This window comes from Pistacia vera, unplaced genomic scaffold (genome assembly GCF_008641045.1).
Source record: "Pistacia vera cultivar Batoury unplaced genomic scaffold, PisVer_v2 Contig1183, whole genome shotgun sequence".
Lineage (NCBI taxonomy): Eukaryota > Viridiplantae > Streptophyta > Magnoliopsida > Sapindales > Anacardiaceae > Pistacia > Pistacia vera.
This window is the reverse complement of record NW_022195230.1, coordinates 67,658-135,388: the sequence shown is the minus strand read 5'-3', so window position 1 is coordinate 135,388 and position 67,731 is coordinate 67,658. Positions and strand designations below refer to the sequence as shown.

The window sequence follows — 67,731 nt, the reverse complement described above, 5'->3', positions numbered from 1 at the left end:
CCGGGTCTTCTCCATAGACATCCTCATCGCAAGCAAAGCCTGCGAATAAGAATGTGATAAAAAATGAACCAGTTTTAAGAATAGCTCGCTCACCTCGCTTAGATGCAGGTCACTTACCTTGCTAAGATGCTGGAATGACGTGGTCAGAAGGTCGTCGCCCGTATCAGCGAATTCGTCATAAGACTCCGATAGTCCACACTCGAGCAGAGAATAGACTATCGGTTGCAGATACTCGGGCAGCCCCCCCAGTGAGTTGAGCATTGGTGTATCCTTCGCGATCGCCTCGCCCACGGGTTCCTTTCCCAGCCTCCTTGAGTCCTGTCGCGACCTCAAGGGCTCCTCCTCGGATTCAGTCTTAGACTCGTCGGCCTGAACCTGTTTCCTCTTCTTCGACCTTTGAGCTGGAGCCTTGCGCTTTGGACGGGTTGGGGGCGCCTGAGAGACCTGCCCCGCCCTGGTCGCTCCTTGCGCGGGTTGGGGCCTTGAGGGCGTGGCAGCTCGTGTTGGTTGTGCCGGGACAGGGCGAGCAGCTTCGGCCGCCCTCTCATTCCTCGATCGAGGAAAAACAAACGGTGGCCGGCGAGACTGCCCGGACTCTTTCGGAGGCATATTTTCTGCACAACATAAGTGTTAGTAAACAAACTTATTCTACGACCAGAAAGGAACCGGTATAACTTACCTTCTGAAGGTTCTAACGACGCCTTGTCGCTGAAAAAACCGTACTTCCGCAAGTTCGCGGTTGTCACAAGCTTCCTCGCGTCACGGCTCTCCTCGTCCAGTACTCCGAATGATACAAGCCTGTCTGGGTCAGCGAGTAGCGCCTGCGCGGTCGTTCTATTGACTGCAAAAGAAAACAGGTTGTTATTATGGATCAGGCGAGCAGATAACAAACCCAGCGAAAGAAAACCTACTTGGATCCTGAAAACGGCAGTGGCCGTTATAAAAGAAAAAGAAGAACTTTGTCTCGTAGGCCCCCGCATTGCTGGGATAAATGTGTATCCCCGCGGCAATGGTAGGTCGCCGAGACAAATAGTACGAGTCCTTGTCCCTACTCTTCTTAAGGTAGTAGGCGACGCCGAGCTCGACCGCCGTTGGCTCTCCCAAGCCGCTCTCGCAGCACACGATGTACATCGCGACAGCGATGATGTACGCGTTTGGCGTCAACTGCATTGGTGCGATCCCAAAATGATCCAGGACCGACTTGATGAAAGGATGAAAGGGAATCCTCCCTCCACCCTTGAAGATCTCTTAAGAGATCGCGGCAAGGCCATCGGCCGGGCGCCGTGACGGTTTGGTGTGGTCGAGGAACACCTCCGCGCGGATGTCAAACTGCCTCTTTATTCTATTATATTCCTCGGAGGTAAGAACCGAGTAGACATCGAGGGCTGCGTCCTCGGGAACTTCCCGCGAGGACGAGCTGGCTCCTTCCTCGGGTCTGGATGTTGACGGTTCCATTCCAGTCTGCAACACCGACAGACACGGTCATTTAGGCCTTCGTGCTCGTCCCGTGCGGCGGCAGGGGACAAGTTCTTAAAACCTAACAGTGATTCGAGCCGCCGTCCACGGCTCGAATCCAATGACAGCGTCACGTCCCCGGTGAAACACCGGGAGACCCAACGCCTCGGTCCATCCAAACCAGTGCAAAATGAAAAAAGGAAAGAAAAACCTTACTCTTTGGGATGCAAAGCTGAGGCCGGAATTCGTTTCGGTTGCCTAAAATGCGCCGATTGGAAGAGAATGGTTCCTGGTTTGCAAAGGTTTATCGCTTGAATCGAAAGAAATTTCGGTGGCCTCATCTGAAAAATACAAGCTTTTATATGGATCGCGAACCGTCGGTTACCACCCCTCGGAACCGAAACGACAACTCTCTCTCCCCGCATTAAATGCGCCCACGTTGCATTAAATGTCGCGATAAAAGTCGTCGTTTCGAATGCGTTACGTAACCAATGCCATCAAAACGGCGTCGGCTCAGCACGCAACACATTTAATGCGTCTGACAAACGCTTTAATGCGTGCAGAGCGCCTGACAGCGCAGAACCATGTTCATTGAACCTCTAAAGTACGGAAAGGAGCGTCCATCAGATCCAGGTCGCAAGGATGAAGGTTGTCAGGTCGCTTAGGCAAGGAATTGCGCGAGATCGTGTTCGCCAAGAGTCCTGTGACGAGCTCATCCCATTCAGGTCGGAGCGACCAGAAGCTTCGATGCGACTTAGTTTTCAAGGTTCGATTCTCAAACCTTAGAAACTAGGGGGCTTCTGTTATGCCTGGGGAAATCAGGGCTGGCGTGGGAAAGTCACGTGAAGAGTGACCTGCTCCCGTCAGGACAACACGCACACGTCAGACCTGCTACATGATATGGGGCTCACACGCGTCCCTTTCCCCTGCAGTAAATCATGCGAAATCAGCTTGGGAAGAGAGCAATTGGACATAAAGCCGGATTATATCCTGACAATCACACCAACCCATGGATTTAATGATAATTATACGCTTCAGATTGGTATAAAATGAGGAAGACCCCTTCATTAAGGGGATTGGGCCATTTTAACAAAGGACTCTCTCTCTCTCTCCTGTAAACCTATTTACTTTTCATAATTCCTCTGTAAGTCAGTCCGCTTGGCGACCTGACCCACACTAACATCAATACAAATCAGTGGACATAGGACTTGCTACCTTAGCATCCGAACCACTTTAAAAGCTTTTTCTATATTTAGTTCATTTGATGTATTCATTATCACGTGTGTTAAATCACCAATCAGTATTACGCACGTGACAATCAGTTGTTGCCCAAAAAGAGCATCAACAGGGATAGACACCTGTCCATAAACTTTTTATATAAACTCCCTTATATTGATGTGTTTTTAAAATAATTTATGATTTAAATAAAAAATAAATTAAATAGTTAAAAGAGATTAGATGTTTAACGAACATTACACTGTTAGAATATACAATTAGTCCTGCACTGTTCGAATGAGGATCATCTCCAAACACAAAAAGTAATGAATTATGATATGGGAGGAATATTGACAAAATTTCTTGTGAAAACTCCCAATTGCCTTTGACAACTTCTATCAATTTTTCTCCTCAGATTGTGCACTGTTAAGGATTAAAGCTTTCATCAATAATAGAAGTGCGGAATGAATGGCCCAGTACAGCTCAGCATCAAGTCCTCTCAGCATCAACATTCAATAGCTTATGTACGAAATTCATTAGCTTATGCCTATATTAATGAGTACTCCAAACTTCGCCATTCTTCTTGGCTTTACTTAACTCTCACTTCAAATATATCTACCATTCATTACACTTGAGTCCCCTCTCCCATTATACCCACTTTCTTTCTAAATTTGTTAATAAAATCCGTTTAAAGACAATATAATAATTTTATATCCACCCCAAATATAAACTTTAATATTCATCATTAATTTTAAATTAATCCATAAACCCCTCAATTTTTTTTTTTTTTTATCCTATCTCTTTATTTCATTTTTCTCTTCTTTCTCTTATCCTTCTTCTTCATCTTTCCTTTCTTCTCCGCCTTTTCCCTCCTCCCCTCCTCTTTTTTCCTTTTCTTCTCCCTCTTTTCCCAAATTCATCCAGATTTGCCAGAAAAAATCACCTCCCATAAATATAAACACAATTGAAATTCATATAACAGGTCAAAAAGTCTAATTTTGTTTGCTATGGAAATCATTCAAGCAAGTAGAGGATACGTTTTCTAGCCTGCTCTATATATAAGCTGACAAATTATCAATTTGATAACCCAGAGTCAACCACACTACAATCAATTGAAGAAAGATCAAAGCTAATTGAAAGAAAAATGATAAACTGGAACTTTCTCTTCTTCTCGTATTATTCTCTTCAAAAGTGAAAATTACATCTGAATGCTTTCAATTGTTTATATACAACTTACAATCTAAAGCTGGTTTGGCAATCCAAGTGACTAACTTCAATATTACATCTGTACCATTCAATTAACCATAAAGAAACACATATTACTAAGCTCCTAGCCGTACGATCAATAGTAGGCTACTCAAGACCATCTGCTAATAGATACTAAAACGGTGTGTTTTAGTCATTCCAACTGACATTACTTAAAAGGCTTTGATACTAACGTTGCCTTCTTTAATCATATGAGTTGTAGCTTGCATATTGCATTTGCAGTCTTAACATAAGCAAGAATCCTTGATGAATGTTGGAATAATTTATGATTTTTATAATTTTTTTTGTTCCATTGACCGTGCAATAACCCAGAGTCAAGAGGGGAGGTGACTGATAATTTTGCAAACTGAGAGGTCAAGGTCAAGATGCTTGTGTAATTGTGTTTTCAAAATACGATGGGGTGTGCTTTTGACTTCTTAGAAACCTTAGGGGAGGTGGTGGTAATTGTCCTCACAAAATTAATACTATTCAAAGGGGATGTTATCCAATGTTTTAAAGGCCAACTCGGGGTGAAACCCGGTAAAGTTTTCGAGTCCCGGGTGAACCGGTTTAACCGGTTGACAAAAATTTTTAAAATTCAACAAATATACCCCTAAAAGTTACGTGTAAGTCCCTACAGGTTTGAACTTTATCAAACACACCCAAATACAAATCGATCGGCAGTTGATTGGCGGCTGCAACACTCCAGATGCAACCCCAATCGTCCCTTAAGCCTATTTCCATTAAAATCTACTCAAGATCTGGCCGAAATAGGTTCGATTTTAGCCAAATCTCACCTGTACCAGCGTCAACATTTTAGGCCAGATCTCATCAACGCCGACATCAAAAACCCTCCCCATCACCTAGGAATCACTTCCCTCTTCCTCCCGACCAAAACCCACCTCACCCCACCCCCGTTAGCCTCACCAATCGCTGGAAAAATCTCATTGTTGCTGCTGCCATATTTGTTCGATTTCCGGTCCATTTACTCACCGGAAATCAACGCCGTCATCACCATTCCATTCACCGGCACTTACTCTTCAAAAGCCCTAACCTTTCGACTGTCGATTGTTTGCCGATCATCCTCCCAAATCTTAGGGTTTGGGGGTGAATCGGAAAAGTTAAACCCGGCCCATTGAAGCTTCTGGGCCTCAGTTAAATCGGTTCAACCAGTCGGGCCGAGCCGGGTTTTAAAACACTGATGTTCACTGAGGGTGCATAAATTGTAATTCACCATTTCAAATTATTATTATATTATATATAATCAAATGGGTCCCTCGTGAGTGTTCAAAAAAATACAAAAACCAAACTGAATTGATAATCGAACCAAATTTTTAGTTATCAGAAAAACCGATTCGGTTTTGCTTCAAAGAAAATAAAAAAACTGAATTTTTGGTTTGGTTGTCAGTTTGGGAGAATATGGAAACTGGTTAACCGAAACCGATTTTACTAACCGGTTTATTGTAAAACTATTAAACTTTTCTTACTGTTTTTTCTTTCTTATCTCCTAATAACAACAAGTAATGAATTTTGATATGCGAGGATTGACATAAAAGACTTTGTTTGAGAACACAATTCATTGTAGAAAGAAAGAAACTAGCATTTGAAAGGGAAAGATTATGCTATGCTAGAAAAAACAATATACATAGACCTTTATTTTTTATCTTCTTATAATTGGGATTGTCTCCCGATCTTAATTTATACTTAAACATATATTAAGTTTATAGAGACTAAAGTAATCATAATTATGTGCTTCAAAACTAAAATGAGTTCGGTTAAGCGGACACAATATGATAAATCCCTCATTAACATATATCATATGAACATAGCTCAACTTCTACTACTTTTCAACCAACCAATTTATGGGTCCCCATGCAATGAATTTGGAGAAGTGTTATGTATGTCGGTTGCAAGTAATTTATTTTATTGGTCCTAGTTTGGTTGACCTCTTGCTATCAGAGAAGACTCAAGGCAACAAAAGAAGAAAATTCAAGTGGTTTGTTTGTTTTACTAAAAACATAATGAAGGAAAATTGTACTAAGTGCAACATGGCCAGCTAGCTGTCCATGGAACGCTTTAATCTTTTTATCAATTGAAAAATCTAATTTAGTTAAATGTTTAATCAATCAATGTTTTTAGTATGATGTTAGTCATCTTTGACTTCAAACGTATCATTTAATGAAGAAAAAAAAATTATGCTCCTGAAAACTTCAAAGATGTTATGTAAGTCAAATGAATTAATTCAGTAGAATTTTTTAATAATATGAATCATCTGTTCAAAGAAGAAAATTTGTTTAGTTATTTATAATTTTTTAACAATAGTTAAATCACCTGGAGAAAATATGATATGAATGTTTTCTTAATTTCCTCTTTGATTGACTTAGAAAGTTAAGAGTCTCCTCTGATAGAACAAGGCCAAGCAATTTTTTTATTTGACAAAATATATATTAATCTTATTTAGAGGTGGAACAAATGGGTCAGGTTAAGCGGGTCAACTCTAACCCGACCTGCATCAAGTCAGGTTCAACCTAGACCACCTAAAAGGTGGGTCGGGTTCAACCCGACTTGCATATACCCCGTTGGGCTGGCCAGACTTTNACTAACCCATGGATTTAATGATAATTACACGCTTCAGATTGGTATAAAATGAGGAAGACCCCTTCATTAAGGGGATTCGGCCATTTTTATAAAGACTCTCTCTCTCCTGTAAACACACTTACTTTTCATAATTCCTCTGTAAGTCAGTCCGCTTGGCGACCTGACCCACACTAATATCAATACAAATCAGTGGACGTAGGACTTGCTACCTTAGCATCCGAACCACTTTAAAAGCTTTCTCCGCATTTATTTCGCTTTATATATTCATCATCACGTGTTAATCCACCAATCAATAATACTCACGTGATAATTAGTTGGTGTCGAAAATCAGCATCAACAAAACTCATATGGATTGTTAATACACTAAAGAAAAACTGTTTTGTGGTGACAATTTGTAGAAGAATAAAGAGATAAACAAATCGAAATAGATTTGAAAAAATAGAGAGGCTAATTTTTCATTTGTCCATGTAAAGTAAAACATTACTTTACAAAAACCAATGGGCACCACACCAATTAATAAGAAACACCAGGGGGGAGAAATGAAAAAGCTTCATTTGGTTTATTATTTGATGATTTTTAGAATAGTATTTTGAAAAAAATAAAATTAGATTATCTTTACGAGAAATATAATTATTAATGTTTTGTGAGATGCATAAAGTAGAATAGGATTTTGAGAATATTAAAACAAATACATTTTTTGGTCTTTAGGAAAAGAATCTAAATCTGAAATTTCTTTTTGTTTTTTTTCTGTGACAACATTGATGTTGATGCCGAAGCATCAAGGCAAGATCTTCAAAGTTCCACATATGATCCATTCACATGAGACCTCCTAGAAACCAATAAAATAAGGAAAATGATAGAGTTATCGAAAGTTACATACCGAATTTGTGCACCGAATGACGTAGCAAAATCTTGACCGTTGATTAATATTAACTTATAATGAATCAATGGTCAGGATTTCGTCACGTCATTCGGAGCACACCCTTCGGTAACTGTAGCATTACTCATAAAATAAATCATCTTTTCTCAAAAAATGGGTGGTAATAAAAATGAATGAGTGGGTTTGAACTTTGAAGAGAAAGAAACCAGGGGAGGGATTAGTGGTTGAGGCTAAATACTGGTGCCTTTTTTCAAATGCCTAAACTATACTTATCGTGCTCAATGCCCAATGTATTCATTTCTTTAAACAAACTAACGCTTATATCTTCAGAACCATTATCCATACACCCAATAATCATTGGGTTATAAACCACCAAGTCTCTCTTAGGATTTTATCAAATAGTTCACAAACATAACCAAGATGGCCAATCTTAGTAGAAGCTGACAACATCGGGTTCGTTTGTTTTAGTATTTTTGAAAAAGTAAGAGTTGAGTAGGAATAACGAGGTAGGATTTAAAAATTAACAAAAATATCCCCTTAGGTTTGTTAATTTACTAAACACCCATGTAATAAAAACATTAAAAATTACAAAAACACTCTCTACCCATTAAATACCGGCAGTTGGCCACCACCACCGCAGGGTGGTTGAAGTCGCCGTATTAGCGCATGACCTGCTATATCTGGCCAGTCGTGCGTCGAGATGGCCTTTTCCGTAGATCTAACTGGAAAATGTCAGATCTACGGCTAGATCTGATCGCGTTTGGTTATGAATGACGGTCAAAGATATGGCCGTCGTTGACGACTAGCTACCAGATCTTTGGTCGTAGATCTGACCTTTTCTGGGAAAAAGTTATATCGACGCACTACCGACTAGATCCAGCCAGTAGTGCACCATTATACCAGATTCCGGCCACCTTCTGGCAGTGGTGGCTGGAATCTTTCAAACGTGGGTGAGTGGGGGTGTTGTTGTCAATTTCTAAACTTTTTTTAGGGGGTATTTAGTTAAATTAACAAACCTAAGGGTTTAAAACGAATAAAATATAATAAGATTTTCATAATAGGGAAACAAATGTGTATTTTCAGAATTATAAGAATAGGATAATGTAAAAATATTAAAACAAACGAAGCCGATTCGTTGTCCAAGAATAAACATCTGGGTTTTCTATTTCACTAAAGACCCTTTTGATAGAAACAAAATCAATGAATACGTACATGTTCTTCCTCTTCTTCCACCTCTTGGCTAGACTTTTTGTCGGCGTCGTCGACTTTAACTACATTCATTGGTGGGCTTAGTATCTTGTGGGTGCTTTGCGTCTCCTCCTCCTCTACCGGCGCAGTATTCTCTCTGCTCTTTTCAGTCGTCGAAACTTGTACCATTGCAACCTCTTCTCCGCCATTTTTGGAAGACCCACCGGTGGCTACTATTTCAAGAGTGGCTGGGTTTTGTGGATTTCTTGGTTAATCTCCGATATTGCACCAACGAGGGAATGGGGAAAGGGAAGAGGGAACCTTGAGAAAGGGAGTGATGGACAGAGAAAAAGAGAAGAAATGGCATTGAAAGAGAGTGTAGTGTTTCAGGCGTAAAGAATAAAGCAAAATTGGAGAGTCCCGTGGTTTTTGGGTATTCATAAACCAAACAATTTAAATTTTAAAAACCAAATATTGGTTATTTTTGTATCCCTAAACTTCTAATTCTATAACATTTAAGCCATTTGTGTTGTTTTAGTTGAAATTAATTAGGCCACGTCAGGAATTCCACTGAAGGAAAAATCAATGGTAGAGCATTTTGAGTAGTATTTTTGAAAAAGTTGAGTTGGGTTGTTGTTATGAGAATATAATTTAAAAATTAACAAAAATACCTCCTATATTTGTTAATTTATCTAAGCAGTCCTTATAATAAAATATTAAAAATTAACAAAAACACCCTCACCTACCCATTAAATGCTGGCAGTCGGCTACCAATGCTGGAAGGTGGCTGGAAATCGTCGGATCGATGCATGACTGGTTGGATATGGTCAGTCATGCACCGATCTAGCATTTTCCAACTAGATCGACTATGAATTTGGTCGAAAAAAGTCAGATTGCCTCACGACAGCCACATCCATCTTGCCGTGCGTAATTTCGATAGATTCTAGCCACCTTCCGATGGTGGTGGTCGGCTATCAAGAATATGTGATTGGGTAGATGGGGGTGTTTTTATTAATTTATAAACTTTTATTATTATGGGTATTTAGTTAAATTAATAAATATAAGTTATTAAAAAATTTAAATATTTTAAATTGAATAGAATGAGATTGAATTTTGAGAATATTAAAATAAATTTTTGATAAGATTTGGTAGGATATGATGGGAATAGGGAAACAAACACACCCAAAAATATTTTCACGTCATTTTTCTCAATTGCAAACTTGAAATTGTCACGATTTTATTCTGAAAAAAAAAAAAAAAAAAATCAAAATCTCACGGCGGGCTTGTCGGATATTTTCTCTTTCAGCGCGCTTGGAAGCAAAGGTACGTGGGCTGTTGAATTGATTTGCTTATTGATAGGTAGAGCGATGGGGTAGGGTTTTTCTCTGTGTCACTATAAATGGGAGACGTTGAACAATTTTTTTCTTTCTTTTTTGGTTCAGAAGTTAGTTATCAATCATTTCGAGATAATTGAGTGTGTTGATGTTCTTAACTGTTTTTATTCGTTCTTGTAGCGATACTTGCGGTTGACATTATTTGCGAGTAAAATTTGAGGCATTAATGTGGCTCAGATAGTGGTAGTAAAGTCTTTATTATTCGTCTGTTGAACAAATTTTATGTTTCAAATTTATTGTTCATCTCTTGATGTTAATAATTTGGAAGGAGATTGAGTGCCTTTTTAATGGCTTTTCTAAGGTTTTTTTTTTTTTTTTTTTCTCTTCATTGGTAATTGTGTAGTTGGGTTACTTCAGTTGAGCTGGAAGGCTACTTTTGGTTGCCACTGGCCATATCAGTAATATTAAGGTGTTAATATGGTTGAGAGAGTGGCAGAGTCTTTTGTTTGGGAGGAAGAATATGATGGGCAGCTAAGTCCTTGTATAACTAGTGTGAAAAGGAAAGTTAGATCAAAGAAATGGCAGTTTTTGGATTGGGGATCAAAACCATTGATTGAATTTCTTCAATCAATTGGTAAAGATACTTGTGAAAAAATCTCTCAGTTTGACGTTACTGACATCGTAAGTAAATATGTTAAGGAGAATAACCTCTTTGACCCACGAAGGAAGAAAAGGATTCTTTGTGATGAGAAGCTTCGTTGTCTTTTTGGAAGAAAATCAATCAGCCGGAATAAAATTTATGATATGCTGGAGGCACATTATGCTGAAAACCATGACGAATCAGATGATGGGATTTTAGATAGTTCAGAGGACGAGAATGAGAAACAAAAAACAAGAAAAACTCCTAAGAAGAAAAAACATGTGGAAACTCCCAAAAGCTGTTTCGCTGCTATAATTCCAGATAATATAAAGCTTGTATACCTGAAGAGGAGTTTGGTTCAAGATCTTTTGAAGGATCTGGAAACTTGTAAACACAAAATAGTTGGAAGTTTCATAAGGATCAAATCAGACCCAAATGACTACCTTCAGAAAAACTCTCATTGGCTTCTGCAAGTTACAGGTAATTTGCAGAAGCACTCATCAGTAATAGTTTGTTTGAAATTACTCTTTTTCTGGGTTTTATTGTTGTCTGCTATATCAAAAGTGTGTATCTGATATGTTTATTACTATCCTATCCATTTTTGTTTATTCTGACAGATATGATGCTTCCCTTGTCAATTTTCTAGGTCTGCGAGAGGTGTCTAGAACTGATAATACAAGTACAGAAATTCTTCTCCAGGCATCAAATTATATAAAAGATATTCATATTTCCACACTTTCCAATGAGAACTTCTCTGAGGTAATCAGCACATATGGTACTGTAGCTACTTTACACTAAGTTTAATATAATCAGCATGATGCTGAGCCAAAATGTTGTGTCAGTCAACAGTTTCTTTATGGATTTTTTGACTTGATTCATTTTACTGTTGGATGAGTATTATGCAATTTCTTTGTTTACCTTTAAAAAATTCTAGGCTAAAGGACATGTCTAAGGTTCTTGAGTATTACTTGACAAATAAAGATTAAGAAACATATATGTATCAACATTCTCTTCAACTACCATGTCCTGCTATATTATTTCATCTTCAAAGTCTCTTGAAGATAAGTCTGTAATCTCATCTGCAAAACTACCTACTGAATGCTTATCAGCTCTTCATAACAAGTCAATTCAAAGCATGATGAACAGTACCCCTTGATCAAGGAGGTAGAAGCCTTATCCTTTGGTTGAAGACAGTCCAAATCTGTGTGTAGGTTGTGTAGGGATTTGGAACTTACGTCCAACCTCAGATATAGAACTTACTTCTTATTGTTTATCTTTTTTAAATTTTAACGGGCTTACTGGAAATAATGACTATTCTTGATCATTAAACTCGGCTACTTGATGATTCAGCTTTAGTTTCATTCCATGGTCTTATTTTCATATTTAAATCTAAAATCAGTTTAGGATTTTCTGTTATCCTTAAAAATAGGCGTATATGTACCAATTAGAAGTTAGAGTTTGTTCAGGTTGCTGTATAAGTTGTGGGTTGAAGATCTCATGCCATTGTGAATACAGGCTATCTTGCTTGGAAAATATATACTTGTATAGTAGTGTAACTTTGCCCTAGGCCTTTGGTTGAAGAGATGGCATTGGTTGTCATGGATCCAAGTCTGACAAATCAATAAATAAAGAAAATAGAATGTGTGATTATCAAACTGTTAATATATCTTTCCATCTTTCTCAGCTTATTGTCTTTGGTGCAGGAAGAATGTGAAGACCTGCGCCAGAGAGTGAAAGATGGTTTGCTCAAGAGGCCAACTGTTGTAAGTTTCGTTACTTTTTTGTTTTCATAGCCATTTAATAAAGGTTTCCTCTCTAGCTCTCTTAATTGTTGTACTTCTTACTGCCAGCAATTATTGGTGGGCTGCTGGTTAATCGTTTTGTAACAATTTCACTTCATCAATAAGTTTTTTCATGTTTCTTATCAAAAAATGAATAATAACCAATTTAAAATTACATCAACCATTGAAGTGTAATATTATGCTTATGTGTTACTTTTGAGGTGAATGCTTAATGTGAACTAAATACTTATCAAACCATGTGGAAACTTTACCGATAAATAGTATCATCCCATCTCCACTTGAATGTAATTTTGATACTGCCTACACTTTTACATTTTTCTAATTAGATATTGATTTGTGCTTTGTCTTTTGTTCCATGACTTGTCAAATTTGTTAGTTTGAGTTTTTACTTCTTGTTACATTCACAATTTTTTTTCCTTACCCTAGTAGATAACAGTGGTGTAGCTGGTATCTGTATACATGTACTTAAAACAGAAACATTGTTTCTAATTTTTTTTTTTTTTTCTAGAATCTCAGTTGTGTTATAACCTTATTCCATCAATATATTATATGTATTCCTATCTTTCAGACTTTGACAAAATTTTGCTACTTTTGAATGAAATTCTGAAATAGAATTACCTTAAACATATGATTATTAATATCATTGAGACATATATTTTATTTATTTATTTTCAAGTTGTTATACTTGGAGGTTCATTCTTATAATTTATGAGTTCAGCTGTCAATTATGTATCAACAATATCTATGTTATATTTATATTTGGAGTTTTATATAAGTTCTATATTTCTTTGAAAATAATCAACTGAGCAATGGACACTTCTTTTTTCTTTTTCTTTCTTTTTTAGAAGAGGTATACATTTTGCATGACTGAAACCTTATTGAAATGTTCTCATGACATTAGTAACTTTTCAGATTGCAGGTATTATAATATTGATATATTAGAGTTTTAACTAATGCTCAATTACTTGCTTGCATTCATTTCCACTGATAGAAACCATTTTTAAATGTAGTGCTGTTTGTCATCCTAGAAGTATTTTTCCAATGAGAGATGAGAAATCAGTTAAGGGCATGTTTTTTTTTATGTACATGTTATTTGAGTTTTTCTTCTTTTCTCATTCTTGATTAACTGTTCGTTACCGTAATTGATTTCCTCTGATAATTTCCCTTGATTAATGTGTTTTTTTTTTTAATTATTTGCCAGGTGGAGCTTGAAAAAAAAGCTAGAATTTTGCATGAGGATATAACAAAGCATGTATGTACTTTGGTTAAACAAAAAAAAAAAAAAGCTATTAATAAGTGATGGATTGTACTTTTCCTTGTTCCCATTCTCGTTATGTATGTTCTTTACATTTTATGTCTTACCAATATTATGCTTCTCTTTCATGTGTATGAGAGGTATATATAAATGGAGGACTGAGGTTTATAAATTATCAAAACAAGCATGTACTGAAAATTATCATAATATTTTATGTATTATTGCATATTACATTATAGTTTTCCAATTCTATGTTGAACTGCAACTATGAGCCAAAATTGAATTATTGGTAATAGTCTTTCCTTTGATGGAATTGACAGTTGAATTTTACTTATTGTTGCCTTTTCTATTTTGTATTGGATTTATTTCAGTGGCTTGCGGGAGAATTTGCTTTGCTGCAAAAACTCATTGATCGAGCCAATGAAAAGGGATGGCGCAGAGAATATCCTTTATTAATGTCCATAAATTATGTGCACTGCTTGTATTTGTTACAATTATGATGAGTGATGTGCTTTTATCTCAGAAAGAACAAACTATGATACAAACTTTAGCTTTTAATAATGGAAAGATGGTAAGATTAAACCCAAGGGGAACTTGAACTACCTTGCTTTTGGTAACTGAATCCTTAACTTGTGAGCCTTTACACTATTTGAGTACCTGGAGAGAAGACAGCTGCTTCAGACTCCTGCTGAACAGTCACGGCTTTTGCATGAAGTTCCAGAAGTTATTGCAGATGAAATAGAACAGGTAGTTAGCGCACAGGATTACCCAGATAGTATGAAACAAGGAAATGATGATTCTCTAGTACCCCTTGTCAGGGGAGCTTCAGATGTTCCTATTGGTGAGATTGCAGCAAATGGCACTTTTACATCTTTGACATCTCTTGGTACAGAGCCTGCAGGTGTGTCTTTAACATGATTTCATTTCTTTCCATGAGGATGCCTTCCAAAGTTGAAGTTTCTTAATCTATGTATGTGTATATACTCATACATGCCTGTCCATGTCTGTGTCGATGTTTATGTTTTCATGTGCTACTTGATGCATATATGGTGCTGTTTATTTGGTTAATGAGTTAGTTCATGCATTTATGGTGCCTGCTTGATCTATTTTTCCTTTGGTCTGCCCTAGCTCTTTTAGTGCTCTCACTTTAATGGCTTATGGGCTGGGAGTTCTTTGGGATGGTGAATATGGCCTGCTGGTTATGCCACTGTTGATGCATGTTCATTAGGTCTTAGTGTCATCATTTTGCTGATTAAATACGAAGTATTACACCTGACTGAAAGTTGGAGGCGCAAATGTTTGATTTCGTAATGTTCTTTGTTCTTGTTTTTTATAGCATTAAATGGTTCCACTTACCATAGCCAAAAAGTTGGTAATATGGTGTACTACAACAAGTGAGTAATGTGGTTGATTTCCATGGTCCGAGAGAAATTCATGAAATTGGTGGTGTAATATACTCAATTGATTCTAGATAATAATTCATAGAAGTGTCACAGCTGTAAAACATCAGCTTTCTTTCCAGAGATCGTTTTGCTTGTACTTATATATGTTGATTGGTTTTTCTACAGAGATACAAGTTGCTGTGCCGGAGTCAAATCAGCGGACAAAAAAAGGTAAGTGGTCATCATTTTCGTAATTTAAAGCTCATTTTGGATCTGATCGAAGAAGATGAAGGGGAGGGAGATCATCAAATTGCTTAAAAATGTGCTTTGATCTTATAAAACTTGTTGAACTCCCCTTGCTTTTGTTCTTTCTGTGATCAAAATGATTTCTTCTTTTCTTTTGCATTCATTGCTTGGTGTTTTGAATGTCCTTTTTAATATACAATACTAATATAATGTCAATAGTACTACAGTTAATTGGAATCTGAATTTGTTGCAGAAAACCAGCTTGACGTTTCACTTCAAAAACAGCAAAATCTATCAATAGAGACGGTGAAAATAGATGAAAATAAGATTGGTGAGAGGATGATGGTGAAGCAGGTTATTGACTTGAGTGACAATGATTGTGATGAAGATGATGATCGGAGTGTTGTTGGAAATGAGATTTCTGATACAGGATTAGAACGACTGGAATGGCATTATGTTGATCCCTGTGGTGAAATACAAGGTCCATTCTCAATTACTTCACTAAAACGTTGGAGCGATGCTGATTATTTTCCTCCAGGTTTTATGGTTTGGAAGGCCGGTGAGAGCCAAGAGAATACTGTATTATTAAGTGACATTCTTCAATGGGTGTTTCCCTAATTCTTGTGTAAAACTCGGATTTTTGTTTCTCTAATACTACTTTCTTTTTTTAACCGTAACCATGACTTTGGAGGGTGTAAAAGTGTTATATACATACATATATGGACAAATATGATATTAACCAGATAGATTCCATGTTATTATTGGTTGTCAAGAAAAAGATAAAAAAAAAAAAGAATATTATGTGTTTTCAAAAACAGAAATGGTGAGTGTAAGTCTTAAGTCAACATGTAAAAAATCTATGGTCTTTAAGCTTATCTTTTTTCAACATTATTAACTAAACAGAGAAAATATAATAAAATTGCTTCCAAATTCAAACTAGAGAGTAAAACGTCATATTTATTTATTTTTATGTAGTAATAAAACGACAAAAATAATTATTAAAAAAAAAAAGCGAAATTGACAGAAAAATTACGGAGAGAGATAGAGAGGAGAGGCGCAGCAGACAAAGAGGAGGAGTGGAGGACGGGTTGAGGATTTGGTTTGAGCAGGAGAAAGTAAAGAAAACGAAAGTGGCTTCTTTCTCTATGTCTCCCATAATTACTTTTGTGTCTTAGTTTACACGCACACTCAGTCAAATGATTAGATAGACTTTGTGATCTCATCTCTTCCTCTTTTTTAGGGTTTCATTTCCAAAAACCCCATTATTCTTTTCATTTCAATTCTATAGCTACCAACCTTTACGAGAATGCTTCTTTTATTTTATATGTTTAATCAAATTCAATTTTGAATTCAATTCAATTTATTTGTAAGAGATGGAGAACGGCCATGGTGGAAATTTTGTTGATAAGTTGTCGGGATTAGCACTCAATGATCCTAATAATAATACCAGTAACCACCACCACAACAACAACAACGACAGTTTATTTCAGGTTATGAAAGCCGTGGAAGATGCTGAGGCTACCATCAAACAACAGGTACTTTCTTTATTTTCTCAAAATTTTCATTGAAAATGTTTTATAATCTTGCAATTAATTCTAGTTGTATAAACTATGTCTGCAAAGATTCATTTTTATGATCCATCGAGTTCTTTCGGTAAAATGTTAATTTATTCTCAAAAAGAAGGATTTGAAAGATTATAACATGTCGGTATATACTTCACAGGTAGAAGAGAACACCCAATTGAGGACTGAACTTCACAGGAAAATTCAGGAACTTGAAAAATATGTGAGTTTTCCATTGGTCACTGCTTATGATCAGATAGAAACTAACTGTTTTCATCTACTAATTGGTTATAGGCTGCATTATTTGCTTTTTGCCTTACATGTTTCAATCTGTTTTATTGACATATCCATATCATATTTTCACAGAAATTAGAGGAAACAGTGGCTCAAAGATCTCATGGTGATCCGTGGAAAGAGAATCTTCATGGACCCTATGAATTTCGCCAATCAGTTCCCTCAGGAAGTAGCCAAGTAGATAGAATTAAAAGCATTTCCAACACTCCTGCAGTTGATCCATTGGGTATTCTGGTTCTTCATCATGATCTGAAACCTAATGTTGATGGTGCTGCGTTGCAAAGCCATTCAGAAAGCAAATCTGTCAGCCACAAGAACAATGGATCACTAAAAGTTCATTCTGGTAGACAAGTACATTCAGATATTGTGGGTCCCTCTCAGTTATCTTCACCTTCTACAGCATCCTTTTCTCCTACCGGGTATCTTATATCAAAATGAGTCTTATAATCTTCTGAAGCAATGTTATTGAATGATATGTAGAGTTTTAGCAACGTTTTATGTTTCTATTAGGTACCAAATAGATGGAGAATACGATCAACGATTTAATTTGTCTGGACAGGGGCTGATGCCAATGGCTGAAGTAAATAATTCTAGCAGTCTTTGGAAGCAGGTATTTTCATATGGTTATAGAAGATGAGTTTTTTCCTTTTTAAGCTTTAACTTCTATTGACAAAATAATATATCCGTCTAGGACATTGTTCTCAAGGTTCGGGAGCAAGAAGAAGAGATTATGCAGTTACGGAGACATCTTGCTGAATTTTCTATCAAGGTAAAATGTGTATATGTATTCTGCCTGGATCAACGTATCTTCGCTTCTATTTTTTGTACTCTATGTTCAATGTATTATTCTATTTGACATGGCTAACAAATATATGTTGATAGGAAGCACAAATTCGCAATGAAAAATATGTTTTGGAGAAGCGCATAGCTTATATGCGTCTGGTAAGCGGGCCCTTTTTCCAGTCACTGTTAATGCATGAACAATGCCCTCATTCAGCCTTCTCTTTCTTCTCTCTCTCTCTCTGTTTATCACTCTTGTCCAGGATAGTTATTAGGCTTCTGTGTCTCTTGCTATCAGGCCTTTGATCAGCAGCAGCAAGACCTTGTTGATGCTGCATCAAAAGCTCTTTCTTATAGGCAAGACATTATCGAGGAAAATATACATCTCACGTATCAACTACAGGTGTGTGTTCTCTCTGATTTAGTTTTTTATCCCTTGTATATCATGCTGATTGATTTCATTTGTTTGCAAATAGCAATTTTGCTAGAGAACTTTGACTTAATCATGCCTTGAATGTGTTAATTGTTTTCCATAAATATTGCTAGAAATTGGTCTGTGTTCAATTTAGTTAAATTAGCTTCCTTTGCTTTAATTTAAATGAATTCATGTCTCTTCTTGTATTCACTTGCTCTAAAACTCTGTTGTAGGCAGGGACGGACCCACATTAGTGCCAGTGGGGATTGCTGACCCCACTGAGCCCAACGTGGCCTTTGAAAGCCTACATATATAAAAACATTTTTTATAACTCAGTATACCCTACTTTGAACCCCACAAACCATCATAATATGAAAGTTTTTTTCTATAAAATAGCTTTAATCCAAGCAAAATTTGCCAATAAATATCAGTTAAAAAACGTAGATATTATATCTCTCTTTTTGTTTTCTTGTTTTATACATTTATGCTTTAAGATTGGAAAAAAAAAATTAAAAAAAAAATGGAATCTTAGCATATGCATTTGTAACTTATAATAATTGTACTATTCAAACTATTATTAAATCATAATAAAAAACCTGAAAATAATACCATAATGAAATTATGAAATATTATTTTTTTAAATTAAAAATGCATTAGGGATTTTGTTAATAAGAGAAAAATTTTAAGTAATAATTAATATTTATGTTTTAATTTTTTAATATTATACATAGTTGCCCCCACTCAGGTAATTGTGTAGGTCCGTCACTGGTTGTAGGTGAAAATTTAAAAATTAATTCAGGCAGATAGACTCTATTTTTCAAGTTTTGCAAGACAATCATTTTTAAAGATGGTAAAATCAATTAATTTATCTTGTGTAATGTTAATAAAGCTTAGGGGTACTTATTAAAAATATCATGTTGGAAATTCTTAATTTACTTTCTTTGAAAGTTTTTATGTACAGTAGAGCTTAATTGAATATTAAGGTTCACTATTTTGTTTGTTCAGGCTGCACAACAAGAGAGATCAACTTTTGTCCAGTCTTTGCTGCCTCTCCTTGCAGAGTATTCTCTGCAGCCGCCTGCCCTTGATGCCCAATCCATTGTTAGCAATGTCAAGGTCAGTCTTAAAGGGTTTTAAGTTTTTATAGTGGAGCACTAATGCTGTCACCCTCTAGCATTTTGTTAAGGAAGATATTATGTAATTACCAGATAGAAGAAATTGACTCTATATATTTGATCTATCTATTTTATATGTTCTAGCATCAGAGTACGGTATCCCAAATCACTTGTACTTCGTAGGCTTATTTTTTTCCTCGTTAGCAATAATCTTGTATTGGTGGACAATGGTTAGTTGTGGATTATATTGATTCAGAATTATTAAAGCATTTGTGAGGTTTTTTTTCTTTTTCTTTTTTCTGTTCCACCTAAAGGAAAGACCAGATGCATGAGGTAATTAATGGTTAGTTGTGGATAATATTGTTTCAGAATTATGAAAGCATTTGTGAGGTGTTCTTGCTCTTTCTTTCTTTCTTTTTTTTGTTTCCACCTGAAGGAAAGTCCAGATGCCTGTTGGTAATTATTAGAAGTTCTGTTCAAAGTTCATTCTGTAATGGCACTAGCAGCATATATGATTCAATTGGTGAAAATTTGTCATAGTTTGATAGCCATATGTGTGAAGTGGGCCATGCATTAGATGAGCTGTAGCATATCTAAAGCTTCTTCTTTCCAATTATGCACATGCATGATATTTNTTGGTGGACAATGGTTAGTTGTGGATTATATTGATTCAGAATTATTAAAGCATTTGTGAGGTTTTTTTTCTTTTTCTTTTTTCTGTTCCACCTAAAGGAAAGACCAGATGCATGAGGTAATTAATGGTTAGTTGTGGATAATATTGTTTCAGAATTATGAAAGCATTTGTGAGGTGTTCTTGCTCTTTCTTTCTTTCTTTTTTTTGTTTCCACCTGAAGGAAAGTCCAGATGCCTGTTGGTAATTATTAGAAGTTCTGTTCAAAGTTCATTCTGTAATGGCACTAGCAGCATATATGATTCAATTGGTGAAAATTTGTCATAGTTTGATAGCCATATGTGTGAAGTGGGCCATGCATTAGATGATCTGTAGCATATCTAAAGCTTCTTCTTTCCAATTATGCACATGCATGATATTTAATTGTTTGGGACTTTCTTCTTTTGCAGGTTCTGTTTAAACATTTACAGGAAAAGCTCCTTCTTACTGAGGTATGTATGCAGATATGAGGTTGTCAATAACTTGTCATGTCTGGTTTTGATCTTGGTGGTCTGGGTCATGATAGTGTGATATATCATGCAGCATTACTTTTTGTTTCCACCATGAATGGATTGTGTTGATTATGTTCTTTCCCTGGTCCCAGTCAAAGCTTAAGGAGTCACAGTATCAATTAGCACCTTGGCGTACGGATTTGACTCAGTCCAATGTTGCTCCACAGTCGCCATCTCATTCCACTGGTGCAGCATTGGTTACTGCAGTATGCTCATAATTCTTCTTCGAGTTACTTGCTTCTGTGACATAATGATTTTCTTTAATTCCTATCTTTCTCTGTCAGAACAAAAATGGACTTGAATTGGTTCCACAGCCAACATATTCGCAGGGAATGGTACCAACTACTGCTGATGCTCCAGCAGCTGCAGATTGGGATTTGATGGGTCAGAATCAGGGTGGTTTGGGTGGTATCATTGGAAAAACTGTGGATGATGAGAGGTATTCACCTCTTGCAAGCAGGTGAGCTGGTCAAAAGGAGACTGCTACTGTGAACTGAATGTACAAATTACAACCATCTGCATTTGTTGGTGGGTTCTGTTTTCATTGGATTCTATGTTGATTGGTCATGAATGAATGATTGGTTGTCCAGAGATGCATGTTAACTCGAGGATTGCTGAACCTTTCATACTGGTATCTACTTCCATATGGTAACAGGAAATGACACTTTCTAGTTTGCCTGCAAAGTAACCGCTAGACCTTTTCAGTTGCAGTTTCTATTCCTGGAGTATATTCTTCCCTTATGTGGCTAAAAAAAAAAAGGAAGAAGATCAATTTGGTCTTATTCACAGTATCAAAATGAAGGTGCTAGAATTTCAGAGGATAAGCTAACTATACATTTATTATAAAGGACAGCTTTTAGTTCATTCTCTGTTTAAGAAACATTAGAACTGTTTTTGGTCATTTCACTTATTGAAGCTTTTGTTTCACCTGATCTTGTGTATTCTATGCTTGAGATTCTGCTTTCTGTCACTTCATGCATTTTGTTATTATGGATATTTTTTCAGGTAGATGCTTTTGTGCCTTTCTTGTGTGTTGGGAGATTCCCCCTAAACTTTGAAGGAAAAAGTGGCCAATTTCTAGGAGATAGCTAGATTTCTTCTTTGAAAACTTAATTTCTTAACTTTTCTTAAGTTCTTTGTAGTGGTTCCTTCTTGGGCACTAGAAGAAGGGACCCTGAAGGTTTAATTATATAAATTGCCAGATTTAGATGGGAAAAAATTCATTTAAACAATTACGTGACAATAGAAACATCTTCAAGCCAGAATGAGGTTGAATTGATTTTTGCCAGAGAACTGTTCTCAGTTAAAAAGAACGTGATTGTTATAGAGAACAGCCTTGATACAGGCTAGCTTAATCTCATTGGCACAATATTGGAAGAATGGAAGAAGAGTGAGAAAAATATTGAGGGAGAATCGGTAGTTTGATACCCAGAGCTGAAATGTTTAGGTTCACTGCAATTTAGACAGCTAAGGCTGCTTGTAGACCTTGGATGGTCGGTTCTCTTGTCCAGATTTTAGTTAATTCCGGATGCTTGGACTAGAGAATCTTACTGTATATATATAGCCCATTGATTTTGCTGTGCCTTAAGTCAATCGTTTTCTGTGAACCTTGTGGTTGATTGTTTCAATTCTTTAAATTTGTATTTCAAAATTGTGAGCAAAATTTTGGAGGTTGAACATTCTGTTAGCTTGGCTTCTGCTTTTGAGCACAGATTGCTCAGAGCTTAAGCTCTGTGGTGTTCTACCACTCTGTAAAGTTGATTTTTTAATGCTGCAAGTTGAATTATGTCTTGCATGGTTCCTTTTTTTTGGGGTGATATTTGCTTTTCTGTTTCTTTAATAAGCTAAAGTTTCCTTTTGTTTGACTTGTCTTATATAAATTTATCTCCAATGAATAACTACAGTGTTACGAACAGATTATTAATGGCATTTAAGAATTGCTCGTTATCAGTAGTATGCTTAAAATTTCTGTCCTCACGAAGTGACTTTTTTTAATATCAGGATCTCTGCTTCCCAAGATATACGTATGACGTTTACCAGCACTCAGGTTGATGCACGTGTTGCACATGTTCCACCTCTCTCACGTGTCGCACAATATGGTGAAGAAACTGCCAATAAACAAGTTAAATTTCAGGACCCTGTCAGCAATAATGAGTTGGATGATCAGGATGGAGAGGAACACCAGAATGAGAGAGATCAACCATCCAATTGGACTGCAGGAAACTCTCCTTACACGACAATGGTTGATGATCCTAATTCTGCTTATCATTACCTACCACCTGTTCTTGAAGAACCTGCTTCATCTTTTTCTGAGGGTAAAGACCTTTTGTACTTAAAAGCTTAGTTGTTGTATAAGCACCAATATTTGATATCTAAAATTTTAAAAATTGTGATATGCAGCAGCAGATGATGATCCATTGCCAGCTATAGAGGCCCTCCAAATTTCAGGCGAAGCTTTTCCTGGACGACAACTCCAGGCATGTGGATACTCTATTAATGGAACAACCAGTTGTAATTTTGAGGTCTGTTGCTTGATTCTTTCACCTTATGTTTCTTGTCGATTGGTGCTTTTGGCTATGTACACTTCCTGGACAGAAATGCCTTTATGAAGTTATTTTTTGATTGGATGTATGTAAAAGTTTATAATGCTTGATCTTGCACCATTTATTACATTGGCAGTGGGTGCGCCATTTGGAAGATGGATCTGTTAATTATATCGAAGGTACAGTTTTCCTTGTTCTCTTTAATATTGTCTATTCATGTGGTAGTTCCTGCCTTACATCAGAATCTGGATCTTAAGCAGTTTCTGGTTACAGGGGCAAAGCAGCCAAACTATCTTGTTACAGCTGATGATGTTGATTCATATCTTGCTATTGAAGTGCAGCCTCTTGATGAGAGGAAGCGCAAGGTATAAAATTTTCGCTGCAATATGATTAATTCATTATACTTAGCAATCGATTAGCATGTTGTGTGCATGCTTCTGGTCATTGTAACTTGACCATTTAGTTTTTGTCTGTTTTGAGTTTGGATTGGTATTGATGGTCACAACATCCTATCTAGCCTATGATATGAAGGTTGCTCCCATAAACTTGAACCAAGTTTGTCTGTGTAGCTAAAATAGAGTGCATAAAACTATTTACTTCTTTTAAGTGATTCATGTTGAGGTTACAGTTTGTTGCCTGGTTTTTAAATAACTTGCCTTCTTGTGATTCTAGGGAGAGCTTGTAAAGGTCTTTGCTAATGAGCACAGAAAAATCACATGTGGTAAGTCATTATTCTGTCATTTCGACCTGTCTCGAGTGTAATGTTTTTCTTTGTTTCCATGCTTATGATTGAAAATTGAGGCGTTTTCAAATTCGTTACAGAAACTACAAAAGCAGAGTCAATAGAAAAGTACTGCTTATACATCAGTTGTAATTTTTATTATTTATTACTTTTTTTAATGAGCAAAGAATGTTAAATATATATCATATACTTCCATTATCTCTATAGGAGCTAAGTCATTATGTATATTAACCAACTCTTTTCTCCTCCACCCCAACAGCCCCAAGATTTGTGGTCATTGTTGATCTCGGTTCAAGTTTCCTAATTGTAATTCTTATTCATAAACTATTTGTGAATAAAATTGTTGATAGCATTTGCATTTTAAATTTCTTCATTAGTTGAGTTTGCATCAATCCATGAGAAACCAAATCCTAGCATTGGTGTTGGACAAAAAATTCATTAAATTAGAGGCAGGTTGTATCTCTCTATATTTCCTAAAATGGAAAATTCGACACTTACCCTATTTTGCATTTTTTTTTTTTTAAATATTCTCTCTGTTGACTGGATTAAGTTTTTGTTTCTTTTTTGCCCTTGTATGTAATTTTTTTCCCTTTTATGTTCACAGATCCTGATATGCAGAACCACATAGAGAAGACTCTTTATAGTGGTCATGTGTCATATAAAGTTTCCTTGTCGGTATGACTCATATAAAAATAGGAAAAACTCATTTTATTTTTCTGTATTTCTTTTTTGCTTTCAAGCTCTTACCAGAAAGAGTCTTAATTTCTTTTCTTTTGTCTTCATCTATGAGGCATGGCTAATGGTTTTTATATGCTTTTTGTTGTTACAGACTGGATATCTTGATATATGGGAACCGGCTACTTTGGCCATTAAGAGAGAGGGTTACAGTATCAAATGCAGTGGACCCAGTGGTACTGTAATCACTGAAAAGTTCTCACTAACCACAAATGTAAGACTTTGTACTCAAATCTTATATGATGCTCTATATTAAGAGCAAAAGTCTCATACTATTCAATTTTTCCATCTTAAGAGCAAAATTCTGAACTAATGACATAACACATATGGAATACTAATATCGTGCGACAAATGTTATGATAGAAAATACATATGTGGATGGATACATCCATGCATTGGTTACATATGTTTATTATACTATAAACACAAGATTCCTTTGTTTCTTATGAAGCAAAATAAATGTCAATAAATTAACATTTGATTTAATGTTTTGAAACTCCGTGTCTAGCTTAGAAGGCTTTGATCAAGTAGGCATATTAAATTTTTATTGAAATTTTATTTCTGCAAGTATTTTCTAAATGAATTCGATTTGTATTATTTAGTAGATATTTTAATAATTGAGAAATATTGAAATCTAAATATTTGATCGTAATTTAAATTGATGAATCTTTCTTTTTGGGGAGGCAGGAAAGAACCAATAATCTCATCCATTTTTCCCAATTGCACTGAAGTTATGGAATAAACTTTTTAGTATCATTAATTCATCTTTACTATATCCAGTTTCTTTGCTTCTCTGCTTGTTTAAAATCCTGTGCTTTTGGGGAAGCAGGAAAGCTTCTGTGTTGTGCAACTATGGGGTTTCATAAATGCTTTGGGTCATATGGGTGGAAAGAAATATTAGAGTTTTTGAAGATACAAAAGAATAATGATTTTTGGTGGGATAAAACACATTTTTTAACATCCCATTGGGCGTCAGTTTCTAAGTGAATTTAATGATATACTCAACTCTTTTTCCTTGAGGAAATGGAGAGACAGCTGTCAATTGATTTTTTTTTTTTTTTTCTTTTTTCTTAAATAAGTTGTATGGTACTTTTTTCACAGGGATGATCCTGTGGTTCACCTTTTCTTCTAGATGTACAAATGTTTATAGTATGTTCTGCTTCTTATTTAAATAAAAATAATAAATTAAAAATTAGTGGACTAAGTGATCTGCAGTCACTGATCATCCTTATGTATGCATGTGCATGTGCTGGTTCTGATAAAATCAATTTCCTAGACTTAGGAAAATCAATTTTTTTTTGCTAACTTTGTAAATTCATGATAATGGCATACTTAGGTTTCTACTAAGCTTTTTTTACTCCTTGTAGGTAGCAATTTCTATGCAAAGTGCTGTAGAATTTGTGATAACTGGTTCTGGTAATGATGGGCAAGTCTTACGAGCAGATAGCAGCTCAACAGATGTTAGTTGGTAAGTATCAAGTTCTCCCTGTAATTCCACAAAAAGAGTGGGAGAGTGGAGCCTAACTCTTGCCTGTTCAAACTGATGATTACAATCTTGGAGACTTTTCTCAAGGAAGAAAAGTTCAAGCTTACACAATATGACCCAGTGTTTGAGAGTGGGAGAGTGGAGCCTAACCTTTGTGTGTTCAAATTGATTTAGATAAAATATACAGTCTACTTTGTGGTAGACAAGGGAATGCCAAGATCTATCTTTTATCATACATCCTCGACCATATAGTTTTCAAAATTTTTTAGATTTCTACCATCAAGTGGACTCACAGAATAGCCATAACTGTACTGAGGATCTGGTGGCTTGTCAAAGCTTTCTGTAGTGTTTAACCAAAGTCAGCAACTGGCTAGTGCTTTATAGATTTTTGTTTTGGACCCTTCACTTTGTAACTTGGTATTTCTGTTTTCGTGCAGTTCAAGGGATACAATTGTGCTTACGTTGAGATTGTTTATCAGGAGGGTAAGATCTTTCACTTCTAAAGCTTTTTTTTTTTCCTCTTTGCTTAAAAAGGACATGAGACTTGTTAACTTCTGTTTATGTATATTATTGGAATCCAATAATAGATAAAATTGTTTCTCTCAAATTATGTCCTTTTGTCTGTTTGTAGAAGTGCCAATTTTGAATCTTTTCTTTGTTTGTTTGGCATCTTGTGTTCCAAGTGACTCTGTTTTTGAGTGTTCACAGTTGTGACCGTTGATTGATAACACTTTACATGCATATTTATGGCTTCATGTTTTATAGATAGAAACATGTATCTCCTTACCTGGAGTGTAATTTTGGACTTTTGTAGTACGTCATGTTTTGAACATATAATTAGGGAACCTTTAAAGTGGTGACCTGGACCAGAAGTTTAGACTTAACAAGTCTTCTTTTGAGTCAACGTCGCCCTCTTTCTTAGCATCATATTTAGATTTTAAATGTTGTCATTTGAAAAGTATTTTTATAGTGGTTGGCTATACTGTTGCAGGCTGTTGAAAGGAGGAAAGGAAAGAAAAGAGGTTTGTTCTTTCACAAGTGAAGCACATTATTTGTTTAGCTGCCCAGCTCAGCCCTAGGAAGAAGTTGTTGGATTGAGGATGTGTTATCAAATAGGTGGGGGGATTCATCATGCTGCTAAAATTTGCTGAGTGGCTTTTGTACCATAATTAACATTCATTATGGCAGGAATGAGCTTGAGTTGTAATTATTAAGTAAATGTTACAACTTTCTAATCCAATCCCGCCTATTTTTGTAGTCATTGCTTAAAATTCTGAAGTGGGATACAATGAAATTAACTGGATCTAGTGTTTGAAGCGAAGATATATCTATACAATGAATTTTGAAGTGGTTACTGTTCCATATGCAGGAGAGTTCTATATAACAGTGTTTTAATAATCAACAAAGTTTTCGGGTCCCAGTTTGATTGGCTGGTCAAACCTGGTATCAAAAAGTTTAAAATTTAGCAAATACACCCCTTAAAAACTACAGTTAAGTTTCTATATGTTTGAAATTTAACCAATACACCCCAAATACAAATCAGTGGCCTATTGGTTGGCGGCGGTGACACATCAAATGCAATTTCAATCATCCCTTGAGTCCATTCTTTAGAAAATCTACCCAAGATCTGTTCGAAATTTGTTCGATTTTGGCTAAATCTCACCACCGTCAGCATCGACAGCCCAAGCTAGATCTCACCATTGTTAGCATTGACAACCCTTCCCGTCGCCATGAAAATGCTCCCTCAACCACTGTTTTAAAAATCGGACCGGATCGGGACCTAGGGCCTTCTCCTGGTCGAGTCACTCTTTTTAACTGTTTCAAGTTTAAAATATAATAAATATACCCCTGATTAATACGCATTAGTCCTTGAGGGTTTCAAACCCAGTAAACACACCCTCTAGCTAAATGCAAATCGACAATGACCTCTTTTCCAGCGACCTTCCACCCCTAATTAGTAAATATGGGTACAGCAAAAAAAGGATACGGGAATTTTACAGGTATAATACGACAAACGGTGAAAAATACGTTTATAAAAATTCGGTCATAAAATTCAGATACGGAAAAAATACGGTACGGGTATATACGAGTTTAATACGGTGCACTGTCAATAATACGTTTTGAAAAATACGGCAATATCAATCTTAGTTTTAATACTTTTATGAACTACTTGGTTAAAATCAATATAACATTTCAAATACAAAGTATTCAATTAACCAATAACACAAATACGCAATATATAAATATAACTATATTCAAATTATAGTCTCGACTCAAACTTTAGACAATTCCTCTATCCCTCTTCCTCTCTCAAGCTATACTTTTCTCTCTGTTCGTCTGTCTCCATGATCCTTCTGCTAAGTATAATCTTCTTTCTTCTCTTACCTTACTCAGAAGCCAGAAATAACACTTCTGGAAACAACGACCAGAATGCTTATGAATTCTGCAAACCCACATCTTGCAGCCTAAAAGGCCCCCGAATCCGTTTTCCCTTTAGACTCATAAATCAATCAAATTTTTGTGGACTTGAAGGGTTTGAACTGTCATGCTCTGGGAACAAAACTCTGTTGCATCTTCCTTTCTCTGGCGATTACTATGTGCAAAAAGTTGACTATCTTCGAAACACTGTAACCATCATGGATGTGAATGAGACACCATGCTCACTGCAAAGTCTTCACTCTCCTAACTTCTCAGAGTCCAGATTCATTACCCGCATGCAACAGAACAATTACCCTGTCGTGAACTGTACTGAGTGGATTATTCCACATTTTTCTTTTGTAGCGGGACCCATCTGTGTTAGTGATGAAACAAATCTTTTTACGCAATGGATGCACATGAGTCCAGCAGCTCTCTGCCTTCATTTTGCAGCGTATATACATTTAGTGTTCTGGATGTGGTTGACCCGACTTATTTATGAGACGCTATGTGAGGGCCTTTACAACACGAAGCATCGACATTGAATGGAAGGCTATGGCTGTGAAAAATTAGGGAAATACTGTGGATTCAACACTAAAAGCTGAAAACGTGAAGAACTGAGGAAGAAAAGCTGAAGAAGAACTGAGGAAGAAGAGAAACCAACTGAGGAAGAAGAACTGAAGAACTGAAGAAGAACGAAAAGAGACGATTTTGTTTTAATTTTTAGTAAAAAAACCCACTAAAACGACGTCGTTTTGGGGGTGAGATTTTGTTTTTTTTTTTTTTTTTTTTTTTCTCTTTTCAATAATTCGCGAATAGTTCACGAATTATACGGAAAGCCTTATTATACACAAATTATATAACAAATTTTATAAAATACGTATACGTGCGTTTTATATGCGAATTATACGGCTGTCTGTACAATTCCCATATAATATGCATTTTTACTAACTAGGCTTCCAACTTCCCTTATTGTCAGAAACCACCCTCTGAGTTCTGACTTTCTCCGGTGCTGTCATGCTTCATCTCCAGCCGCCGCGTGATGTTTCGTCGTCCACCTTTGCCACGTGATTTTTCTTCCATTTCCCGGCATCGACAGGCTTCCTCAGCCACCGATCTACCTTCTCCCAAGCTCCCTTGCCGTCATTCACGAAGATCCAGTCATCTCACCAAAAAAAGCCACCGCGACCATTGACTTCCACCACCGATCTGCCATTTTCCAGCGATGCCTCTACTTGTTAGCTACCAATTCGCCCTTCCCATCATCCGATCTACCCTCCTTGGTGTGTCGCCACTGCTCTCCAATTGATCACCGATTTGCGTTTGGCCAGGGTTGTGTTTGCTAGATTTCAAAACTATAGGGTCTGATGGTATTTATCAAGGGTGTTTTTGTTAGATTTTAAACTTGTCAAATCATTGGTTCAACCGGCGGTCCAACCGGTTGGACCGGTTGAATATTGACTAGGCCATCAGAGCGGGTTGCCCTCCGGTTCGGTTTTTAAAACAATGCTCTCAACCTCCTGATCAAAGCCCATCTCACCCACCTCTTATTTGCCTCACCAATCACCAGCAAAAGCTAACTGTTATCGTCGCTGGTTTTTTTCGATTTTTGGTCGATTCATTCATCAAAAATCACCTCGTCACCATTGCACTGCACTCACTGATCTTTCCTCTTCAAAAACCCTAACATCTTAGTCTTCAATTGTTTGTCGATCATCATTCTAATTTCTAGGGTTTTCGATGAATAGGAAAATTGGTAACCTGACTTGGTGAAAGCCTTGGGTCCCGATTGAATCGGTTCAACTGGACGGCCCAGGCCGGGTTTTAAAACATTGTTATATAATATATCACCAAATATGGATCTTGCTCTTCAATGGGGCATTTAGTCATCAAATTTTTACCTCTTCCCAATTTTTAACATTTATATGCAGTAAAATAGATTACTCCTGACCATTCCCCCAACACAAACCAATGGACTTGCGAGAAAAATTAGAAATAATTATTTTTAATGCTACATCAACGATTTTTTAAACCATTAAATTGTACTGAATAATGACAAAAAATTTGTGTTATAATAATTTTACTCATAAATTTAAGTTAAGCAATTAGTTCAGCCACTAAAACAGAATAAAAAGATTGTTCACTTTTTGGCCATGTTAACCAAGTCTCTAAGAGAAAATTCTGCTGCATAATAAAATAAACAACGTGAATGCAGGTTTTGTGAAGGTTAACTTGATGTTTTAAGAAAAGAAAAAATTAGAAATTAAATTGGAATATACTAACAAAATGAGATTTTATAGTTTTTATATTTGGGTAAATTTGTGTCACTTGGAGAAGCCAATCATCCCGCACTTCCACCCGAAGGCCAAGCCGGGAATTTGCAACAAGAACTTTAAGGTGGTGTATTTGTATGTTTCTAGAACTTTAAGGTGTTAAATGAAATTTCCCAAAATAATACCCCTATATAAGGCATTAAGAAGAAGCGAAGAGGCTCGAGGGTTTTCCAGGAGCATTGAAAGACAAAAAGTAGTACTGTGTGTTAATCTTCTACTAGAATCATGCACGTCCAGTACTCGTTCTCAGTAAGTTTATTTCTTCCAATTTTCGAGCCTTCACTATGTATTGATCTTTCGAAATCTATCTTTTGATTTATTTTTGAAATGAACAGAAGATTCGTTGAAGCGGAGTCTGGAACTAAGGGTCATCATGCCAACATTCAGGCTTCTAAGGTAAATGTAACTTTCTTAAGACCGTAAATCTTATTTTATTAATATTTTAACCCTAAAACTTGTTTCCACAATTTTACAGGCTGTTGCTGACATCATTCGTACAACCTGGGTCCCGATCCATGTTAAAGATGCTTCTTGATGCTAGTGGAGGTGATTTCGTTTTCATCTTAATAATTGTATTGAAAGATTTTTAGATTGAGAGGTGTTAAGTGTGTTTTCATATGCTAGGTAAGTTTACTGAGGTTGTTTGAACTCTGTTTTACAGGAATTGTAGTTACTAATGATGGAAATGCAATTCTCCGTGAGCTTGATATTGCCCATCCAGAGCTAAGGTTTTGTTTAACTCTCTTTTATTGTCATGGATTTGTGTACCAATATATTATTGCATTTGCTTCGGAATTTGATTTTTATTGCCACTTTGGTTTTTCTTCTGAAATGTTGTTTGTGGATGGGTGGCAGTCGATGATTGAGTTAAGCCGCACACAGGATGAAGAAGTAGGAGATGGAACAACTTCTGTCATTGTCCTGGTAAGATTCTTGTGAATACTCATGCATGATCTTTACATCTGTTCTGTCTGGATAGATTATTAATTTTTGTATTTTAGTCCTGGAAAGTAAGATTGATGTAAGATAAGTGATTGTTTCAGCTGACGATATATATTAACATGTATGCTGGATATGAGATTGGTTAATTTGGCTGAGTCTGAGTAGTAGGAGATTCACAGTGTCCGTGTTTTGTTTGTGCAGATTATACTACATTTGAGTTCTTTCTGCAGCTTTTTGTAACCTTTTCAGGGAGATGCTCTCTTAGTAGTAGAAATCTGGTCCACTTGCTGCATTTTCATGCTTATATGTGATAGAAAAATCTTTTTGTTTAAAAGAGCAAAAAAAAAAAAAATTGACTGAATGCTTGTTAGAGTGTAGACGTTGTTATCTGTGTGGCTAAATAGCATATCCTGATATGGGTCCTTCTTTGCTTTTTGAACAAACATGTAGCTGGTGAAATGCTTCAGTTGCCGAAGATTTCATTGACAAGAATTATCATCTACAGTTATCTGCCGAGGTAATGTTGCTAGTGCCTTAGGAGTTCATATCTTTGCTTTTGATGACTTTTAAGCCTATAAAATAATTACGAACTGGTATTAAGATTTTTATTTGGTTTGCAGCTTACAACAAGCTTTGGAAGATGCTGTTGCTGTGCTTGATAAAATTGCAATGCCATTGATGCGAAGGATCGTAAGTTTCTTGAACGCTTGATTTCTTCACTTTGAGTTCTTGGCATCTTAGAATGTGTTTTGAAATGTTCTTTATAGTTTTTGATTTGGGAGTAATGAATCATTTTATGGCAGGTGCGACAAGTTAGGACTGGTTAAGAGTTGCATAGGCACAAAGTTCACCAGTCAATTTGGTGATTTAATTGCAGTAAGCATCTACTTTATGGTAAGGTATGTCATTGATGTTACACCTTTTTCCTTTTCTTTGAACCATTTGCTTAAAAGAGAGGGGAGGAATGTAAATCTTACAACATAAAGAGGGGAGTTATAGAAAAATCTTAATTGATCCCAGACTGTAGATCTATCCTAACCTGAGATTTCATCACTTAAAGTTGTGTTAAAAAGAAGGTTGAAGGGAGTTTTCAGGGTCCATGGTCCCCGCTCCCTGCCTCCTCTTCTGGTTGCATTCCGTTCCCATACGTCTATAGAAATTAAATTTTTTCCTTTTTATTTTAATTATTTCAGCTAACAGAATTCTATATTATTTAAGAAAATCTCGTATCTTGGATGCTCCTATTAATTTTAATTGCCTGGTCCTACTTCCTAGTAAAGCTGAAGAGACCTTAGCTAGCTTGAAGTTATTCTGTATGAAATTTTGATTCCCTAGCTTGAATAGAAAAACTATGAGGTTTGCTAGTTGTTCCTTCTCATATATATATATTCACTTTATGGTGCATGTATTCTTTGGTTGAAGTTAGTCCCACATGCGGTATGCATGCATGCAGTTATGAGAGCTATAAGTCTGTTTTGTACTTTTTGTAAAATTTTAAAATACCTAAGGTAGAGCAAGGAATGTTACACACTATGTTCTGAACAACCTGTAAAATGTATTGTGGTAGATAATCTGACTTGTTTTTGTATCTTTGTTTAACTAAAAGGATTTAGCTATCGATGCCACCACAACAGTTGGTGTTGATCTTGGCCAAGGGTTGAGGATGTGGATATTAAGAAGTACATTAAAGTTGAGAAGGTCCCTGGTGGTCAGTTGGAAGATTCTAGGGTTCTTAAAGGAGTTATGTTTAATAAAGATGTTGTTGCCCCGGGCAAAATGAGAAGAAAGATTGTCAACCTCGTATTATACTTCTTGATTCTCCCCTCGAATACAAGAAAGGGGAAACCAAACAAATGCTGAGTTGGTAAGGAAGAAGATTGGGCAGTCCTTGAAAATAGAAGAGGAATATATTGAAAACCTCTGCATGCAGATACTGAAGTTCAAACCAGACTTGGTAATTACAGAAAAGGGGCTAAGTGATCTGGCATGCCATATCTGAGCAAGGCTGGTGTTAGTGCAATCAGGAGGTTACGGAAGACAGACAATAACCGAGATTGCCAAAGCTTGTGGTGCTGTTATTGTGAAAAGACCAGATGAATTGCAGGAGTCTGATGTTGGTACTGGGCCGGCATTTGAGGTTAAGAAAATTGGAGATGAATTCTTTGCGTTCATTGTAAATTGCAAAGATCCAAAGGCTTGTACTGTTCTTTTAAGGGGTGCCAGTAAGGATCTCCTGAACGAAGTGGAAAGAAATCTGCAGGTATTTGAGTCTAACTGATGTTCACAATTATTCTTTCTGGAAAATTATAGCTTTTTTTTTGTGGGGGGTTGTGAATCTGGTTACTTACAGGATGCTATCGTGTGGCAAGAATATAATCAAGAATCCAAACTTGTTCCTGGTGGTGGGGCTACAGAGTTAACAGTATCAGCCACTTTGAAGCAAAAGAGTTCATCAATTGAAGGAATTGAAAAGGGGAAGTTTTAAGTTGAATCATTTGATCATTCATCAGTGAATTTTCCAAATGATTTGGAGTTGTGAATGTTTCTTAATCACACTGTAATATAATAGGTGAAAAAAGGAAGTGAACTTGACTTCTGTGTTTCGTTTTTTTTTTTAATATTATTAATTATTTATGTTTTATATTGTTCTTTTGTTAATGCTCAATTGTAAAACAGTGGCCTTACGAAGCTGCTGCGATTGCCTTTGAGGCTATACCACGGACATTGGCACAGAATTGTGGGGTTAATGTGATTCGGACCATGACTGCCTTGCAAGGAAAGGTATGAATTCTTCTGGAGTGTGGTTGTATATTGTTGATTAACTTTATTCATTTCATACGTATACTAACTGTTCTAAACTGAGATTTTCAGAAACCTCATTTATGGTTCCTGTTTCCAGTAAAGCTGATTTGTCTGGATCTGTTTTGCAATTTATTGATGTTTTAAATTTTGGAATTTGTCTTGTCTGATGATCCCTTGTAAATGTCTTGTCTGCTAGGGTTGTCCCTTTTGGAATTTGCTTAATGAATTTATTATTGAATATAACCACTTATGCTGATTTATCTTCTTTCTATTGTTCTCAAACTATTACTGTAGCATGCAAATGGTGAAAACGCCTGGGTTGGCATAGATGGAAACACCGGTGCAATTACTGACATGAAAGAGCAAAAGGTTTGATCATATTGTTATCTTATTATTTCTCTTGTTTATGGTAGAATTTTGTTGTGAAAATTCTTGGTAATATTTTTGTTTCTCTCTTGAACTTGTTCTTCCATAAATTTTGTCCAATTTGTTACTTATACACCTTGTTTGGTACCAAAACCACGGAATCTGATGTTTGTAACTAGGAATTTGATGATGGATACTTAACTATATGCTTGTTTCTTTGTGATCAGATCTGGGATGCATACAATGTGAAAGCACAAACCTTTAAAACAGCAATTGAAGCTGCCTGCATGCTTTTGAGGATTGATGACATTGTAAGTGGGATTAAGAAGAAGCAGGCCCCTGGCACAGGCCAAGCACCATCAAAACCCAAGATTGAGACAGAAGCAGATGCAGACGGTGAGCAAATACTTCCTGACTAAAGCTGTTGAACAGTTTGGCTGACTTGGTGGTTAAAGTATTTGACAAAATGCTGGTTTGTTGTTTTGTCGGCTGTCCAAGGTTTGGTTGATTACATTGTTTTTCTTTTCCAAAATTTTGAGGCCTTGGCTGTGGTTGCTGTTGTTTTAGTTATTGTAACTGTTATTAGTTCCAAGTGTTCAAACACTTAGAGAAAAGCTGTGATATTTTATCTTTGTATGTGAACTTTTTAGGACAAGTTTTTATCAAGTGCCATCTAAAGTGTTGTGTAGGCTCTTCCCAGTTTGTGCTTCTTTTTATATTTACAAGTTCTTGTAGATTACAAAAGATGACTAATAGTGATAGAAATTACTCTTTCAAATGGGTTCGGGGAGACCATAACCTTGTATTTCTTATATTCATAGTGGGAGAATTATGTTATTGGATAATCAAACGTGGTAATGTTATTATAACTGATAGTCAAAACAGTCCCAAGATTTTCAGAAGGGCCCAAAGAAGTTGTATTATGTGCTCTATTGCAACAAACTCTTTACCCATTTTGAAATAAAAATGGATGGGATCCAACCCAAGGGAGAAGGGCCAATCCCAATTGTATTATAACTTGTAGGGTTGTCACATGTAGAATGAACCGAAAAAACAGACCCACCACCAGTTGATTTACTAAATGCATGTATTCCAAATACTTTGTCTTAATGATTGTTGTTTTCTGATATATCAACATCTTCCCTACTATTTTATTGACGTTGAGTAGCATGAGATACCGTCATGCAAAATTGGAGACTAGCGAAATGGCCAGCCCTTATTCACAAGATGACTATTCCCCTCCTCAAAAGTACAAATTTATAGAAGCAAAAAGCCACCAGGTGAAAGTGATATTTCTTCTTTAAATAAAATTTGCATCTGATTTCGATTTGACCTAAGAATATAAAACAAATAAATTTATAAGTAACAGTCCATCCATTTATTGTTATGTGCCATCTCATGGAATCTCCTCCACATGTTTGATTTATAAATCAAAACTGAGGGAACTGGGGCAGGCTTCATCTTCTCTAAGGCAATGTTTGTCATCTTCTGTTTCCAATCTATCGTCAAATTTGATTGTTGTTCATTCCCTCCCTTTTCTCCTCTTTTTATTACCAAAAAAAGGTAACAAAAATATCCAAAAGGATAAATTTCAGGAATACTCGAAATAATTCATATAAAAAAAAAAAAAAAAAAATTTGGATTGCACTAATTATAGTCTTTCTTATGAGCTTTAATAAAATTTATAGTTGAACAGATAAGGAAGATAAACACTACCTAACCTACGTAAGCAACAAGCATTCAAGAGAGACATTATTATTATTAATTGAATTTTTATTATACAGTTAAACTTTTCAATAAGGAATAATGGTGAGACTAATTAATTTTATTACTACGAGGAGATTATAACTTAATAGATATATAGTTATAAAAATTATTGTTTTGATTTTTAATTTTATAATTTATGTTTTAGTAGTATAATATTAGGATTTCTATTTATATTTCAGTAATATTATGATTTCAATTCAGCACTTCAATTGCTTATTTTTTAAATGAATAGAAGATCGTGTCTTAGAACTAGTAAAGATAAGTGTCATTGATAGAACTGTAAATGCAGTTGATGCATAGTCAATTGATGTGAAGTCACAAACAATTACCAATGGTTTTAAGCACTGTAAAATTAGAACCCGTAATGTCAATGAATTGTAAATTACAAATGAAGTGGATGAAGAGAATAAAAGAGTTATTACAGAGTTGAGGGATCAAATTTGACATCTTCAGTACATTAATCAAATGAATATTAATGTTTTCCTCTATCATCCAAATGAACAACAAATTGTATATACTTTAACCAAGGAAGAAATTATTACTGCAATTAGACAAGAAGAGAAAAGAAATAATCCTAAAGATGATAGTATGGAATTACAAAAAGTTTCTTGGTATAAAGCTCTAAACATGCGTGGTAAAGAGTTTTGGTCATATAAAGAGTCATTTGGAGATGCTCTAACAACTCTAAAGCATAAATTATTGTTCCAAACAATTTTAGATAAATATTTTATTTCATCTTAAATCTTTAATGTAACATAATATATATTTATTTATAATATATAGATAATTATTACTATATAGAGATAATTTTTCTTAAGGCGAGAATTAGAAAAATTATAACTTATTACAATATAGAGTGTACTCTTATTTATAACTATCTCAAATTAAGATTATAATTTTTATGACTATGTAAAATTTATTCTTATATAGAGTACAATTATAGAGAGATTTTATTGTATTACTCCTTTTTAGATAAAAAATGTTATACCTACCGAAAGTTTTGTACCGAATAATTGCACCGAAATATATAGACTTCGTCACGTTGGACATAGAATACTGACGTAAATGGAGTCAGACTCTACCCATAAAAAAGTAACAATAATGCTTGAGTTACCGATAAAGGTACCGATTTGACATACTGATTAAGTTAAAATTTGAGATTTTGAGAATTGGGCAAGTGCATCGGTATGTGAAAATCGGTAATTTACTCGGTAAACGTAGTATTACTGAAAAAGTAATTTAAAAAAAAAGTAAAAGACACTAGACTCCCGTCCACACGAGATGGACGGCCGTCCATCTCATGCGGACGGTAGTCCATCTCATTTGTTCTACCAGCTTAAACATACACAATTTTGCAGATATATATTAAAGAGTTAAACTGAGACTGCATTGTAAGCAGTAAGCAGAACGTCGTTTTGGAAAATTGTAAGGGAAGTCAAACTGAGACTGCATTCGGTTTCCTCTCAGATTAAACTGAGAGTTATGGACTCTTTTTGCACTCCGTTTTGGGTAGTGCACGGTCACCCTGCTCAGCCATAAATGGTTGAATCTTACTCTTCTTCGAACCCTCCGAAAACAAAAGTGAACACAGACAGCTCAGTAGCAATAGAGGCTGCTGTGGCTGCGATAGCACGGGACTTTTTCGGCCATCCTCTTTGGGCTTTCCGGAAGACGGTTGAGTGGAGAGAGATTTGGAAGGTGAAACTTTATGCAATCTGCCATACGGTGGAGATGCTTCACGAATGGGCATTCGGAACCTTTGGGTAGAGTCTGACTCATTATATGCAGTCAAGATGGAAATGCTGGCTCTCTGAACCAAAGAAGCTATTTTACCGTTTCCAGTTCAGCTTGCTTCTTCTTCGCTTTTGATAATTTAACCTCCTTTAGAAGCATTTGCTTCTCATTTGTATCCCATTTAGATTTCCTCAGTATTGCTGACAAAACCTTATCTTTCTGGTCCAAATCCTTGCGTATCTTTAGAATTTCCATTGACAGTTTTTGAGCCAACAAGACTGACTCGTCCTTCTGCACCAAGACTGAACCAAGCTCTTGTTTTGCAGCTTCAACTTGCCTAAGTGCTCGGCCCAGTTCTGCTTCAAGTTGCCGTTGGTTCGACACAAGTTCAATAAAAGCAGTTTTGTGCTTCCAAATCTCAGGAGAATGATCTTGAGCTTCTTGCTTTGTAGCTTCTCTCAATTCTTCTGCGATCCAGAGACACGTGAAAGATCCACCAATTTCAAAACCTTATCTTTAGTCAATCCCCTGTATTATGAAAAGTGGATTCTGCTCAGAAGCAAGAACAAGTAAGAGATTATCTTAGTGAGTTTTAACTTTTAAAACCAAAGCCAGACCGTCTCTTTGTAACGTCCTTCTTCTTCCTACGTGAGTTGGAATCAAGAAGATTTTCAAGTGATTTTCCTTTCCTGTTTCGAGACCTTCCCGATTCTTTTAATGAGAGGAAGAAGCTTCAGCAACATATTGGAGCTCTTATTAATGAATTGAGGGTGTTTGAGAAACAGAAAGACGAAGCTGTTTTGGAGTTGAATGAAAGATCGAAGGAAACTGAGATTTTGGTTTTATTTTTAACAAAAAATATTTTAGCACCAAAGGGACGCTAGTCCATCTGTTGTGGACGGCCGCCGTCCACACTCGATGGACTGCCGTCCATCTAATATTTTATTTTTAAATTTTGTTATGGACGGTCGTCCATTCCTGAATGAATGGCCATCCATTTATAAAATTCTTTTATCGTGTCCTACATGACGATGTCCGAGTCACGGTCACGTATTTCTATGTAAATTTTTGATACCTATTTTCAGTGTCTGTAGCATTACTGTTTTTAAATATCTCCAAAAGGCAAAAGTATGGATTGAATATTTTTGTAAATAATGCATATGAATCAGGCCAATTATCCCAATTTCATTTACCATGTTTATGTATGTCATACCCAACAACATAAGTACCTTAGATACCGAATTTAGAATATAAAAATTAAAATATATATTAAATGTAAAGATAGTATCACGTGTACTCCGCTAAGAAGTCACGTTAATAGCCTAGGAAAATTTGTAATTTAATCAATCAATAAAACTATGACAAAGAAATTATTTATTTTGGTCCACTTTCCCCGAATCCCAGCCATCCAAGAAATTTTAATTTCAGTTATTTATTTTCTGGTCTAACATTAAACATTCCCCATACGTTCTTGTACAATTGGATCGTTCACTTTTTTTTTTTTTTTCCTTAATTTTCTTTTGGATCATCATCATCATCTTGATCTCTTAAAGACCAAGAGTTGGAAGCAAAGGCACGGTAAGTACAAATGGAAATACTTCGTTTCTCTCTGTGTTTATCTTTTTACTTCTGTTTCTGTCTTGCTCTATAGAAAAACCATTTATCAGTTCCTATGTTTTCTTGTCTTCCTTATCTCCTTGGGAGCATCAATCTCTAGAAATATATAATCATATGATCTCAACCCTGTTGTGCTTTTTCCTATTTAATTTTAAGATTTAGCAGGTTGCAGCGAGAGGTGAAAGAATCATAACATGGATACAGAGAATAGCGTGAATCATGAGCCTGATATGGATGGGCGGGACATTGAAAATGATCAACTCATGGATTGCAAGGAGACTTGGACCGCTGAGTCTTACACTCAACCACTTTTGTCGAAAAGGGTCAACACCACTTCCCAGATTGCCATTGTTGGCGCCAATGTTTGCCCCATTGAAAGCCTTGACTACGAGTAACTACTTCTATTTCCCTTTATTTTACCCAACGCTTGCTCTTCTTTTTTCTTAAATTTCGCTACTTAATTTTACAGGATTGTGGAAAATGAGTTATTTAAGCAAGACTGGAGATCAAGGAAGAAGGTTCAGATATTCCAGTATGTAATACTCAAGTGGGCGTTTGCTCTTTGTATAGGGCTATTCACTGGACTTGTTGGCATCTTCAACAATATTGCGGTGGAGAACATATCTGGTTTTAAGCTACTTGTCACTACTGATCTCATGACCGACAAAAAGTGAGCTTTCTTTCTATTATATGTAGCTAGACTTCCATTTATCAATTACTTTTGTTTTTTATTTTACCATATTAGAATTGTTACTAGGAAACAATTTACATAAACATGGCTTTTTGACCCCATTCATTAGACATGTTTCTCAATAATTGTAGTTTAATTCAACCTGGTTGCTCACTAGTTCAGCCATAAGAAAGTAGAACGAATATATCATAACCTGCTCTCTTTAATCTAATTCTGTCTGCGAGTTTTATATTCAATTGGTTGTATAACTGTTATATGATAACAATTCTGGTGCAGGTATTTTAAGGCATTTGCTGTTTATGCGGGATGTAATGTAGGTTTGGCTGCTGCAGCTGGAGCTCTGTGTGCTTATATTGCTCCGGCAGCAGCAGGGTCTGGTATCCCTGAGGTGAAAGCCTATCTCAATGGTGTGGATGCTTATTCAATACTAGCTCCAGGTACTCTTTTCGTAAAGGTGAGTAAAATTTGACACCTATTTATGTGTGTGCACTTTGTGACTCTAGACATCTCATTATGTGTGTGCACATTGTCTCTCTGTACATGTGTTTGAGTGGGTGGATTGAAGAACATATTAAAATATACTGATCTTCTGGAATGTGGAAGAAACCAATTGTGGTTCATAATCACTAATAGTCCAATAGATGTATATTTATATGTGTATCATGTAATTTTATGCCAAAATTTCTGCTTCCCCCTTTTCCTGTTGATGTGTGCTTTTATGCTGATTTTTTCTATTTAAATTGTGAAATTCAGTACATTATCTTTTCTTAGTCTTCTTTTCCTCTTTTATGTAAAAACAATTATTGTCCAACGATAGAACATCTACTCTATCGATACTTGCATGGAACATTAATATGTTCTCATTCTTTTTTTTTTTTTTTTTTCTCTTTTTTTTCGGGTAGTTGTGGATTTTATATGATATTACTTCATATATGGCAGATTTTCGGTTCTGTGCTTGGTGTTTCTGCTGGATTTGTTGTGGGTAAAGAAGGGCCAATGGTTCACACTGGTGCTTGCATAGCCTCTTTGCTCGGGCAAGGGGGTTCTCGCAAATACCATTTGACATGGAGATGGCTGAGATATTTTAAAAATGATCGGGATAGAAGAGACTTGATCACTTGTGGAGCTGCAGCTGGTGTGGCTGCTGCCTTTCGTGCTCCAGTTGGTGGTGTCCTCTTTGCCCTTGAAGAGGCAGCTTCTTGGTACCTCAATCTCTTGTATATTTGTTGATTTTGCTGCATGGCCACACATTGAATTTGGCAATAGGGTAGAAGCTATTGGCTCCATCAGAATATGCTTTTGCTTCGAATACATTTTAGCTTTAATTAGATTAGGCAACTGCTTGGGAAACTCAAACTGAGGAATATTTTTGTTAAATAGAATATAAGAAGCATACATAGTAATTAATTTTCAGGTGTATTTCAAAGTCAGGTTTAGGGGTTGTTTTCAGGATCAATGACATGTCATTCGTTTGGACACCCTTCAGGTGGCGGAGTGCTCTTCTTTGGAGAACATTTTTCACAACAGCAGTGGTTGCTATAGTCTTGAGAGCTTTTATGCAACTTTGCTCTTCTGGAAGCTGTGGATTGTTTGGTGAAGGTGGTCTGATAATGTATGATGTCAGTGCTGCAACAGTTACATACAGCAGTTCAGATATATTAGCTGTCCTACTTTTAGGAATCATTGGAGGCATTTTTGGAAGCTTTTATAATTATCTGGTGGACAAGGTTCTTCGTGTTTATAGCATCATAAATGAGTATGTTTTCCTATTTGATCACAGCTATTACATTTTCACATGGTACAAGAGATAGGTCATCACAAATATTTGTAGTAGCACAACAGCATTGCAATCATCTGTGCAGACTCTGCTTATCACTTTGTTTTAAGAAAAAAATACCCCCTCCCTCGCTATTGAGCTTCTTGATGAATTGTATACTAATTTTTATTTAAATTATACACTGAATATCTGTGATGATGATAATCCTTGGCTTTATTTATTCATAATTTATATTTTGTTCTGATACCAAACCCAACTGTTTACTATTTCTGCTGCTACAGGAGAGGTGCTGCCTTTAAAATCTTACTTGTTGTCACTATTGCCCTCCTAACGTCCTGTTGTTCTTATGGCCTGCCATGGTTTGCACAGTGCATCCCCTGCCCTGCTGATTCATCTGTTAGCTGCCCCAATACTGATGTATCTGGCAACTATAAAAGCTTCCAGTGCCCGTCAGGCTACTACAATGACCTTGCCTCCCTCTTTTTGAACACTAATGACGATGCTATCCGAAATTTAATGAGCACCAGCACATCAAAAGAATTTCATATTTCTACTCTGTTCATCTTCTTTACTGCTGTTTTCTGCCTTGGAATTATAACTTATGGGATTGCTATCCCCTCTGGGCTCTTCATCCCTGTCATACTAGCCGGTGCTGGCTATGGTCGTTTAGTAGGAAGACTATTTGAATCCATTTCCAAACTTGATACTGGTCTCTTTGCCCTCCTTGGAGCTGCGTCCTTCCTTGGTGGCACCATGAGAATGACAGTTTCCCTTTGTGTTATACTGCTTGAGCTTACTAATGATTTGTTGCTTCTACCCCTTGTTATGTTGGTTCTCCTTATTTCAAAGTCCGTGGCTGATAATTTTAACAAAGGTGTCTATGACCAAATAATGAAATTAAAGGGATTTCCTTATATGGAAGCCCATGCAGAACCTTACATGCGGCAGTTGGTTGCTCTTGATGTTGTTTCTGGTCCATTGATAACCTTTTCTGGTGTTGAAAAGGTAGAGACTATATTACATGCTTTGAGAACAACAGGGCATAACGGGTTCCCCGTGATTGATAATCCACCTTTCTCAGATGCGCCAGAATTATGTGGGGTTGTCTTGAGGTCTCATTTGCTTGTTTTGCTCAAGGGAAAATTTTTTTCCAAGGATAAAATACTTGGTGGAGAAGAGATATTGCAAAGATTTGCAGCATTTGATTTTGCCAAGGCTGGCTCAGGGAAGGGAATCAAAGTAGATGATCTAGATATTGAAGAGGAAGAGATGGATTTGTACATTGATCTCCATCCGATTACCAATACATCCCCATACACAGTGGTTGAGACAATGTCACTTGCCAAAGCTGCTATTCTTTTCCGGCAACTTGGTCTTAGGCACATGTGTGTTGTTCCAAAGAGTCAAGGGGTAAGATCTCTCTCTCATATGTAGATGGTATTCTACAGCTCTTCGTTTTCCTATAAGCCTTTTTCTTCTTAATTTCTTTTAATGCGTATTTTTATTATTTTTCCAATAGGAAACTAATGTTAACCCCTTAATGGCCTCAAATATTCCCCAAAGTCTAATTACTAGAATGTTACTATGTCTGCTCATTGCAGAGGCCTCCAATTGTTGGAATTCTGACGCGACATGACTTCATGCCGGAGCACGTATTGGGACTGTACCCTCATATCAAGCCACACAAGTAAATATCTGAATGAATTTTGGTTGTCTGCTATATGTTTAAATATTCATTTTATTGGTTGTATATGGTTACCGTCGTGTCTAGTCTTCATCAAAATGAGATCGTTGTTTAAATATTGTTTGGAGGCAAAGTTCTCCACGGATCAGTATTTAATGAGTTGTAGGAGAAGACATCGAAGCCCTTTTCTGCAATGAGAGTGTTGTTTTGTCATTCTTGAGACATCTTGCTCTTACTGTTGGATAGATTTGAAGCACCGTAGGGGAAGAAGGGCAGGCGCTTCAAAGTTCCCTTTTGAATGCAATCAAATGATTAATTTTCATGCAACATTCATACGATCTCAAGTTAGTTCTTTTGGGCGTGCCTCATGTAATAGTTTGTGGAGGATTTTTGCTACAGTATATTCTTGTAATAGTTGAATAAAATTGGCATATATTTATAAGTTTGTTCCTTCGTATGCAATGAACTTAGGGATATTATAATCTTTCTCTGTATAGAATGAGGGCGAACTATGTCAAGTATATGGATTATTGAGAATTCTTCATTATCATTGATTTACATTTATGTTAAACTTGAGTATTAAACAAAGCACTGACGCAGAGAATGATTATGAAGAAAAGGCCATATTTTCGGTGTCGGGAGATTAATATTAGCACACAATCTAGCAACTAGAAGAAACTCTTTGCTAGAATCCCTTATTGACTTCATGCTGCACTTATTTATATATGCCCCTCAGTCTCGGTTCATGTATTTATCTCAAATTTCTCGTCCTAATTAATGTCTTCTTATGTGACATTGATGTAAATGATAATAAAGCAACTGAAATCATGCAGGAAGACAAACCAATTCAAATGGAAAATTTGAGAATGACTTGAAATGTTTAAATGTTACTCTGAAAATTAATCACATAAAAGAAGTGGACTATGAATGCGGAATATGATACATATTATTTGCTTCAGATCAGACAAACATAATCATATAGGCACAAGCCAAGAGGAATGTCTCTCTTGGTGCATGATATAATATCCTCAAGGAAATATATGAAGTTTAGGATGGAAAATAAATCACCCCTTCTCTGTAGAAGCGACCAACACCAGACGATGCTCATTCTTGAAAATTTGCATATGAAAATAAAAAAAACACCAAAATCAAATTTATATATGGACATGATGCAATTTCGACATAATGGATAGTAGTAGTGTTTGGGTGATCAGATCTCTATCTCACATCTATAAAGAGAAACTCAAATTACTTGGTATAACTTCTGATTTTACAAGGAAAGAATAATTCCTATACTGCTAAAACATAACAGTGCGAAAATCCAGGAAATATTAGCACGACAAAATATCCCCAAGTCTTGTTTTCTTCTACATACACTTGTCATATCTGCAAATAGTTTAAAAGTTGCGAAGATACTACAAACCAAGCTTATAAGAAGCACAATGATCTCCTTATTTTCCACGTGTTCCTGATTTTCCAAGATTCTTTCCACCTTCAACCTGCATACGGGAAGCATTTTGTTAGAAAAACACATGTTTACAGCCCCAAGCTTACAAGTGGTAGATTACAAAAGAAACTAAAAGAGGAAAATCGTGCAGAGAGCAACAAAAATGATGTGCAGGAACAAACTCCACAACCGCTGAACACAAGAAACAATGATGTCTGATGCATGAGCGCCAACATACAAATGGGCGATTTTGGCAAATATATATTTTGCACTGACTGAGGCCAGGCCTCAAGTGTACGGTCAATTCTAATGTAGGATTGGTGAGGAATCCTACAAATAAAGCCTCTTGCTGGATTTATCAAGGAAATTTATGTTTTGGCTGCTATTCAGCTGAGCTCTGCCTGACATGTTATATCTTGGACCAAGGATGTGCTTTGACAAACATGATCCAACTCACGCACAAATCCCATGATCTGGTATACCATGTTGCACATATTAATGAAGATAGTTATCTGTATTTCAATATGATGCAATGCGACAGATATCAAATAAACCATATTTTGCAAATTTAGAGTTCCAAAACTAGGTATTGTCACAAGTATTAGCAATACAAAGTAAATCTCCAAAGAAAGGCCAAATGAGAATCCTAACTCATTAGTAACCATATAACAAATCTTAATTCAGAATTCGAAGCAATACAACCACCTATAATTTTCTCCACCTTAAAGCCATACAAATGCCTGGATTTTTGGTCTGAAGACCCAAAAAATAGAAACTTCAACAAAGGAAACTGTTCTAGAAATTGTCCTCTTCCATGCCAAAGCTTTGCCAGAAAAACATTCAACAAGCAAAGCATCTCAATTTAGTGGCCATTAACAAATGGTATCCAACTATTTTTTTTTCAGCTGATACCTACGACTTCCTTTACCCTTTTCTTGTTCACCAAGATCTAAAGTAGAGACTTACTTCCATACTCATATTATTTACTAAGTAGATAGGTGCAAGGGGTTTGATCTCCTAACCACTTGGTTAGAACAGAGGGTCTTTTAATCACTCAATCCAATCCTTAGCCCAGAGTTAACTTGTTAACAAGAGCTAAAAATGATGAAAACAATGTATAATAATGTTAGAAATTGGTTCTACCTCAAAAATGCATTTTCTCTGTTTAAAATATCTACTTGCAAGGAGACGATCGGTTTCCAGGACATTATATCTTGAACTTGCTTCTCCTGCAATGACAACATTGAGTAAAAATTATAAGGAAACAATGCTAATCAAAATAATATAAGTAAAATCATGACATTGATACTTCACATACAATGGCATTGTTCCTATCACCAAGATTCATCAAATCTGTGTTCATCTTTCTTAGTAGCTCATCCTTTGCCGCAATTTCTTTCTCAAAATCTGTGAAAATGTTCCGATACCTTGAGTTCAATTCTTCCAGGTACCGCTCCAGGACAGACAAATTCAAGTCCAATGCTCGCACCTTTTGCATCAATATTTTAATAACAGAATCCCCGGGCAATCTTCCCACAGGATGCTGCCGCAAGTCTCCAACTTGATCACCCACATCATTGACAGAAGCATCAAGTTTTGGTGCGGCATCATCAGGACCAGGTATTGTGTCACCTTCCTTAACGAGATTTTCATACTGACCATCAATTTGAGAGGGTGATACCTGTGGAGGAATTGCTTTTGGCTCATCAGCTGATTCCTCAGATGAAAGGAAATTGTCTTGAGCAGAGATCAAATCCTTTAGCATGTGCTCAACAGCATCAACTCCATATACTTGCACAGTATTCAGTGTGCAATAGAACTCTGAGCCATAGTGGCTAAGGAAATTTAATTTCAGATATCGCACCCACTTATGCTCTTTAAGAGTGAATCTCTGAGACTGTTTTATATTTTTAGCTGTAAAATTCCCAAGCAACATCCATGAGTCAGTTGGATAAACCAAACTACCAAGTAGCTCAAATCCCTTCAAGTTGGAGGAGTGGTGCTCAAAATTTGCTATTTCAATGGTATCTACTAAAGTTTCTTCAGAAAGTTCTATGACCACGAATTTCTCTTCAGCTGAGCAGGGATTGCGAAGGTATTTGTCCATGTCTTTGCCCAAGATGTTAGGTGCCCCCTTTGCCTCCTTGTTGGCAGCAACGAGCTTAGCTCCCTTAGAGGCAGATGCAAAATTATACTCCTCCCCACCAGGCTCTACTCTGTACTTAATGCTTCCAGCTTGGTGCAGGGCAGGCTTTCCCCTAGGATTAATCGCTTTATTTTTAAACTCATCAAAACCTAGTGGCACATCACGAACCAACCGATCACTCTTTGGTGTATCCTTTACCAATATAGTTTCACTCAGACTAAGATTGTCAGCCTCGGCTTGCTCTTTGACTAATGTAACATCTTCTCCTTCACATCTCTTTTGATTGCCGGAGACCGTCGTGTCATTCCCATCAGCAGAGTAACAACACATATCCACAGTCCGACACTCAGCTCCAGGAAGAAACACTTTCATGAATCCCACCCGGGCATCTGGCAGACATAATTTTTTATCCAAAATCTCTGGTCTGTCTATAACCACGCAACAAAAAAACAATAACTAGTGAACCGGATGACTACCCATTTGAAAAAAAGCAATAAAGAGCCAATCCGACATCATAGCAATAAATATTCGAAATCAAATACTGATCACACGACTTCAAAAACGTAAGTAAATGAAACAGAAGTTTCAACTTTCAGAAAAAAGTTGAAAAAGAAAGCATACCTTTGTGGGAAAGAGCACGAGAAATGAAGAACAGAGAAAGGCAACAACGAATGAACAAGTTGTAATAAAAAGCTTTTCGTTTTCTGGCGAGAATAAGAAAAGCGTTACGTGATCTCTGCATTTTTCATTACTGCGATTCCCAAATTCCGATTAATTCGACACTAACCAGAAAATAATAATAATAATAATAATAATAATTCAAATTAATTACCTGAAAGACGCCGACGAATCTTAAGTGTGATTCCCTAAGAAAACACACAGAAAGTTTGATCAACAGCACAAGTACTTAATTGATTTTCACTTACAAAAATACCCTTCTTCTGTACCAAAAAAGGAAGCGTAGTTGCGTCGGTTCCGTGCATGAAGATGCTTGTTCTATTAAAAAACCAACTCTTAACTAAATTATTGTTAATGTTAGCTGGCTTTCATTCGGTAAATATTTCAATCAACCAAAGAGACTTATTATAATCTGATATTTTAAAAGGTTCCTAGAATATGCGAATGTCATACAATTTGAAATACCAAAATATAACGTAACTTTTGGGTAAACTTTAGAATCACAATGCCATCAGTTGACCCCCGTCACTTTTTAGATTGATACCATGTTTCCGATAAAAAAAAAATAAGTAAACATAAAGTTCGCTATAAACACATTATCATAAATATATTCACTAGTTATTATCACATTATCATTTAATCGGGACTTATTGTTGGGCAGACATGATCCATTGTTGGATAAGCAAAATCTATTACCAACTGACCAATTACGCCGTGTTTGTGAAAGAAAGTGAGAAGGGTTTATGAGTGTAATACTACTGTTCTTCATATTCCAATCCAATCCAACCAACTCTCGTCCCTTTATGCGTCAGCCCAGTTTCCAACAGCTACATGTACAAGCCATCATTTTGAGGGTTTACATTCATTAGCAAGCTTTGCCATCCTTCTATCTCTATTTCATTATCAGTTTTACAAGCAATTAATAAAGCTCCCCACACACTCTCATCAGGTGGCATTGCATTGAAATAATTAGTGCTTCAGCTTCCTGCCCAAAAGATCCACCATACAACTGCAGAGTTCTTCAAATTCGGTTTTGCGTTATCATGTTGCATTCCATCAAGAGTCAACGTCCGGCGCAAAACTATTAAGAAACATTCCTCTGTTTTCCAGATGAAACTCCAGCTATTTTGCCCATGAGGACATTTCACATTTTCGTTCAGTCTTCCTGGACCTGTTGATCCACAGCTCTTCTCAAATTGCAATCTCTCAATTGACATCCAGCAAAAAGAAAGACAGCACAAACTCAATTAAGGAAACATAGAAAATTTCATAATTCAAGGAAAAGAGAAGACAAGGATACAGATTATCATCATGCATGAGTCTAATGAAAGACAACATGTTTATAGACTAACCACTCAATAACCAAAAAGATAAAAAGAATTTAGTTTGATATTATGAGAAAGAAAACAAAGATACTTACAGCTAGTCAGTTAACTGTTACACAAAAATTAACAAATTAAACCCCACCGGAAGGCGAAAAAATAAAACCCATACCACAAATCAAATGTAGCAAACCAGAGCACAAGATAGAAAACTTGAATCTAAAAGCACAATTTTGTGGGCATGAGTATGAGGATGAGCAATAAAGAGAAGGGAAGGGCAACTAGAATCCAAAGCTTTTCTTTTTCTGGCAAGAAAAGCTTTATGCGATCCCTGCATGCCTCATCACCGTAAACACCAAATTCCTCGAAATAAAATTTATGATTTATAACTAGGAAAATCACATATAATACATTACATAGATGAGGATTAAATTGATCACAGATAATTGAAGATGATTTACCTGAAAGTGAAAAAGAAGTAATCAAGTGTTCCTCATTTCTCAACCAGTGCAACTCATTAGAGTGACACTATGCCTTTATGACTAAAGGAGTAAACATAGCGTTCCTGATTCATCATGTTACAATGCACTCCAACCAGCTCTCTTCCCCACTCCCCTTTCCTTCATCATTTTCCTTACCCTTTCTGCCTCAACCCACTTTCCTACAGAACTATACATGTTGCATATCATTATATAGTACCCATCATTTTCAGGCTCAGATTCAATTGCAAGGTTTGCCATCCTTACTCCCATCTCTATTTCATTATGAAGTTTACAGGCACTTAACATAGCTCCCCACACAACACCATCAGGAGGGATAGGCATCGACATAACCAATGCTTCGGCTTCCTGCAAATTACCTGACCTGCCCAAAAGGTCCACCATACAAGCATAGTGCTTCAAATTCGGTGTCACACAATAGTGCCGCATTCTATCAAACAGATATTTCCCTTCTTCGACAAGCCCTGCATGAGTACAGGCTAAAAGAAGACCAAGAAATGTAAGCGTATTTGGTTTAACATTTGATTTTTCCATTTGTTGGAAAATCTCTATCGCTGATTTTGCATCTCCATGTGTCCCATAACCTGAGTTCATAACGTTCCAAGAAATGACATCCCTTTCCTTCATTGAGTTGAACAATTCTCTTGATGTCTCAAGTTGCCCACATTTTGCATACATGTCAACCAATGCAGTGTATAGAGATAGATTGGGCTCAAATCCTGCTTCCTTGATGTACCAGTGAATCCTTTGACCTTTCTCAAGGGATGCAAGCTGAGAACAAGCTGAAACTACAGATACTAAAGTAGCTGTATTGGGCTTCAATTTTCCTGAGATCATTAGATCAAATAAGGCAAGTGCCTCGACAGAATGTCCGCTATGAGTGTAAGCTGAGATCATTGTATTCCATGTGACAATGTCCTTTTGTGCCCTACAAAACAATCTGTGTGCAATGGTCAAATTACTATTCTTCCCATACATATCTATGAGTGCATTGATGACTGAGATGTTTTCATCTCCACAGTTTTTAATCATGAAGCAATGAAGTGACCGGCCTAAATAGTTTGCTCCTAACTGAGAACAGGAAGAAATGACAGAGACCAAGCTGTTCGAGTCAAATTTAATGCCTAGATGTTGCATCTCTCTAAATAGTTGTATACATTTTGCTTCCATTCCTGTCTTACCATAGCCAATAACCATAATGTTCCAAGCCTCCCTGTTCCAATCATAACATGTCTTGAAAAACTTCTCAGCTTGAGTTACAAGTCCAAACTTACAGTACATGGATAATAATGCATTATGAACCATCTGATCCAACACATTATTCTTCAAAATTAATCCATGAAAAGCCTTTCCTTCACAAACACGCATTGTATTCCCAAAGCCCAAAAGCATGCAACTAATTACAATTCCATCTGGATGCATTCTACCAACCTGCATTTCCCGAAACATACTCAAGCATTCTGTCATTAAGCCAGATCTCGCATACACACCAATAATGGATGTCCATGAAAGAAGATCCTTTTCAGCCACTTCAGAAAATGAAAAATAAGCTTCTTTAGTATCCCCACACTTAGAATACATAGACAAAACCAAGGACTGAACAACTTGGCAATTTCCAAGTCCAGTCTTCACTGCAAAACCATGCAAACACCTTCCTTCACTCAAAGCACCCAAATTCCCACAAGCTTGGAACCCACCTTCAATTGTCCTAAAATTCGGTTTTTCACTATCTCCACCAACGCTAATCATCTCAAAAAGACACTCCAAACCCCTAGCACTCTCCCCATTCTGCACATACCCGATAACAAGTGCGGTCCATGCAACCACATCTCTTTCAACAATATCGTCGAACACAACACTTGCATCTTCCACACAACCACACTTCGTATACATATATACGAAACTAGACCCAACAGCAGAGTTCTTCTCAAAAAGTCCACATTTTAAAGTTATCCCATGGATATAATCCCCATAAAATTTCCAATTCAGCTCCGCACATGCAGAGACAACCATTGGAATGGTAAAATCATTAACCGGGGTGTTCGATAACCGCATTGAATGAAAGAACTGTAAAGCTTGATGGTAGTTGGCATTAGAGAAGTGGGATTTGATGATGGAGTTCCAAAGAAAGGTGTCAGCTTTGTTGGAAACTAAGTTGAATACTTGAGTGGAGAAATGGGGTTTAGTGAAAGAAGCATAGAGAGAGATAAGTTTGGAGGCAATGAAGATGTTGTCAGAGTTGGCAGAGGTGATTATAAGAGCATGGTATTGGAGAAGAGAGTGAAGAGTTTGTGGGAGATGAGAGTGAAGGCAGTTAATCAAAGTGGAACAAGAAGATGTTGAATATGAAGAGAATGTAAAATGTTTCAACTGTTTAAGCATCGGTGTTATTGCTTCTTCACCATCAAAACAAAATCAATTTTTTAATTGAAAATTCCACACAACCAAACCAACCCACAAAATCCAAACCCACCAACAGCAAATTTGTTATCTCAATTTGTGAACTTGTAAAATTTGTCAGCATATATTTTATCTCAATATCCCAATTCAAATAAAAGAAAATACCCCCCCGCCACTGACGATTCCAAGCCCTACCGCCGCTCTCCACGAAAATATAGAGGGTTTGATTTTGTGAGGGATGTACTGGTTATGCGTTTGAGTTTCAATAGATGATTCTAAAATGGAAGTTGGGAAAATGAAAAAACTTTTTAACTGATGGAGGCGGTGTTGCTTCTGTTCTGCCACTTTACACATTTGTTGCTCACAACACTTCAAATTTTTATAGGGTTAACTTAGTTATTAGAGTTGTGGCAAGAAATCTTATTGAATTAAAGAATTCATAGAATTGAACCTACTATTATCATCAATCAAACTGTGCATCCCAAAAAACAAAATCTTAGATGAGACTTAAGCATTCAAAAATATCTCATCCTCCATACGTTTTCTTTTTCTTTGTTGGACAACTATCATTTTAACTTTGTTTGTACGAGTCTATGCCAATTGGCACGCAGGAGGCTTGATGCCTCGTACTTGGACTTCACACTTCGGGTGTCTATGAACCATAAGCTGGAATCACTACTCACTTTCGTCTTCACTAAACAACCATCCAACTCAGTTTCACACTTCAATTAACTTGACCCACGTCTTCGCATTAACATCAATCACACTCAACATTCTAAACTTTGTCAACACTTAATAATAATACACTTTGTCATCATCCCCAACCCCAATTATACTCCATACAACTGGGCTGCAGTTGCCATCAAAACTTTTCCACGTTCAGTACTTACATTATCATCACAGCTAGCTGTAAAATCAAAACTAAGTAATGTCTTTGATTGACGTCTCATAGAGAGTCTCCACCAATAGAGAACACTGTTAATTTAGACCTGGCAAAACAGGCGGGTTGGCTGGTTCGGGTCTCACAGGTCTGGGTCATATACGGGTCTAAAATATTAGACCCATATCCTATCCTATGCGGGTAAGGGAGAACCTGCGGATTCCCTTTTTTTTTCTCTCTCTAGGTTTTAAATTTTGTATTTTACGCCTAATAGTTTTCAATTATGACAGTTACACTCCCAAAATTCCTGTAATTTTAATTTTTTACATTTACACCTCCAAAATCAACTACTCTAAATTTAATTCAATTTAGAATATAAATAAATAGGAACCAAAATAAACAAATAACACATAAACAAACACAATAAGTCAATAAGTCAATAATATATAATACAAAACTATAAATATCAACGAAAATAAACAAATACATAATTACTAATAGTAATACAAATAAACAAATACAACAATCAAGTCAATAACATATAATACAAAACTACAAATACCAACCAAAATAAACAAATACATAATCACTAATATACATAAACAAACACAATAAGTTAATAACGTAAAATAAAAAGCTACAAATACTAATTAAAATAAACAAATCCTTTTTTTTTTTTTAAATCCCTTTTTTTTTTTTTTTAACAGGCACCTGCAGGTTGAACCGTATAACCCGTTGAATATACGGGCCAGGTCGGGTACGAATCTAGAAAAACAGGTCCAATACAATTGGACCCGTACCTATATTTTACCTAGATATGGTCTGAACCGTTTTACCAGGTTAACTGTTATATTATGATATCTAACTATAGATTGTATTTCATGAACGGTGAAATCTTGTGTCAAAATTCTAAGTTAAATTCTAACTTTTATTTCTAGGTAGATAATATTTACTTTACCTCAATCATGATTGAAAAATATAGATAAAAATAACTCAAAGTTATCATTGATAGACTCAATATTATAAGTGACTCATTAGTGATCTTTCTAGTTAATATTTTCTTTTTTTTTTTTGTTACTAGGGATGTCTGAGCCAACTTACGTGAATCTCAATTAATCTCTCGAAACTTTAAAATTGTCAGTCGAGTAAGAACTTTATTGGTCACTCCTATTAGTGTTTGGAAAGACTTGAATTTAGAAGCTTATGAAACTTTTTTTTTTGCTTTTTTATCATCAAATCATCCAATTGTTGTTACTAATTAGCTAATCTTCTATGAGAAAGATTTGGTATATATCACTACACTAAAGTTATACAAATTAGACTGTTCAACATTTGAACATTGATTATTAGTCTTAATACATGATTTAAAAATGCCAGCCCTTCGTGATCACTAGGTGTGTTAAATTAGTAATGAATGTATCACCAATTAATACATTGAGGAATGGCGGATGTGTAGAAAGTTGTCTCATTGACTTGGTCAAAAGTACCATCAAAAGAGGTAACTCTCTCATTATGCTTGAATCTACCAATAAAAAGGTGCCACATCAGTGCATTCGACACGTGTATATACACACTATCATCAAGTTATAAAATAGGCATACATTATTTATTTGAAGCAAAGAATATGGAGAATTTATGTAGTATAAATGATGGTGGTTTTCACTTGTTGATGCTTGATTTTGACACCAATAACTCGCACGTGTAAAGTGTTAAGCAACTCTTAGAAATTAAACGTGAATAATTATGATAATCTAATGCAAAGATTGAATAATAAATGGGGGATGATTTTTAAAGTGGTTCAAATGTTTAAAGCGAATCCTACATCTACTGATATTTTATATATGAGAGATTATAGGAGGTCGCATACAGCGAACTACGAACAGAGGTACAATAACTTAATATTCAGATAGAATATCAATCTCAGCCTTTTTCAATTAGGTTATCTTTGATCTGAAAATAAAGATTACAATCAGAATAAGAATTTAGTATCAGAATCCCGAAAATGAAAGGGGGAGTCCTCTATTTGTAGTAGAGGAATTCAAGGTAATAATTACAAATCTACAAGTGGGTAGGTGTCGTGCAAGTCCTTTCTTGCGTCCCATTGGCTGATAACTTAGGAAATATCCTCAAATTACTTGGGGGCTTAGATAAGTGTGCAACCCTTATTCACTCATAGACAAAACCTGAATCTGCCAAGTTGGTGACAGTCATACACTTTCTGTCATAGAGCAACGTGGCAGCTCTTGGATGACGCAAAACCTTCCTGAACTCTGATTGTTGCTTACTGATGTAAGCTTATGTCAGCCTTGACTTTTTAGGCATAACAGAAGCTCCCTAGTTCTTAAGGTTCAAGGATTGAATCTTGAGAACTTCATGATTATGTCGCGACCTGACTTGTTACGAGGAGTATTTGCTTAAACCATCAGTTGAGGACAGTCACATTGTTACAAACGACATGAGGTTGATAGCTTTACTTGACCAGTGAACTGAGAAAAAGTCACAACATGAATCTTCGAGAGTTACACAAGCGACTTGAGGCGATCGTTCCAAAAGGTTCAACGACCCATGGGGATCTTGCTCAGCACTATAACAACGTGTTTTGAGCTTTATCTAACTTTCATGACCTGAAAACACTTAGGATATTTCACTATAAAAAACTGAGAATCATTTTGCTTCGAGTTTGACACGAAGAGAAGAGTGTTTTATTCGAATGACCTCTTCAGATGTTATTCGTTGCGCTTGACAGCTGTTTCGATCAATAAAATAAACTTTATCTGGCAGACGTGTCTTTGTGTAATGCATTTCAGCCATGAGCATTAAATGCAAGCCATGCTGAAATGACATTCTCTTTTGAAGCATTAAATGCGGATGAGGGCACATTTAATATGGAGGAGATAATCACGTCGACATTTGACAATTTCAATGAAGGGAAACACCGGTTGTTCTCCACAAAGTGTGATGGTTACTCTTCACGCAGATTGATGACATATGATCACGATCAACGATTGTTAACACGTCCTGCCCAAATGTTGCTTATAAAAGAAAACCAAGCGTTGTCTTCCTCCCTATAAAAACCTAAGCCCATTTCAAGTTTTTCACAAAACTTAAACTTTCAGAGAGAAAAATGGCGTTTTTACACTCAAGAGATTAGTTTATCCTCTTCCTAGTTAATACGCACTCGTTGCTACGACATAACATCTATTCCCAACAATCAAGAGGTAAAGAAAATTCTTTTCCTTTTCTCTTTTTCATTTCTGTTAAAAAACTTAGTTTTTACAGTAATGATGGGTGTAAACGTTTGATAGGCTTAGACAGTGAACATCCTCGAGTAGTGTTTAAAAAGAAACACTCTTAGGAGTTGAAACCTCGGGCATAGATCTTTAGAAAACTACCCTTAAGAATTTTTCGGGTTTTGGCGACTATATAAGAGAAACCAGGGTATCTTTTACTCTTTTGAGTCGCCTTACGGGGTAATGTAAACGGAGACTGAGTCACCTTTACATGTTGCACATTTTCAGACTTTAAAAGCGATGGACATCCCTAAGGTGAGGATAGCTAGAGAGGGAGGCTCGCAACCACTAGGCACCTCAGTAGGCCCTAGGTAGGTGGTACGAACAACAATCACAAAGGATGAAATCCAAAAAGCACTAGACTAATACGCGATCAATGTAAACGTGTATCGGTATAGGTTGTACACTTATCAAGACCCTCTCGAGCGAATGGCTACGATCTCGGAAGCGATCTTCAAATTTGGAGTGAGGATACCTCTCCACCCTTACATCAAGTCGATTCTTAACTATTTTCAGACCGCACCATTCTAGTTAATGCTGAATGCATATATGATAACGGTCGTTATGTATATCGCGTTTGGTGAACACAACCTCGGCAAGCCAACAACAGTGGAACTTGGCTGCGCTTACTACCTAAAGAAGAGTAAAGATAATGATTCATACTACGTCTCCAAGCGATTAACGATCAAAGAGGGATATTTGGTTACCCCAGCAACGTCGGGGCTTCCAAAACCAAGTATTTCTTCTTCAAGTACCATGGAATCCGTAAATTTAATGAACCGAGTATGTTTCCAATTTAATTTCCAGACTGCTTGTCCTTCAACTCTTCCTTGATAAATAAGACTAATGAATTTTTTGCTTTCTTATAGAAAACAAAACGACCAAATTGTCAGCGCTAGCTGATTTAAGCCGCATCGAGGCATTTGGTCGATTGCCCGACTAGAGTCACGACACGAAGCTGCTTGTGACTACTACTAATCTGTGAAAATACAGTTTTTTTTTCAGCCCCGAGGCGTCTTTCGAAGATCCAGCACATAAGTATTTCTCATGTCGAAAAACTTTAAGCCTTTGCTAACAAAGGAAGATTCTCTTTGCTGATGTCTTTTTATGCCATGCAGTAACTATGCCATCAAAGGCCCCGAAGACATCGAAGAAACCTGGAGGGTTCACATTCCCCAAGATTAATTCGACCAAACCAGTTGGAGCGACATCTAGTGATTTCCCAGCAATGGGGATACGAATTGGTGTCGAAAGGTAACAACCCCCTAAGTGATGCGAGGAAGCTTCTCAGTCCGCGGCTGCTCATGCTTCAAAGAAGAAGACCATGGGCCAGAAGACCAAGAAAAGAAAGCAAATACCCACTGAAAAAGAAACTGATCCTGAATAAGAAGGCTTCAGGGTATTGCTAAACAAGCTTTAGCCTTATCAGACTTTCTTTGTAGAGGCGCCCCCAAGAGAGGCTCCCGGGACCTTGGCTACCCCCGAGAGTTCGTAAAGGGAAGAAGGACTGACCACAACTGCTCAAAGAGAAGCAGACGAACAACAGGTCAAAGGGGGTCCTCCCCCCATGAGGCTAGACCCATCCGTGTTGGATCTATTATGGCAACTACCAGACTATATACGATCGGTGGTTTACACCCTCTTAGAATGCCAACTTGCCACAACCTTTGATAGGTTTGTGGCTTCTCGACCCACCGACCTGGTGACCACCTCCCTTTAAATGCAAAGTTAGGTAAAATGATACGCTCTCTTCGAGAACTTTTCCTTACAAGTCGACTTCTTAGTTTTTTAAGATCATAAAAAAATACTAATTTTATATTCCTTTTCCATGCAGTCTTTGCTCGCCCTGAATGTGACTCAAGAGAAGATGAAGATCAATTCTACTGGAAAACTCCACAAATTGAAGGAGGAAATTGCTAAATTGAAGCAAGATCTCGCAGCTTCAAATACAGAGAGGAAGGCTTCCTACATTCAGGAAAACATGTATCTGACAGAAAGGAATTTTGCTCTACGAGTAGTTGACTTTTAGAAGACCGAGCTTGAGAAGAAAGACAACGATAACAAGGAGCTCCAACGGACAATGGTGAGGCTCACCAAAGAGCTGGGCCAGAGAGAAAAAAGCTGCAAGCGAGTGTGGAGTGCGAAAAAGTAGTCGAAAAGACTCGAGCTGAGTTGTGGGAAAACTCGTAAAAGTAGAAAAGGCATTGTAGATGGATCTCGAGCTGGCTTAGAGGCGATTCACTTCGCTAACCGAGTAGATGAAGTGACAAAACCTTGAGCTTGAGAGGAAGGTTGCTCATGGGGCAAAAACAAGCTATTTACAACTTACAGCCCAAAAATTCGGACATGGATATCTTCGACCTCCTTGATGAGTATCAAACCACTCTCGTTTCCATGCTCGAGGCTGAAGAGTAAGAGGAGTAGGAGCTTGCCTGTGAGGACGATCAGCCGGAAATGGATATTCCTAAAGATTGAGCAAATGACCTAGAGGTTGGCGATCAGCCAAACGACTAAGAGGTCGTATCCAGGGATCCCGGAAATGAAGACCAGTGATTGCTCTCTTCTCTACTTAAACAGAGTCTTTTTTTCTTATCTTTTGTTAATGTAGCTCCTGGCCGTCCCTCGTACATATTCATGAAATATATAAAAATGAAATTTGACCAATTGTGATAGTACTTTTATAACTTAAGCACTTCACAAAACAAATATAGCATATTCAATCCTTGAACTTGTAAAATGTTATAAATAACAAAGTTTTTAAAAACTTGAGATTACGACATAAGTATTTCTTTAAGGAGAATTGGAACAATCTTATTCATGATATTTATAACAATGAGAACTATACAAGTAAAAAAAAAAATGATCAAGCTATAAGCAAGCTCGAAATTACTAGTAATAAGGGTGAAGATGCTCAACATTCCAAGCTCGCGGCACTTCAGATCCATTAAGCCTCTTAAGGTGATACGTTCTAGGTTGTATTACCTTGGCGACGCGATATGGGCCTTCCCAGTTAGGTCCCAATACCCCAGCACTTGGTTTTTTTGTGCCAAGAATAACTTCTTTCAAAACCAGGTCACCAACCTGGAAGTCTTTTCTCCTAACTTTAGAGTCGAATAATCTTTTCGCCCGTTGCTGGTAGGAAGCTATCCTTAACCAAGCTTTATAGCGGTGTTCTTCAACTAAATCTAGACTTACACGTAAGAGTGCTTCATTGTCTGCTTTATTATAAAATTCCCTCCGAAAAGAACTATTCCCTACTTCCACTGAAATCATTGCCTCGCAGCCATATGCTAGCGAGAAGGGTGTTTCTAAAATAGAGGTTCTCGGAGTTGTTTTATATGCCATAGAACTTCTGAGAGATCATCAACCCAATTACCCTTGGCTGCGCCAAGCTTGGCTTTCAAGGTGTGCTTGATAGTCTTGTTAACAGCTTCAACCTGACCATTAGCCAGCGGTCTTGTTACTAAGGCAAATTTCTTATGAATCCCTAGCTCTTTGCAAAACTATTTGAATTCCTCATTGTCGAACTGCTTCCCATTATTAGAGATGAGTGTATGAGAAATCCCATAGTGACACACTATATTCTTGAAGACGAAGTCTTTGAGCTTCTTTGTAGTGATCGCGGTCCACTTAATGAAATAATCTACTACAACCATTGCATACTTGACGCCCCCTTTATCGGTTGACATGAGTCCGATGAGATCAATTCCCTTTATAGAGAATGGCCAAGGACTGGTCATTGTCATTAACTGGTGGGAAGGAGCTTGTGGGATGTTCGCGAATCTCTAGCACTTATCAAACTTCTTTACAAAGTTGAAAACATCTTCATGAAGTAAGGGCCAATAATGTCCCTGACGAATAATTTTATTGGCAAGAGATCATGTAATAGCGTGATTATTATAGATCCCTTCATGTATCTCTCTCATGATATAGTTTGCTTCATCATCCGTCACACATCAAAGGAGAGAAGTGCTAAACCCTTGCTTATGCAACTGATCTCTGATGAGAGTGTAACGAGCAGCTCGAGTTCGCAGGAGTCTTGCCTTAGTCTTGCTGTCGGGCAAAATCTCATCTTAAAGATACTGAATAATCGGAGTCATCCAAGAAATAGATTCGGTTATAGCTACGGCCTATTTAGGTGAACTGATGCTGGGAACCTTAATGTATCGAACCGAAATACTGTTTGGAGCATCAGAATCCAACGATGAGGCTATCTTTGCCAACGCATCCGTGATAGAGTTATTGTCTCTCGGGATTTGCTTGATCGTATAATGTTTGAAGGGCTTGAGCACGACCTTAGCATTCTTCAAATAACTGATCATATTCTCTTCTTTGGCTTGATACTCTCCCAAAATCTAATTGACAACCAGTTGGGAGTCATTATTAATGTTGATCATATCTAACCCCATTTCTCTTACTAGTTATAGACTAGCAAATATCACCTCATATTCAACCTCATTATTCGTAGCTTTGAACCCAAACCTAAAAACTCCATAAATGCGAGTCCCTTTGGGACTGATGAGTAGAAGGCCAACTTCGACTCTTCTCCTATTCGAAGACCCATCAACATAAAAGCTCCAGGTTGACAAGTTCCAAACAATTTCCTAGACAATTTCATTGGCTGGCTGTTCAGATTCCTGATCTGGCTGATGAGAGAACTCTGAAATAAAATCAGCAACAACCTATCATTTGATTGTTGTTTTTCGTATATAATGCAAATCTAATTGACTTAGTTCCATAGCCCACTTAAGCAACTTACCCAAAGCCTTCGACTTCTGAAAAACTTGTCTAAGTGGGTAGCTAGTTAATATATGGATAGTGTGAGCATGGAAATAAGGTTTCAGCTTCCTGGAAACAATCAGTAAGGAAAAAGCTAATCGTTCCATCTCTAGATACTGTGTCTCGGCGTCTAGGAGTTGCTTGCTCATATAATATACTAGCCACTAAATTCCGCCTTCTTTTTGGATGAGAGTTATGCTAACCACATATTGAGAGACGAACAGGCAGAGAAATAAGATTTCCTTGGGAAGTGGCTTGGACATGAGAGATGGCTTTCCAAGATGCTCTTTTATACTCTAGAAGACTTGCTCACATTCTGAAGTCCATTCAAACCTCTTGTTGGCCCTATGTATATTAAAGAACGACAAACAATGATCTATCCCTCTTTATATGAAGCGACTAAGAGCCGCTATCCTCCCATTCAAGCTCTGAACTTGTTTTTGGTTGGTGAGACTCTTGATATCTAAGAAAGCTTGGATCTTTTCGAGGTTGACTTCAATTCTCTGATGGTTAACCATATACCCTAGGAATTTCCCTGAGGATACTCCGAATGAACAATTAAGAGGATTAAGTTTCATTCTATATCTCCGAAGTATGTCGAACATCTCTACGAGTAGGGTGGGATAATCCAGTTAACCAAACCGGATAGGGTAAACCGGAAACCAAACTGGTTATTCGGTTTAGAAAAAATGTAAACCAAAACTGGACTGGTTTATAGAATAAACCGAATTTAAACCATACAGAATATTTGGTTCGGTTATCCGGTTAACCAATTTTCAAACCGGTTTTCAAATTCATGTGAACAAAATTGATAGGAAAATGGTACTTAGTGAAACTGAAAACTGATGGCAAAAGCACCTCAAATTTCATAAAGATAATATAAAAAAAGGGCCCTATTAGACCAGAATTACCTTTTGCTCAACATAATATGGTGATAAAGTTTAGATTTACCATAGCCAAACGAAGTAAAGTGTTTGAATAATTCATTGTATTAGAGCCTCTAAAAATTAAAAGCATCCATCAAAATATTCATCAGATCTCTTGCTGAATTAGAAGATGCATTAGGTTGCTGAATCGACAGTGGACTATTGATCGTGGAGCAAGCGAGCAGCTGAGGATTGAAGATTTGAATGGCGAAGGAAACTGGAGTCGTGGTCGACTGTCGTCACTATTCTTGGTTCAAGGAATTGTAGCACAGTAGCTGTGGTCATACCTGGGTGGGTGGGTGGTTGTGGGTGGTCACTGGAGGTGTGTCGGCAAAATGGTGTTGGCGATATTGCAAATATGGGTTTGGAGTTTCAATTTGATGGTGGGTGTGGGTGGCGCTAGTGAAGATGGGGTCTAGAGAGTGGAGTGGAGGCAAAGAAGAGAATGAAAAGTGAAGATGGGGTTTAGAGAGTGGAGTGGAGGCGGAGAAAACAAGAAGAGATATTGAAAAAAAAAAAAAAAAGGGCAAAAAAATTAAAACATATTTTATTTATATACATAGGGTGAAACTGGTTTTGAAAATCGGTTTCGGTTAACCGGTTTGGGATATTCCCAAATAAAAAACTGAACCAGTTTTTCGGTTTTTAAATTTTCACAAACCGAAAACCAAATCGGTTTACAAAAAAAAAAAACTAATTTTCGGTTTTGTTTCAGATCGGTTTTCAGTTTGGTTTCCGAATTATTTCTCCCACCCCTATCTATGAGATTGGCTATGTGATCTGAAACGACATGTGACTTGACCAACATGTCATCGACATCGACTTTCATTGATTTCCCTATCTGCTTAGAAAACATAAGGTTAACCAAAACCTTATAGTTTGCCCCAACGTTTTTCAGACCAAAGAGCATGACTTTATAATAGTACAACCCTCAATCTGTGATGAAAGAGGTATGCTCCTCATTGGGTGCGTACATTGAGATCCGATTATACCCCGAGTAGGCATCCATAAAGCTTAACAACTCATACCCAGAAGTGGCATCAACGAGTTGGTCGATTATGGGCTAAAGGAAACTGTCATTCAGACAAACTTTGTTGAGATTAGTGAAATCAACACAAGTTCACTATTTGCCATTGGGTTTCATTACCAAAACAAGATTGGCAACCCAACTTGGGTAAAAAGCCTCACAAATGAACCTGATTGAGAGGAGCTTATCCACCTCAACCTTAAGAGCAACATAACGCTCTAGTCTAAGGTTCTCCTTTTCTAGTGAACTAGCCTGATCTCATTGTTGATGTTGAGTGCATGACATATTATATTCGGGCTGTTCCCGACCATGTCAGTAAGAGTCCATGCAAAAATATCAATATTTTGTCTAAAGAAGCTCGTCAGATCTGTAGCGAGTTGAGGGTTGAGATTACTTTCGATTCTCAATACATAGGTCGGCTTGCTCTGGTTGATTGGTACCTCAGATAGAGTCTCAACAGGCCCACTGTGGGAATACTCCTCCTGAACTCGAGAATCTATGTTGTCTTCCACTAGACCTAGCTGTGGTTCGATCCTGCTGATCGCTATAGCCTGTTCGGTAATGCCCACTGACTTCCCTTTCCCTTTGCATGCCATTTGCACTACTCTTACATTGTTGTTGCTAGATTCACTTTGAGAACCCTTAACTTCCCCGCACCCTATCAGTGTGGAAAATTTTATATTCAGATGATAGATGGAGGTGACAGCTTTGAAGTTCCGAAGTAGAGGTTGTCCCAATATGCCATTAAAAGCAGACATGCAGTCTACTACCAAAAACTCTGTTATCTTAGTCACTTTGTAGGTCTCACCCAAAGTGACAGGAAGTGTAATTGTTCCCTTGGGAATCAGATGATCCCTTGTAAAACCATAGAGGGGGATAGAGGCAGGCTTCAGATCTGCCTCGTCCAATTGCATTTCCTCGAATGCTCGTTGAAATAGAATATTCACGACACTACCATTATCCACCAACATCCTATGGACTTCACACCAATCTATTTTAGGCACAATGACAAGTGCATCCTTATGGGAGTGATGCAATCGTATCGCGTTTTTTCTGAGAAAGTAATCTCTTTCTCTCTGTGCACCTTTGCAGGTCGCGACACCGTGCTTATCACACTTACGGGGTCATGGCGAGCTTCTCGAGCGTACTTCTCCTGAGCAGTTCGAGAATTTCTCAGAAGGTGCGACCCTCTAAATATAGTTCCAAGAAGATGGAGGCCCTTGCGAGTTGCAACCACGATTCTTCTTCCTCTACTCCCTTTGATCCTTCTCCCAAGTGGGAGTTGGATCATTAACATACTCTTTGAAGTGCCCCTTTTAATGAGGTCTTTAATCGATATGGTGCCCATTGTCTCTATGATAACGACAATACTTCTTGTTGTTTCTAGCTGAAGAGGGATTATTCATGGGCACTAGCTCTCTAAGCATATTAGCTTCTTCTGATTTATCTAGAATAGCTAATACCGATGCATTCAGCGGAATATACAAATTCTTGTCACGATTACAACAAGGGACTTGGGCATAAGACTGCTTGGGCTCAAATCGCTACTTCTTTCCCTTTCTCTGTTCATCATTAGCCAATTTGTGATCAAGCTTTCTACTACCCTCCCCCTGATTTTTGTCCCAATGACTAGGAGCACTAGTCGAAGGACCAAGGTCGTGGTGGTTTAAGGCGGCTACTGAATTTTTAATCCTAAGATATTTCTCAGTGAGATTGTAGAAACGGGTGGGGGAAATATCATCCTCAAATTACAACTTTTTTCACAGGTTGGTTTGTGGGCGAACTCCCGCAATAATAAGAGTCTGAACTAAATCTTCGGGTGTATTAGCCACCTTATTCAACTCCTTGTGGAACTTGTCAATATAGGACTGGAGGGACTCATTCCTCTTCTAGCGTATGTTGCTTAGATAGCTCAACGGCAATGATAACTTTTTGTTATCCTGGAAGTGTCTCAGAAATAACAAACTCATCTGCTGCCACGAATTAATAGATCCTGGCAAAAACGATTTAAACTAGCGTTTGACGTGGGTAGTCAAAGTCATTGTTAAGCAGCAACATTTAGCCAAGTTGGAAACTTGGTGAAGCTTTATGAGGTCATTGAACTCATAGAGATGATCCTGTAGATCGAAATTCCCATCGAATGCTCACATGTCGGGCATTCTAAATTTTGATGGGAGAGGAGTAGTCAATGTTGCTGAAAAAAAGGGAGATGCCTTAGTGACCTGCCCTCACTCATTTTGCTGAGCTCTAATTTGATCTAGAACTTGCTGTAATTCCTTAATCTGAGGAAACGGAGCTATCCGAGGATCACTTTCCACAACGTGGGTTCGCCCCTCATGATTACGGTTGAGGAAAGACTACAGGTTGGACTTTTCCTCACCTTGGCTGGATCCTCCGGCATACCTTGACACATGTTGGCTGGAGCCATGCGAAGGCACCGAATGACCAAGGGAGCTATCCTAACCTCCGCGGTGGTTAGAACTGACGCGAATGGTGGGCATTTCCCTAACGGTGATGTTCACGCTGACGATAATGGGAATCTCCCTGCCTTGAACTCTTGTGGGGTTGCCCATGCGATGTGGCGTGGGACGGCTAATGATGCGACATACCGCCAAGTTGCAAAGTCACAGGTATTCTACCCGCTTCATGACCGGTATTCATTGGTCCCTTGGAGCCCTTTGGCCGGCCACCTGTTTCCCCTTATCTTTACGCATTATAGTGTGTGCGACATGAGCTTTCGTCGATTTTTGCGCTTCAGTGCGACCTACAGGTGTCTTGGAGGTGGTACCGCTTTATCAAAATTAGGCGGTACTACTTGATCTAGACGATCTAGCCTTTGGTTGACCATTTGGAGATTATTGTTAAACCTCTCTAGCTATTCATCACAGTTGGGTTAAGCTGTGAGCTTGAGGAAATATCCACCATAGTACCCTGTGGAATTGGAGGTACTTCATGAGAAATAATATCCTGTACTTGGGGGATCTCTTCCTTGCTGGTGCTAGCTCGCTCGGCTTCAAGACCACGAGCCATTTGTTCGTGAATAGAAATTATTGATCATAGATTTATGATGAAGAGCAGATACTAAATTAGGCCATCTTTCTAGCGCTAAACTGTTGATTCTTGATTTTGACACCAATGACTCGCACGTGCAAAGTGCTACACAACTCTTAAAAATTATACGTGAATAATTATGATAATCTAATGCAAAGATGAATAATAAATGGGAGATGATTTTTAAAGTGGTTCGGATGCTTAAAACAAATCCTACCTCCATTGCTATTTTATATATGAGAGATTGAAGTGGTTCAGATGACTTTTTAGGCATAACACCACTAGTTATTCTATTGTTGTTCTTTAAATTTTATGGAATGTGGTACTTGAATCTCTGGAATATATTTGCAAACATATAATTTTAAAATGGGTATCTTCCAGATTTGAAAATTATATGAACACCATTTTGGTTGGTTTTTTTATTTTATTTAAATTTGTAAGTATGAACACCATTGTAATACATTAAAGTGAAGCACCAAGAAATAAAAAGTGGGGGCGGGCATGTTGGTTGACCAAATTCCGCATGAGGAATGAGAAGGCCACACCACCACATGCTTCATGCTTTTGACTGCCTTTGACTCATCAATTTTAACCACTCATCTTTTTGACTACTAATTTATCATTTTTAGACCTAACTCATTACTCATTCACACTTGCTTATCCCCAAAGAGAAGAAAATTTTGAGTTATATGGGTTTTCTCATTGATCAATCGGATATGATTTATATATACAAAATTTTACCCAAGTTAAGTTGGATCAAATTTGACTACATGCATGGTAACTAGAGTCCAAATATCAAGTCGAATCTTCATTTGTAAATCTCTATCAATTTCTTAAGTCATTTTCAAGATAGTAAAAAAATGTAATTTTTATTGTTTTTCTTGTGAAATATTCAACAAGAACTCCAAAATCTACCCTTACCCACTATGCTGTCTTTTGACCTCATTATTTAAATACAATATGCATATTTTTAAGCTTAAAAATTTGACCACCATAAATTTTAATCCTGAGGAAGAAGACCGTAGAAACTATAAAACCTATTTGACTATTAAAAGTTGAGTTA

The 67,731-nt window shown here is 36.9% G+C and overlaps 5 protein-coding genes and 1 pseudogene across 11 annotated transcripts; 4 read left to right on the top strand and 2 right to left on the bottom strand.

Moving 5' to 3' along the window:
* The first annotated feature begins 10,294 nt into the window (after nt 1-10,294).
* On the top strand, nt 10,295-15,917 carry LOC116110852 (uncharacterized protein At5g08430). Its single transcript, XM_031397066.1, has 8 exons — nt 10,295-11,035; nt 11,202-11,314; nt 12,259-12,318; nt 13,559-13,609; nt 13,984-14,054; nt 14,257-14,513; nt 15,181-15,225; nt 15,494-15,917. Exons 1-8 carry the CDS (start codon nt 10,393-10,395, stop codon nt 15,856-15,858), a joined length of 1,605 nt encoding a protein of 534 aa, XP_031252926.1. The 5' UTR covers nt 10,295-10,392; the 3' UTR covers nt 15,859-15,917.
* A 337-nt stretch (nt 15,918-16,254) lies between these two features.
* On the top strand, nt 16,255-22,725 carry LOC116110739. Of its 3 annotated transcripts, XM_031396960.1 has the most exons (12): nt 16,257-16,775; nt 16,963-17,025; nt 17,169-17,515; nt 17,607-17,706; nt 17,788-17,865; nt 17,979-18,038; nt 18,175-18,279; nt 19,297-19,407; nt 20,487-20,528; nt 20,681-20,794; nt 20,873-21,116; nt 22,590-22,725. In XM_031396960.1, the coding sequence occupies exons 1-11, from the start codon at nt 16,614-16,616 to the stop codon at nt 21,050-21,052; spliced, it is 1,362 nt and encodes a 453-aa protein (XP_031252820.1). In that variant the 5' UTR covers nt 16,257-16,613; the 3' UTR covers nt 21,053-21,116; nt 22,590-22,725. The 3 variants fall into 3 exon arrangements, with proteins under 3 accessions (XP_031252830.1, XP_031252824.1, XP_031252820.1); XM_031396964.1 differs by lacking the exon at nt 22,590-22,725 and having other exon boundaries at nt 16,256-16,775; nt 20,681-20,774; nt 20,873-21,030; XM_031396970.1 differs by lacking the exons at nt 20,873-21,116; nt 22,590-22,725 and having other exon boundaries at nt 16,255-16,775; nt 20,620-20,774.
* A 36-nt stretch (nt 22,726-22,761) lies between these two features.
* On the top strand, nt 22,762-35,640 carry LOC116110842 (annotated as a pseudogene).
* Nucleotides 35,641-39,779: 4,139 nt separating this feature from the next.
* LOC116110756 (chloride channel protein CLC-c-like) lies at nt 39,780-44,829 on the top strand. Of its 2 annotated transcripts, none has more exons than XM_031396983.1 (8): nt 39,780-40,031; nt 40,227-40,461; nt 40,540-40,740; nt 41,038-41,215; nt 41,701-41,963; nt 42,248-42,517; nt 42,820-43,948; nt 44,140-44,829. In XM_031396983.1, exons 2-8 carry the CDS (start codon nt 40,265-40,267, stop codon nt 44,227-44,229), a joined length of 2,328 nt encoding a protein of 775 aa, XP_031252843.1. In that variant the 5' UTR covers nt 39,780-40,031; nt 40,227-40,264; the 3' UTR covers nt 44,230-44,829. The 2 variants fall into 2 exon arrangements, with proteins under 2 accessions (XP_031252843.1, XP_031252838.1); XM_031396978.1 differs by having other exon boundaries at nt 39,781-40,031; nt 40,236-40,461.
* A 342-nt stretch (nt 44,830-45,171) lies between these two features.
* On the bottom strand, nt 45,172-48,852 carry LOC116110785 (SUN domain-containing protein 3-like). Of its 3 annotated transcripts, XM_031397010.1 has the most exons (6): nt 48,763-48,781; nt 48,648-48,681; nt 48,437-48,566; nt 46,988-48,243; nt 46,813-46,898; nt 45,172-45,721 (listed from the first exon to the last, which is right to left on the bottom strand). In XM_031397010.1, exons 3-6 carry the CDS (start codon nt 48,555-48,557, stop codon nt 45,493-45,495), a joined length of 1,692 nt encoding a protein of 563 aa, XP_031252870.1. In that variant the 5' UTR covers nt 48,558-48,566; nt 48,648-48,681; nt 48,763-48,781; the 3' UTR covers nt 45,172-45,492. The 3 variants fall into 3 exon arrangements, with proteins under 3 accessions (XP_031252870.1, XP_031252865.1, XP_031252872.1); XM_031397005.1 differs by having other exon boundaries at nt 48,648-48,852; XM_031397012.1 differs by lacking the exons at nt 48,648-48,681; nt 48,763-48,781 and having other exon boundaries at nt 46,988-48,239; nt 48,437-48,569.
* A 407-nt stretch (nt 48,853-49,259) lies between these two features.
* LOC116110769 (pentatricopeptide repeat-containing protein At4g39952, mitochondrial) lies at nt 49,260-53,120 on the bottom strand. Of its 2 annotated transcripts, none has more exons than XM_031396992.1 (2): nt 50,277-53,120; nt 49,260-49,696 (listed from the first exon to the last, which is right to left on the bottom strand). In XM_031396992.1, exon 1 carries the CDS (start codon nt 52,695-52,697, stop codon nt 50,394-50,396), a length of 2,304 nt encoding a protein of 767 aa, XP_031252852.1. In that variant the 5' UTR covers nt 52,698-53,120; the 3' UTR covers nt 49,260-49,696; nt 50,277-50,393. The 2 variants fall into 2 exon arrangements, with proteins under 2 accessions (XP_031252852.1, XP_031252858.1); XM_031396998.1 differs by having other exon boundaries at nt 49,260-49,664.
* Between the last annotated feature and the right edge of the window lie 14,611 nt (nt 53,121-67,731).

Coding starts and splice junctions, on each gene's coding strand:
- LOC116110852 (XM_031397066.1), top strand. CDS start 10,393: ATGGTTGAGAGAGTGGCAGAGTCTTTTGTTTGGGAGGAAGAATATGAT. Junction 11,315..12,258: donor CCAATGAGAACTTCTCTGAG/GTAATCAGCACA, acceptor TCTTTGGTGCAG/GAAGAATGTGAAGACCTGCG. Junction 13,610..13,983: donor ATGAGGATATAACAAAGCAT/GTATGTACTTTG, acceptor GATTTATTTCAG/TGGCTTGCGGGAGAATTTGC.
- LOC116110739 (XM_031396960.1), top strand. CDS start 16,614: ATGGAGAACGGCCATGGTGGAAATTTTGTTGATAAGTTGTCGGGATTA. Junction 17,866..17,978: donor TTGCTGAATTTTCTATCAAG/GTAAAATGTGTA, acceptor ATATGTTGATAG/GAAGCACAAATTCGCAATGA. Junction 20,529..20,680: donor AAAAGCTCCTTCTTACTGAG/GTATGTATGCAG, acceptor CCCTGGTCCCAG/TCAAAGCTTAAGGAGTCACA.
- LOC116110756 (XM_031396983.1), top strand. CDS start 40,265: ATGGATACAGAGAATAGCGTGAATCATGAGCCTGATATGGATGGGCGG. Junction 41,216..41,700: donor CAGGTACTCTTTTCGTAAAG/GTGAGTAAAATT, acceptor CATATATGGCAG/ATTTTCGGTTCTGTGCTTGG. Junction 42,518..42,819: donor GTTTATAGCATCATAAATGA/GTATGTTTTCCT, acceptor CTGCTGCTACAG/GAGAGGTGCTGCCTTTAAAA.
- LOC116110785 (XM_031397005.1), bottom strand. CDS start 48,557: ATGCAGAGATCACGTAACGCTTTTCTTATTCTCGCCAGAAAACGAAAA. Junction 46,899..46,987: donor GTGATAGGAACAATGCCATT/GTATGTGAAGTA, acceptor TTGTCATTGCAG/GAGAAGCAAGTTCAAGATAT. Junction 45,722..46,812: donor AGAGAAAATGCATTTTTGAG/GTAGAACCAATT, acceptor TCCCGTATGCAG/GTTGAAGGTGGAAAGAATCT.
- LOC116110769 (XM_031396992.1), bottom strand. CDS start 52,697: ATGCTTAAACAGTTGAAACATTTTACATTCTCTTCATATTCAACATCT.